A 72089-nucleotide genomic window follows, 5' to 3' on the forward strand; every position below is an offset into this window, starting at 1 on the left:
ATACAAAAGTGCCCAGAGGGGCAATTTTTTCACAGAGGGTGGTGAGGGTCTGCCAGAGGTAGTAATAGTCGAGGCGGGTACAATTTTATCTTTTAAAAAGCATTTAGATAGTTACATAGGTACGATGGGTATAGAGGGATATGGGCCAAATGCGGGCAATTGCGATTAGCTTACGGGTTTGAAAAAAAAAAGGCAGCATGGACAAGTTGGGCTGAAGGGCCTGTTTCCATGCTGTAAACCTCTATGACTCTATGATTCTATTCCACTGCCACTTTGCACTTGGTAGCTCCACTGCCACCCCACCCCAAGGCCAGCCCCAATCATTGCCTACTTCCCCGCTCCACCCCCGCCCCCCCACCCACCCCCCCGGGTGGGGTGGCAGTGGAACTACCGAGTGCAAAGTGGGGGAAAGGGAGGGGGGACAATGATTGGAGCTGGCCTTGGGTTGGGGGCTGGGTTTCGGCCTCCTGGAGGTGGGGAAAGATAGGGACTACTGGGGTGGGTGGAGGGAATTCAAGATGGTTCGGGGTGGAGGGGAGTCGAGGCTGGCCCAGACACTCTGGGAGACCAGTGATCGGTGCGGGGTGGGGGGGGGCAGCAATGTGGAGGTTGTGGGATTGCCAATCGCACTGGCCAGCGATCAAGAGGCCAACAGTGTGGGACTACTGCGCTTGCGCTGTTCTCAGTGCTGACAGATTGGCGCATGGGCAGTGACCTGTTCAGTGTAATGCAGCCAGCTTCTCCAGCGGCAATAGGTCTAGCCCACCGATTTTTTTTTTAATGATATTCACACTAGTGCATTCTGCAGTGGGAGTATGGAAGATTCATTTTGAAACTCCGACTGACAAAAACAGCAGGATTTACTTCAGTTTTTGTGCAAATTTGACACTTAGAATTTTTTTGGAAGAATCCTACCCCAGGAGCGAAATCTTTCTGAATTTCTATTCTTTTGATGGCAGTTTTAAAATAATTATTTTTTATTATTGTTCAAAATAATCACTCCTTGTCAGTGGTTCCAGAAGAAATTGAAGAATCCTGCTTCAGATGTCCATGAAGTGGGCTTCACAGTCTTGAGTAAATTAACAGTAAATCTTTATTAACAATAGAACAATATGCATGTATACAGTAGTGGATACAGATATAGAGTTGACTCCATTCTCAGTACATACACATCTCTGTCCATCTCGAGACTGACCTGGCACTGGATCAGGTGCCTTCTTACATCGTGGTCCCTGTTTGGGTGGTACTGAACTCCATCGCACATTAACCCTATATGTACTGACCCTATCAATACGGAATTAACATTTCTTTATCACTCCACTACAATTTAAAAACCTCCAAAGCAGAAATATCTGCTTAGCTTTACTTCTGTTTCTGCACACAATACTCTAACTCTAGCCACAAACATACTGAATAAATTTAATGTTAGCTCTTTATTCTCACACCCCATGCTCCTACTTATAGGACCTCTTTCCACTGAGCAGAGTTAAGCATTTGGTTAACCGAACTTGCATTTTCAGGAAATGATGCATTTGAAGCCAGAAATCATTCAATGTTCTTTCATTAATTATACACAATACAGCCATTCCTTCTTTTATTGTAAAAATGTTATGTTTAGTAAACTGTTCCTGCCATCATTTCATCCATTCCTTTACCTTACTCATGTTATGAGATCTCTTTATAGTGCTCACTGCTTAGCAAAACTGTTAATTTTGTGAACATTAGCAAGGAATATTTCACTGTACCCAAGTCCAAATCAAAGATGAGCAGGTTAGGTTGATTGGCCATATGAAATTGTCCCTTAGTGTCAGGGGCATTTGCAGGGTAAATACGTAGAATTGTGGAGATAGGGTGGGATTGTTGTCAATGCAGGTTTCATGGGCTGAACTCCAGCTCTTAGTTCATAAGTATGTAGATAGCAATAATGTCAAGAGGTACAGGGACAGTGCTTGAGGATGGCATTGAGGTAGAAGAAGATCAGCCATTATCCTATTAAGTGACATAGCAGGCCAAATGGCCAACTTCTGCTCCTATGTTCTAAGCCAATCCCTTTAACACAGACTTGCTTTGTTACAGAAATTACTGCAATGTTCCACCAATGTGATTGTTTCCTTCCTTCACTTCCTTCAAACTCTTCCCAATCTTTTATTATTCTTCCAGCGCACCATGCAGAAAGCAGAACTTGCTGCCCTTCAAACCTTGTTTTATGATCTGCCAGAGCTTTTGCTGGTAACCTCAGGAAGCAAGCTAGGAAATCTGAATTGGATTCCAGGCTGCTGCATCAGGAAGTTTGGGGGTGAGTTGGAGAGGGGAGAGGAGGGGAGGGGAGGGATAAGGTTAGCAGACGAGGAAAGAGGTAGGATGAGGTAGGGAAGTGATCAGAAGTAATGAGGCAATTGGAAGGTATAGATGGGGCTAAGCAGAAGCTGTAAATTGTCTGCAGAACTACATTGAGTAGCCAGAAAGAGGAAGGCTCCTCCAAGATCCATATTCTTGATTAAGGGCTTTTAAAAACACATTTGTCTTTTTCACCATTGGTTTGGTTGCAGTTAGACATCAATTCTCTGAATGCAGCTAGTCTGGTGCCAGTCATGTTTAAGGCAAGCCAACTTTACAAGAAGGCCACAACTAAGCCTTAGGCACTTTATTTGCAAACGCAAGGCCTTGGATTATGGCACCACTTCCTCCTTTATTGAAGCAAAGACTGACTGCTTTGGAAGCTTTGCTATGTCAACTCATTGCTAGGCCTAGATTCTCTGAGAATTCTCCTTTTTATGATTCAAGTAATGTTGAACAAATACCCTTTGAAAAGTAAGGAGTGTTGTAGAGGCAACAGGTGACTAACTTTCATAACACAATAGTTAGTCACCTGTTGCCTCTACAACACTCCTTACTTTACAAAGGGTATTTGTTCAACATTACTTGAATCATAAAAAGGAGAATTCTCAGAGTCTGTGGAGCTCTGAACTGAAACAGGGTAATAATTTAGCTAAAGCTCCTGCTGACTGGGGAATTTGATGTAACTGGTTCTTTCTATAAAATACTTTGAATAGTACGTTGAATCTAACAGACATCACCACCAGAATTTCACCGCTCTGCCCACTGGGAATTGTAGTGGGCAAGGGAGGGACAATAGGAAGGTCCGTTGACCTCAGGCACGATTTTACAGTTTTGGAATGAGTGAAACCATAAAATCCCACTCCACGACTCCAAAGAACAACATTAAACAATCCATTGCCCTCCCACCATAATCTTTATTTTATAGCCATTTTGAAACAAATTAAAGACACTTAAGAATAATGAGAAAGTCAAATGTAACTTTGTAAAAAATATCACATTCTATCATTGTGTACCGCAGTGTAATTGCTGTGTATGTCTCAATTCTTGGACAGTAGAATCAAGGGCATGATAAACCGACAGTCAGGAGTCTAGGCTCAGGTGCTTTCTTCATTCATTTATAGGATGTGGGCATCGCTGACTAGGCCAGCAATTATTGCCCATTCCTAGTTGCCCTTGAGAAGATAGTGGTGAGCTGCCTCCTTGGATTGTTGAAGTCCCTACAAAAAGTATTGATACTTGTGAGGAAAGTATTAATAACTACAGAAAGTATCAATACTTTCTGTAGTTATTAATACTTTCCTCACAAGTTCAGGATATTGGAGAAGATATTTTTTTCTTTGATGCACCTTATGTATCAAAATACTTAATAGTTGAGGAAAATAGTGAGATGCATGGTGGTGCCTTCAACCAACATTCATTTCACACATATATTCATGCAGTATAATAAAAATGTTACTTGCAAATGTGTTTTTACTAAACATGAATGCGTACGGCTGGCCAAAGTTAGCTTAGTTGTTGAGTCTGCACATGGATCTTTGTCACTTCAGTTTGTCATCAGGTGGATCAATTGATAAAATCACATACAATTTGTCCTAAACTTTTAAATTTGTACCAAAACATTACTTATACAGTTTAAAAACAACTCCAATGTTAAACCCTTCAACAATAAAATTGAATCTTTACTGATATAATGTAGACCACAATGTTTCAGTAGTCTTTTATCATTATAGAGATATTTAATTTTACTTGCTTATGTTGATATGTGCATACTAGATTAAAATGCTAAACTTTCACTTGGAAACATTCAGTGCAGTCATGCAAACCATCAGTAATTTCATTAACATTTTGTAAACTGTTTTTTTTAACCAAGTTGTCAAGCAGAGGAAGAGAAAGTACTATTATGGACAATTCATACAAGGGAAGCTGATAGCCAGAGAAGTTTGCTTTAATGCAGCTACAGTCAAAGTTGCTACGAAATCTGTTGCTAACCAATCAGTTCTCACAGATTCTTGCCGCACTCAGGGCAAAGGATGTCATCTCGTTCTGTGAGAAAACCACGCCCCACGAGTGATATAGAGCATTTTTTACAGTTGAAGCAGTCGTTATGCCATTGACGCTCCTCAAATGAGATGTACTTGGTTCCTCCAAGACCTGGAAAAAAATTAATTGCAAAAGGAAGGTAAATAGATAGATGAGGTTTAACCACATTACACAGAGGGCTTAAATTATATGGGACAGATTGCCAAGGAAGCAGTTAAGGAAGATGCTCCGAGGAAACTGTAGATATTTGACAAATTGCAATTTAGGGCTTTTCTGCTTTCATAATTTTAGCCCCAATTCCATCACTTGATCAAACTAACCAAAAACAATGGTCAACCTCCTTATGCCACCCAAATCTGAACGGAGTTTCAATCCAAAATTCACTCTATTATTAAGGCCATCTATTTCCAATTTCACCATATCATCTGCCTTACTCAAATCATTGTTCAAACTCCCATCTGCATCTTTGTCACCCCCAAGCTCAACAATTTTTGTGCCTTCTGAGCCAAATCTCAAGAAATGAACCTAACTCGTCTCAAACCTGCCCATGTCTGATTTTAATGGAGGCGGCACAAAGAGAGTAGTGGGGACAGAAAACAAACCCGCACACAGGAGGCCATTACTTATTTAAATATTTTAATGAGATTGCATATGTCCAATTTTATCATTAGTCCAGGCTAGTTGGGTTTCATTGGGCCTCAGGAAACCTGGTAACTAAACACAGGGGAGGACAGCAGCATAGGAAAATGAAGTGCTTTTACACCATTTCTTAATGGCCAGGATGCAAGTTCATCCATCCAGCCCATCAAACCAGTCTGGTTCTTGAGCCATGTGCTCATCCATACCCTCCCAACAATCAGTGACTACCTCCCCCCCAAAAAAGTCACTGGCTCCCTCCGTTGACTTCCCCCCATCAATCACTAATCCCTCCATGATTATCCACCCCACCCCTGTGATCATGTATCATCAGATCCCCACAGTCATTGATCCCTACTCACCATCATTAACCTCCATCTATGGTCACTAACAACTACACTATCAAAGACACTCTCCACAATCACTGAACCACACACATGATCACTAATGGTCTAAGAACAAGCCTATTTTGATTAAGCTGCTGTAACTGGGACCTTCCTCAACTCCCCCCTCCCAAATTCTGACTTCGGCAATCAGTGATTCCTCCAGGGTGTCACCAACCCCACCGCTGCACCATTCTCCCCACCCCCATAGGAATTCTCACTATCACAGACCTCTTTCTCTGACACCAGCCATCACTGCCAATAAGGCTGTCTTCTGGGTGGGAAGCTGATTAAAAGACAATCACGTGCTATGGAGTTAAAATGTCATGATTCTCGGAGAAATCCAGTCTTCCCAACGAGAGTAGCTCCTCCTCATTGGAAATCCTACCCCCAATAAATGTCAGTTGATGTAGTGAATGTTACATCACATTGACTGTTTTTTGTCAAATATAAAGAGGTTTATTTTAAAGTAAAGCAATATACCATGGCGCATTACTGATGGAAACACCCTTATTTTAGGGGTTTGAGAGATCCTATGTATGCTTAGTCCTGTTTGCTTCAGTCTATGTAAAGACATCATCTAGGCAAAGACTTCATTTTAAGATGTTTTTGCCTTTGCAATTACATTTAAATGCTAGATTGTAGAGGCTAACTAACACTGCTAACTTGACTAGTTTTAAAAGTCAGAAGGCATGCTGGATTAGCTAAAAAATGACTGCATTCCTGAAGAGTATGCAATGCAGGCAAGACAAGTTGTTAATAACAGCAGCCGCAAGGCTTGTTTTTCTAGACAGAGACAGCCTGCAAAAGACACTTACAATAACAAGATAAGGGTTGAGATACATTGCAGATTTTAGTATGTATTTTCAGTTCAGTTTCAAGATCCTGTTCAAGCTCAGTTCAGTGTGTACAGTACAGGCCTAGCTTGCTTGGGAGCCAGTCTCCAAGTTTTCTTTTATATTTACTGCTTCTGTCATGTTAATTTTCATAAACTCTGTTCTATAAAAGAAATTAAATTTCATAAACTCTGTTCGATAAAAGAAATAAAATTAAATTTAAAACCCTGTACTAGTGCTGTCCCCTCGTCTATTCAAAGGATTGAATAGACCCAATAGGTCCGTGGGAAATTTGTTTTACAATTCATTATAAATGTCAATTCAATTAACATTAAATGTAGATACAAATTTACAACACGTTATGTGCCATAAATGAGGGGATCCACGTTGCATTACTGGGACAGTCAAATAATTAAGTATTCAACAAATATTGCAATAGGAATTTAGACTAAACAAAACATTTTGCACTTTTAGTCACCAAGGAAGTGAAATAAAGTGACTTTTAGCTCTGCAGTGAAGTTCCATTGTACGCAAAATCATTTTATTTTGACAATTCTTGTTACACAGTCAAGTTTTTGCAGATTTTTGTTGGAGGTTATTTCAGTCACTTCCAACATGATTTCACAATCAAATGCATTTCCCCCTGGAGTCTCCTTCCAACATTTTGAAGGGTCCATTCCCTCGATGAAATCCTGGACCACTCTTCAGTAGCCTCAATCACTTCCTCCCTTTCCAAGGCACCTTTCCACACAAGTGCAGGAAATGCAGCACCTGCCCTTTTATCTCCTCCATTCTCATCACCCAAGTTCACAAACACTCCTTCCAGGTGAAACAGTGATTTTCTTGTCTTTGGTATTTATTTCACTGTATTTTCTGCTCACAATGCAGTCTCCTCTACACAGGGGAGGCCAAATGCAGACTGGATGACTACTCTGCAGAACATCTCTGCTCAGTCTACAAACATGATCCGCATCTTCCTGTTGCCTATCATTTTATTTCTGCACTTGACTCCCACTCTGACCTGTCTGTCTTTGGCCTTGTGCAATGTCCTATTGAGGCTCAACGCAAACTCAAAGAACAGCATCTCATCTTTAAATTGGGGACTTTACAATCTTTTGGACTCACCACTGAGTCCAATTATTTTAGATTGCAACACCACCTACCATTTTGCATCTTTTTCTTTGCTGGTTGGGTTTTTTATGATGAGGAACTTACCAGTGATTGGATTGCCACAGGCAGCACATTTTTTGGCATAAAGGTTACTGAAGCAATCCAGGCAGTATGCAAATTCGTCCCGCGAGGTGAAATGTTGTCCAGCCAGTGGTATCTTACATCCGGTGCAGAGAAAGCACTCTTTGTGCCAGGGTTGATCATGATAAGTGACGCCTCCAGTAGTAATAGCCTGGTCAGCAAGGTGAAATACAAGCGACTGTCAGTTACATCATTGTCAACAGGTAATGATTGATAGCAGATCTTTAGATAAAATATTGAGCAGACAATGGAGGGGGATAAATCATAGTCATTTTATTGTGCAAGTGAAAACATATTCATGTAACAGAAGAAAATTGAAACAAATTTAAAAAGTTATGCTTGTTTGTGGAAACACGTCAGACTTTTACAATGTCATAGCAATGTTGGTAAAATTATTCAGTATGTTGTTTCACTGTAATTAGATAATAAAAGTATGATAAAGTGGCTTTAAATATTCACAAATTTTACCACAGCATTGCATCAACTGGTCAAATTTTCAATGAAGATAAAGAGTAGGCCATTCAACTCTTCTGCACTGTTATCGAAATGGCAGCACCATAGCTTAAATCTCACTGACAAAGTTCTCTTTCATATCTCTAAAAACATGTATGTCCAGACTAAGTACCTATCTCTCTTTTCATCACTGTCATCAACATCTATGGTCTTCAGGGACAATGAGGGTAATTTTCACTTTGGGTGCAAGCGGTTAACACCCATCTGCAGCTTGCTGGGGAAAGGAGAGGCAGGTGACTAAACTGAAACTGAAAATTTTTTACCCCACCACAGGTGAAAAATCAGCCCCAGCAACTTCAAACTTCCAAGATGACACCCATTTGTTTTGGATTCTCCAACTAGAATAAGTCATCCTCTACCATCCATTATATTATCATTAATATATTAGTCCATTCACTCCTCAATCTCCTGATCATCTGTGAGTATAACGCCCAGTTACATGGCCTATGGTCATTGCTTCATCCAGTAATTTACTTCCTGTAAATCCATAAGAGCAGAATTTCTTTCTTCAAATCAGGTATCCAATTCCTTTGCACAACTAATGCTGAATCTTAGCATTTTGGACTTGAAAAAATGATTTTACACCTTTGAGCCGGCTTTCAATGATTTGTCACCTACATTTTGAATGCCCTTTGGGAAATTACACACCTAAAGTCCCTGTGACAACTGGGGAACTTTCACGGTAACTTCATTGCAGTGTTGATGTCAGTCTACTTGTGATAATAAATAAACTTTTAAACTTCACCTTTTAAATTAATTTTTTTCCGGCTATTTGTATCTCACACCTTTCTACATTAAACTACATCTACCATTCTTTCACTCATTCTCTTAATCAATCACTGCAATTTTCTGTTTTCTTTACAATTCAGCATATATCTAACCATTGGTGAGCACATCCATCATCGAGGTTTGCAATATTTTGTTGAAGGCTGGTTCAGACTGATGAAACAGGTGTCTACCCCTATGTCCCACACATGGGCAATGATATTCCTGACTACGCACAAAGTTCTGAGATTTTCCTTCAGACACAATGCAGGTATGGTCAGGGTACGCACCAACTCCACTTGACCCGATTTGACAATGATCTTGAGTTTTGTAGTCCACGTTGTTAGGAATGGGTTAACAGACCTTCCAATTAAGTCCTAATTTGATGTCAATAATTCAGTAGAAGTCACTGATATATCAAGGGGCCATAGGTGGCACGATTTGTTGGTGAAAAATTATGTGTGGAGTTGGATCAAAGAAATAAAGGTATTTTGTGAAGAAGCAGAACTTGTGTCACCTTTACTCTACAGCAACTGAGAGGCTCAAACACACATTAGGCAGTGAAATGAGTCCACAATTTCTAATTTCCTTCCTTTCCCCCTTTCTGCATGCAGACAAGTGTAATAATGCCTTTCTTCATGGATTTTAACATGCTGCCAACTGGAAGCATTGTCTGTCATGATGATGGGAAATTGTGATTGAGTGATATCTATCTATATCTTCACCAGTTAACCAAAACCACACAAAACTGTTTAAAAAGGACCTTTTTTAAAAATACTGGAAAATATGTGACCAAAGATGCCTTTTGTAAGTCATATGATGTCTGGTGTGGTCGGTGCACAATTTTGGAATTATACTGCAGGCTGCTGTGACATATTGCTCATGGAATTTTACACCTTGGGATGTTGAGGTCCGCGTCAAGAAGAACTATTGAATGGTTGATATTAAAATGCAAACTCCTGGACTTAAATCAAGTATAATCCTGTTAAGACAATGGGGAATGGCTGGCCAGCCAGGTTATACAACCAACAAACAGTCAAACCCCCCGTGGAGAACGAAAGAACCTCAGAGAGGATTTTTTGGCTGACTTGCCCCAAGACTGGAAAATCCTGCCCGAGGTCAACAGGTCATTAGAACTTTGTGTGGTCCTTGTCCTGCCCGGTACAATTCCTGGCGGGCAGAATGGGAAAATTTCACACTTCATCTCCTATCGGTTTTTACTATCTTGAAATGTGTCAAACGTTCCTGCATCAACATGTGATTACTTATTCTACAACAATGACTACAGAAAACATGGTAATCAGATTTCTTTGGAATATACTATGATAAAAATGTCATTATTTTACTATTTTTTGAGAATATTGTGTTGGGCTGTGGAAACAGTATGTGTGTCTGGATGTATGATTAATTTAATTAAGCTGGGGACTGGGTGCCTTTGGAATTAAGACCATCAAATGGTTAGGTGTAAAAGCAGGCATTTGAAGTGGAGATGACCTACGTTAGATGTACTAAACACAACACAACATGGGTAGAAAATTGCATTAGGAGATAGGTGAGGATTTGGATTTTCTTGCTGTTAATGTTCAAAAAGTTTTCCAATTTAAGGAAAGATCATAAGTTCTGATCAGGGTTTACAAACTGTGTGTGCCTTTATATGCCCTGATCAGAACTTTCCACTCACCTGACGAAGGAACAGCGTTCCGAACGCCTGTGGGTTTACTATCAAATAAACTTGTTGGACTTTAACCTGGTGTTGTGAGACTTCTTACTATATTATAGCAACACAGTGAGTAGGATTTGTGTGTGTGAAGCAGAAGCAGAGGAATCTGGAATTAATGGAACAGTAAGGAATTTCTCCCTCACTATTAAGTTAAATAAAGTCCAATCTTTATACCCAAAAAATCATTTACAAGAGAAAGTGAATGTCCATCTGAAAGAACCTCATGAGAAATTTATCAATTTCTGGAATACAGAGTATAGATTTTTTTAAAAAGGACATTGTCTCCAACAAATGTCTCCACAAACTTCAATTCATTTCCAGAATTTTCAAAGAACCAGCTAACATTCAACAATTCCGTCAATACAGCAAAGGATTTAATTGTATACTCTTTCTTAATTTCTGATGTATGTGCACATGTGTGTGTGTGTTGATGTGTGTGTGTGTGTGTAATATTGCAACTTTATTATTTTATTCCTCGAGTTTATTTGCTAATAAACTCATTCTTTGACTCAACAAAACTCCACTACTGGCTCCTTATTGTTCACTGTAAAGACAATAAGCAAGTAGATTTGGGATTTGGAAAAGGCATGCATGAGGGGAAAAACATCTTTGTTATGATTAGCTGGAGAGGTTGAATAGAGGGGAGTTACTTCACTTCCCAATCTGGTCATAACAACTCTCGTATACTTTGGCCAGGTCTGGGCCAGTCCAAACCTGTTTGCCTTCTGTTCATGTGTCTATGCCTTGAAAGTTGCTAACGTGTTGCTTCACTGCTTCCATTGGCAATGTGTTCCAGGCACCCACCACCCAATGTGTGAAAAACTTAATCCGCACGTCTCCCCTACTTACCCCCTCTCACCTTAAACATGTTCCCTCTTCTAGTTGATCTCTCCAGCCTGGGAAAAAACCTCTGATTATCCACCCTATCTCTGCTTCTCATAATTTTGTAGACCTCTATCAGATCACTCCTCAGCTCCCATCTTTCCAGTGAAGACAATCCGAGTTTATCCAACCTCTCCTTATACCTAAAAACCTCCAGCCAAGCAACATCCTGGATGGTGTAACTGATCATGTCAATCACTTCAAAAGGTAAAGGGGATCAAAGAAAGGTAATGCACAACAGTCACAGAGATTATACCACTTATGAACTTGGCTAGACCCATTGTGGGAGGAATGGAAATTTTATTGAAGAGAATCTAATAGTTAGAGGTGGACATACATTTGGGAGGTGGAAACACGCAGAGCACAGAGAAATGGGAATGGTAATTTGCTAAGACAGAGTTTCTTTGAGAAGGAGTTTGAAGGTTTTGAATGAGGGGAGGAGGAAGAAAGAGAAACCATTTATAATTTATAGCTGGCCTGGGGGATCAGAAGGCTGGGTGGCCAACAGTTTTGTTGGTATGAGATCAAGGAAACACCAGATGGGCCACATGGGCAAGTTGAGCCTAGAGAGCGCAAGGGTAACATGGGAAAGAAAGGATGAAAAATGTGATTCGTGGCTGGGTAAGGAGAACCTGAGGGGACTATTAGTTGGTGAGCAAGAGAAAGTGGGAAGAAGCACAGATGGAGGTCAGTGAATAAGGAAATTCCTTGGATTGGTGATAAAAGTGTCCATGGATTCCTCACTCTGGAGATTTGGTGAAATAGTGCTAATGCCACTATACTAGTAATTTAGAGACTGAGGGGAAATAGATTCAAATCCCACTATGATAGCTGGTGGAATTTGAATTTAATTAATAAAAAATAAAAATCTGGAATTGAATGACGGTCTTAGCAATAGAGACCATGAAACTATTATTGTTTGTCTTTATAAATTCATTAATATAAATTCAATATTCTTTAGGGAAGGAAATCTGCTATCCTAACCTGGTCTGTCCTACATTTGATTCCAGATCCACAGCAATGTGATTGACTCGTAACCATCCTCTGAAATGGCCTAGCATGCTGCTCAGTTCAAGGGCTCTGAGGTAGCAGCAATAAATGTTAGTCTTGCCAACAATGTCCATATCCCATGAAACAATAAATTAAAGAAAAAGTTGGAAGTGAGGGCCTGAAAGGCAGTAGAAGATGGTTGGAATCTATTGCATTGTTAGGGGAATTTCCCTCAACTTCATTGCAGTGTTAATGTAAGCCTTACTTATAATAAACTTTAACTTTAGGTTGTTTTAATTTCCAAAAGTTTGTTTTAATTTCCTCCCTTTGTATACCAACATCGCTGTCATGGTTAAATGGCAGTTATTCACCAGTGAAACAAAATTGTGAATGGCCTTGGGATCCTCAACAAACTGTTTCATGAATCCCATATTCAGTTTTAACCATTCTCAATACTTATGTCAAATTTCAAGTAGAAATTGTTAACCAACTTTTGGGAATGGAAATCCTGGAAGACTTTTCTTTCCCCTATGTTTAGTGGTGCTGAAGCCAATTCTGGTGCCCCTGGTGCCTTCTGCTGGATTGAATTTGCTTAACACAATGAAACCTGAACTTCCTTGATTTGAATGGTCCCATGCCAGATCATACAATTGGTTTAGATCTATTGAAAAAAATACTACCCTGCGACCTTGTAATAAGTGGCTCACCTTCTTGCATTGCACACAGTGCATGGCAAACTGCTTTTCATAACACGGCACACAGTAATTTTCATTGTCCTTAGGGATGAAGCTTTTTGTGCCCAATGGTTGTTGGCAGCGGTGACAAATGAAACAAGTCTCATGCCAGCTGTTACCCTTGTATTCCATCTTGCGGGTGCCTATGTTTCAGTAAGAGATGCAAAGGCAAGTGTAAATCCAGATGCTACCTCTCCTATTTCTATCAGGTCATTTTTAAAATGTAAAGAATATGCAATAGCTCTTTCGGTAGCAGCCTGTGGAGCATGATATACAAAGCTTCATTATCTGATCTTGTCAGCTGAAGGTGAACTGAGCTAATGACCTGTACTACAAGAAGATTAAAACATCTACTAAATAATATTTTCTTACAATAAAAGTGTGAGCTGAAGACACTAAGCCATGAAAAAATAATTCTTCTCCTATCATCTGTTTGGAAGATGGTAAAGATTATCTAGCAAAAATCAACTTTATTTACACAAATTTGTGGGATCATTCTTCTGACTTCAGCTAATTGTACCTGTTTTACTAAGAATCACAAAAAAGAACGCTAGAAGAAAGCATTATCTATTATTTCTACAGTATTTCTGAAATTAGTCTCTCTTGCAGATATTTTCTTCCAAAAATAAGACTTTTGGAGCATAGATTTCTCAGCAGTGTGTGTGTGTGAGGTGATAGTAGGACAATTTTGAGTTTGTCATTGAGCATTCCTCTTCAGGAACATAGAAATTAGAAGTGGAAGTGGGCAATTCAGCCTTTCAAGCCTGCTCTGCAAAGTGCAAAATTGTTCAACTTTCATTTTTTAATGAGAAATTTCTATCCCAATCATCATTTCATTTCAACAATGCGACTAAAATCTTCATATGATAGCAACCCTCTCTATGATCATTCATCACAGCATAACATTCATTTCAGGCAGTTAACTGCTGGGCCAAATGATCATCAACTTTGTCTGATAGTTGGAGATAAGATGCAGTATGTTGTAGATGCACCATATGGTCATTATCTCTCTGAGGTGACTGGAGTTGGATGTAATAGCCACATCAAATAAACAGTTAAAATGAAATGTGCTATGTAAATGACACTTTGCTGTAGAGACTCATCTGATGCCAGTTGAAAGGATGATTGCCAAACATTAGATTTGATAATAGGTCTGAGAATCCAGCTTAGCAATATTCAGTTCAGGAATAATGACGCAGTAATGCCACATATGCATCACAACAATCAACACTGATACTGTAACTGATGTCAGACAACTGTAAAGGCTAATCATCTATTGAATGAATGAATTTTTTTTAACTAGTGTCTGAAGAAGAGAGAGAATTTATACAATGCTTTTCCTGACAATTTGATGTGTAGTCAGAGTTGTAATACAGGGGAGCACAGCACCAATTTGTGAACAGCAAGGCCCCACAAATAGAAATGAGATTATTTGGTTTTAGTGTTGATTTAAAGATAATCATTGACTGGAATACTAGGAACATTCTCATGCTCCTTTTTGAATAGTGCCATGGGATCATGTGCATCCACTTGAGAGGGCAAATAGGGCATTAGTTTAACATTTCACCTAAATGTGGAAGTCCTTCTGACAGTGCAGCACTCTTTTAGAACTGGCAGCTTAGTTTACATTCTGGTCTCTGAGATAGGGTTCCTGAATTGCGTGATCTTGTGGTTGAATGGCAAGAACACTTTCACTGAGTCAAGGGTAATACTTGAAATATAGTTGTCTTGATGGCACATAAACATCAATTTGTGAGTTTGGCCGATAACCCATGCAACACATAAAAACATAGGAATTAAGGGCAGTAATAGGCAAGTAATAGGTAGTTCCTCCTCATCTTAGTTTTAAATCTACTGCCTCTCAACCTATACCTGTGACCTCTCGTTCCAGATTGCCCTACGAGGGAAAAACGTTTGGTCTACATTTACTTTCTCAATCCTTTTTAGTATTTTGTATATCTTGATCAGATTCCTTCTCATTCCTCCAGTGAGTATAAGCCCAAACGATTTAATTTCTCCTCATATATTAACATATGAAAGCTTATTAATAATTGAATTCTGATAGTATTACCACAGATGTTCATTTACTTCTGCTGTCCTGTTGACATTGATGCAAACAGAACTGAAAACCATTGTCTCATGACGGTCCTTCAACCAAATATTTAACTCAACAGTTTGCAGAGAAAGTAAACCTCATTGGTTTCAGTTGTCATTCTTTAATATTGGGAGCTTCTTAGACTCTTTAGTGACCTTTGAAATTTGTGTAAATCACAGGCACATGGGAATCACTGTATGCAGAACTGTCAGTTTTGTTTCTGATATAGAACACTGCATTTAGCAGCATAGCTTCTCATTCTTAAATTCATTGGCTCCGTGTATTGAGATCAACCTTATTGCAGGCCTCCAGCATTTACCCCAACAGTTTTAGATCAGTTGGAGTGCATCTAAATTATGTGGGGCATGTGGATGTACGTGCACATCATCAGTGTGAAAAATGGAATGCCTATGAGCATGAACACATCCCCCCAACAACACCTCCCACCCCTCCCCCCCTACCCCTGCAACCTTGCTTGGAGGCACCTATGCTTTACCTCATGGCAGGAAATCTGCAATCCTTACCCAGTCTGGCCTACATGTGACTCCAGAGCCACAGCAACGTGGTTGACTCTCAATTGCGCTCCAAGGGCAACTAGGGATGGTCAATAAAATTCTGGCCAGCCAGCGACACCCATGTCCCATGAATTAATAAAAAAAAAACAACCTCCAGTATGCTGCTGAGCCCCAACTAAGCCAGGCATGTGCTAACTCCCAGCGTGTGGAGTGTTTGATGACATTTACCTCATAAGAAGAGGAAGGAAGTGCTACCCTTTATGAAGTATGTCAGAAATTGCCACAGATGGCGGAACCCTACAACAACTTTCTCACTGACAGTTGTGCAAAGCTACAGTGAGTGAAGCTGCAAATATTTGGAGCCATTATAGATAATTGTAGTTCTATTTACTCAGCACCACTAGAACTTGAGTCCGCAACCACCGAGATTTATCTATGACAGAGATTGAAGCTCTGACTGGATTTAATTTAAGTAATATCACTGAGCAATTTAAGAACTCATATTACAATAGCAATCAGCTAAATTCACCAATTTTAATTTCTTTGAAAAGCCATTTTCACGAAAGCAAGAACAAATTTTCTTACATAATTGAAAGAGGGTAGCAAGTTCCAGTATAAATTTTTAACAGCTGAGATATGTATGATATAGATAATAATGTACCACTGACCATAGTTGGCCATGTGTTAGACTCTCAGGAGAGAGGTTAAGTCATGTTTAAGGGCCATGTGCTTACTCTGTAACTGCTCTGATGTAGTACTCATATACAATTGTTAAGCAGATACTAGAGTATGTCTAAGAACCAAGTTCCAAGACAGAAGGACGCAACGTCTGAACATGGCGGCAACGATAGAGACACCAATGTAAAAAACACATCATTGTAATTGAAGGGATCACAGAATGATACAGGTTTTGAAAGCAACTTGAGAAATTTCGGCAGGAGCAGGAGGTAAACTGGAGGCGGTAACAATGAACACCCTAAAGAGCAGTCCCTGCTCTTGCTCACTCACTTGAGGGTCCATAGTGGGGGTTATGAAAATGCAATTTTCTCTGGTGCCAAGCTGCATCAGCTCTTCATGAAAAAGAGCCTGAGTTAGCTCCTTTCTTTATGCAGTAGGACCAGTAGCAGATAACATTCTCTTAACAGTGTATGGGAGTCCACTGTGAATTTTATGAGCCAAAGCCTTGCGAATATTAATTTTTGTATTTTTTGTACACTTGCATTTTATTTCTGTTTTGTCCTTGATTTTAAGTCTATAATGAATATTTAAAGATACCTTGTATTAAATATACTTTGTAGACATTGATCTAAACCTAGCTGTGATTACATTTTGATTAATAAGTCAACAATAATCAGTAGTGATACGTTTTCCCAAGACTTTGTTCTTCATGTTGGCCATCTGGTCTACATCTCTGCTTTCTCTTTCTAAGCTAGACAAAAACATAAAGTTTTTTATTCAGTACTTTTTTTTATTGCATTTGATGACCATTCGACTACAGACCAGGACAATGAATGGCCTTGCATAGAGTGGTGAATTATGGTGTGGACATCAGGAAACAGAGATTTAATGATGGACCTATCATCTGAATGATGGCAATAGGAAAGGCAGAATCAAAAGATTTGTAAACAACAAAGCTTTGCAGTGCCTCGGAGGAGAATCATTCGGGGACATATGTTTACCAGACTTTGTTTTGAGAAAGCCTCAAAAGGCTGGAATAGATCCAGAAATTTGGCTTAAAGGGACGTTGTTTCCAGGATTCAGTGCTGCAGCCAAGTGGAATAGTCAATAGTACAGGAAGAAGGGTCAAGAATGGAATGACTAACCACAGTGCCTACCTATTGTAAGATTATTTGGAGGGTTGCTCATGTATAAGCCAAGGGGAATTTTACCAAATGAGATTCACCTTATGGAACAGATTAATTTGGGGTTATCCATTTTGGGGAGCTGTTGTGATCAGACCATTTTGGGTTAATGTTTGTAACATTGTATAAATCTGTAAAATAGTATGAAGAGTATGTAAGCAGAGTTGTCTTTCTCCCTTTCTTTTAATATAATGCTTTCTTCTTTCAATAGTTATCTTTCTTTCAACTTACTAATTTTTTTCTATATCATCAATTATAATTTTATATATTAATTACAACTAACATGTTCAATAAAATTGTTGTTTTAACACAGTACTTGGCATTGTCATGCATCCCTGTTATATCCAGAATAAGGCTCCAAACCTAAGCGAGACTCCAAAGGGACTCTCATGCCCCGTACAATTTTGATTTCATTATTAAAGCCTTTGACACCCATTTTAACGCAAAGTATAATTTAGTCATCAAAAGAGTATGTTTTAACCAGTGCTCACGATGGCCTGGACATTGTCTACTTTAACTCCTGTTGTTCAAGTGGAGACTTCCAGGGAGAATGTTTCACCTGAGTTTAAGTTAGAGTCCATAGAGGATCACACAGTTAGAGAGCTGGCACTTTCCTGGAGTTAAAGTGAATTGGCACCATATTTCAGTCCCAGCTGAAAGTCTTCTCTTTAGAGTTGGAGGTCAGCGCAGAAGGTGTGGCAGAATCATTAGCACTTCTTTCAAAATGCTAGCACTTAAGCAATACTTCAATTTTTAAAAAAACTCATCATGAAGATTTTAACTTTTCACTTTTATAGATTCATAGAATCTCTACAGTGCAGAAGGAGTCCATTTAGCCCATTGAGTCTGCAGCAACCACAATCCCACCCAGGCCCTATTCCCATAACCCTTTATATTTACCCTACTAATCCCCCGACACTATGTTAATTTATCATGGCCAATCAACCTAACCCGCACATCTGTGGACTGTGGGAGGAAACTGGAGCAGACATGGGGGGAATGTACAAACTCCACACAGACAGTGACCCGAGGCCAGAATTGAACCCGAATACCTGGTGCTGTAAGGCAGCAGCACCAATCACTGTGCCACTGTGCCACTCATATCTTCACTGTCCTCAGATTGCAGATTCCAGTTTTTAGGGATTTTTGTTTTAAATCTCTTTTAGGTACAATGAAGTTTGCATTATATCGTTGAATGCTTTGGCATATTGCAATAAAGATCTGTGAAGGCTTTAAAGGGCGGCAGGATGGCTAGCACTGGTTAGCACTGTTGCCTCACAATGCAAGGGACCCAGGTTTGATTCCGATCTTGGGTGACTGTCTGGAATTTTGCAGATTCTCCCTGTGGTCTGCAAGGGCTTTGTCTGGGTGTTCCAGTTTCCTCTCGCAGTCCAAAGATTTGCAGATTAGATGGATCAGCCATGGTAAATAACCTGAAGATGTGTAGGTTAGATGGATTAGCCATGGTAAATGCACAAAGTTATGGGAATAGGGCAGGGTGAGTGCGGTGAGGTGGCTGGTTGGGGTGCTCCTTTGGAGAGTTGGTGCAGACTCAATGGACTGAATGGCTTTTTTCTGCACTATCAGTATTTTTAAAATAGTATTGGAGGTGACATTGGATTCTGGATCTAAATTTGAATAAAATCATAAAATCACAGAGATGCAATGGGGAAAGATCACTGTCTAAGAGTGCACCAAAGGATGTATAGAACCCCTTGGTATGACTCACATTGAATATATACAGTATATATTACATGTATCCCAGATGTACTGAAGCACTTCACAGTGCAACATGATCATGTAGAAAACTTAAATATTATTGCACTCTCTGTGATGGCCATTTAGAAGTGTTTTGTAATGTTCTTTCTTTATGAGTGAATTATATTTTTGCAAAACAAAATGGGGAGAACAAATAATTTGTGTTTCAGTTCTGGATCCTTTGTCTAAACTGTTCTTTCCATAAATTCTGACTGATTATTGAAATGTCTCTCTGTTCTTGCTTCAAACCTCCAATGGCTGATATTTATTTTCGATGATGGTGTAATTGGCTGCCTATTAAACAATCCACCTGATTCTCCTTTTATTCTGCCCATTTTTAAAATTCTAACTGAAAGTTAAAATTAGACACCATCATCAGCTAACTGTCAACCCTTCCTCCATCAATCAGATGAACACTTCCAGTTCCTTTCTCTACCACAAGGTTGTCAACTTTGTGGCTCAAGGGAAACTGTCTGAAGATAGAAAAAAAACTTTTAGGATCTGTTTTCTTCTTTGTAGAAATTAGGAGCAGCACGGCTGATGATCCAGCAATTAGTCTACAATCTTCTTGACTTGAGGTAAGACTGGGATTGTGCCATTTAAAATGAGAAAAAAAAATGAAAGAAAGGTTTCACCATAGCTACTGGTTTGAAGAAGCAACCTTCTAACAGAAAATAGACTACTTTTAATCCCGTGATAATTAGGAATTAATATTGGCCAAGATATTATAGCCTCACTCATCCCAAAACCATACAATCCCACCCAAGATCAATGGACCTTTCCATGGTCCATCCCTCACTCGCTCCAATTCCCTTAGCTGGCAGGGTGGTAAAATTCCAACATGTTTAAAACTTTGCTCTAACCTGGAATTATTGTCTTCTTGCAGCTCTGACACTTGGAGGAGTATTCATTTGAATAACAGTCTGTGCAGAGCAGTTGGTCGTCCTTGGCAGCGAAAGGCTTGTCCACCAGTGACCTCTTACATTGGAAACAATGGAAGCAGGCTTCATGCCAGTGGCGATCCTTATAGGACAAGTCCTGTCAGAGTCAAATGATACATTCAAAATGCAAAGCTGAAGCATCTCAAATTGTAGATAAAATGTCACACAGTTTATGTTAGAGTTAATACTCCATACTTCTATGGGGGTCGGGAGATTTCTTAATGTGTCCTGTAGATAAGACAGATGTTTCTGGTTTTCATTTTTGTTTGACAATTAAGAGCATGACCTGCACAAAAATGATCTTGCACATATGCACAGGAAATGCTGCACTAATAACTTAGAAATGTTCAAGTACAGTAACTTCCCTGATGATTTATCTTTGTGGAAAATGTGAGCAGAAGCTAGCAAACTGCTTTACAAAACATGCTTAAGCATAATGAAAAGTGACGTTAGCAAGTAATTCTTATTTACAACTGGTCCCTTTTATTGTATTTTGTTTGCAGTTACAGCACATGATCATACATGCACATTTGCTGGTGTGGTACATATAACTCAGTCTCCATATTATAGAGATGGAGAGATGGATAGTAAGTGTTAAAAAAGATTCATGGCTGGCCCATGAGTTGACTCTGATTATTTTGCTTGCTGCCACCTCAGTGGGTGGGCACTGTCAAGCAATTGCTAGTTGAACACACAAAAGAAAGGACATGAAAAGGCTAAGTCATCCAACAAGCCTCTCCTGCCCTACATAGTGAAATCTATAGATGCCATGAAGTCCATCTCACCCAGCAGGCGATGGCCTAGTTGTATTATCACAAGACTATTAATCCAGAAACTCAGCTAATGTTCTGGAGACCGGGGTTCAAATCCCATCATGGCAGGTAATGGAATTTGAATTCAATTAAAAAAAATTGGAATTAAGAATCTATGGATGATCATGAAATCATTGTTGATTATTGGAAAAGCCTATCTGATTCACTAAAGTCCTTTAGGGAAAGAAATCTGCCATCCTTAACTGTTCTGTCCTACATGGGACTCCAGAGATACAGCAAAGCAGTTGACACTCAACTGCCCTCTGAACAAGAGCAACTAGGGATGGAAAATAAATGCTGACCAGCAATGCCCATGTCCCATGAACCAATTAGTAAATGCTAATAAGACCATAAGGCTATAAGATATAGGAGCAAAATTAGGCCTCTCAGCCCATCGAGTCTGCTCTACCATCCAATCGTGGCTGATATTTTTCTCATCTTCATTCTCCTGCCTTTTCCCTGCAACCCCTGATCCCCTTATTAATCAAGAACCTATCTATCTCTGCCTTAAAAACACTCAATGAAATGGCCTCCACAGCCTTCTACAGCAAAGAGTTCCTCAGATTCACCACTCTCAGGCTGAAGAAATTCCTCCTCTTCTCTGTTTTAAAGGATTCTTCCTTTAGCATGAGATTGTGCCCTCTGGTTCTAATTTTTCCTACTAATGGAAACGTCCTTTCCACGTCCGCTCTATCCAGGCCTTGCAGTATCCTGTAAATTTCAATAAGATTCCCCCTCACCCATCTAAACTCCAAAGAGTACAGACCCAGAGTCCTTAACTGTTCCTCATATGACAAGCTCTTCATTCCAGGGATCATTCTTGTGAATGTCCTCTGGCCCCTTTCCATGGCCAGCACATTCTTCCTTAGATATGGGATCCAAAACTGCTCACAATACTCCAAATGAGGTTTGACCGAGTCTTATACAGCCTCAGAAGTACATCCTTGCTCTTGTATTCTAGCCCTCTCGACATGAATGCTAACATTGCATTTGCCTTCCTAACTGCCGACTGAACCTGCACGTTATCCTTTGTGTTTCTGACTTCCTAAGCGTTTTCCCATTTAGAAAATAGTCTATGTGGTCTCAACACTGACCCCTGAGGCACACCACTGGTCACTGGCTGCCATCCTGAAAAAGGCCTCTTTTTCCCCACACTCTGCCTTCTACCAGTCAGCCAATCCTCTATCCATGCCAGGATCTTTCCCTTAACACCATGGGCACTTAACTTATTTAACAATCTCCTATGCGCCAATTGCACCAAACAGTCTCCTAATGAGCCAATGGAACTTGTTGGGAGAAGAGCGGAATGTTCTCCTTCAACCAACACCACCAACAGTAAGGGCAGCTCAATGGCACGGTGATTATCACTGCTGTTGGGTTTCAAATCTGGCTTAGGTGACTGGGGAGTCTGCTCATTCTCCCCATGTTTGCATGGGTTTCGTCTGAGTGCTCCAGTTTCTTCCCAAGTCTGAAAGACATGCTGGTTAGGTGCATTGACAATGCTAAATTCCCCCTCAGTGTACCCAAACAGGTGCTGGAGTGTGGCGACTAGGGGATTTTCACAGTAACTTCATTGCAATGTTAACGTAAACCTACTTGTAACACTAATAAATAAACTAAACTCATAAACTAAACTAGAATATTAAAAAAGCCCCCTCTCCCCCACCATAATCAAGCAATTTCCTGAGAGAGTCAGAAAAGCAGAGAAATAAAACCTTAGTGGAAAGTCGTGGTAAAATTCTTCTCTGAGCCCCAGAAGCAATCGAGCAAATTATTATTCTTCATTAACCCAATTACTTCTACAACTCCAGTGTGGGCCATCGCTAGGAATTTGTCCAACTTCAACTTGAACTCTTGCTGGAAATCGCACTCACATTTTGCACCAATAACTTAATCCAGGGGTCAATGACTCTATGTGAAAATAACATCTGTCTTAACTCTTTAGTTTACAAATACGTTGCACAAAACAGTGCCAAACATGTGGCAAAATTATTGTCATGAAAAGGAAACTTGCATTAATATGCTGATGGCTTAAAGAAATACTGGAAAAAAACAAACAAACTTGATGGAAATTACTACTGACATCATCTCCCAAATGTGAAATATAACATGCGTCTATCTTGTCAGCTTTCCTAAGAAGTCACACTGGACTCAAATGTTGGCTCTATTCTCTACCCACAGATCCTCTCAGACCTGCTGAGATTTTCCAGCATTTTCTGTTTATGCTTCAGATTACAGCATCTGCAGTATTTTGCTTTTATCAGAAATCTTTCTGTTTAATATGAATTCACAGATGATATGAAATCTGGCCACCTTGTGATATGAGAAACATCTCCAGAAAATCATTCGATCTCATGTCTGGGGAAATTGTAATACTGGGATCTGGCCGCGCTATAGTCTCCGAGTTCCTCACTGCAGTTTTATTTGGATGCATATAGTACTATTATTAAGTTTTACCTCGGTTTAAACTCTAAAGGAGCCAATTGGTCTGTATTCAAGGAAACAAACATCCAGAAACTGCTGAGAAATGTGTCTCATCTGCAGTCACTCTGATAAACATTTACAGCTTCTCTAAAGTCTGTCACATGCTTCCTGTGGTTTGCCTCAAGCAGTCAAAATGTATTGTTTATGACAATATGTCAAAGAGTTTTATTTACTGAAAAGTTCATGATAGGTAATCTTAGCAGAACATGTTGCAATTGCCTTTTCTTTTGTGATCTCAAGTCTAAGGCCATATTTTTCATCCAATCTAACAATGTGACATGCCTTAGTATGGTTCACCCTCCAAGCAACACCTTTTATGAGCTTAGTCAGTTAAGACAATAAAAATCTACGATCCATGAATTTCTCTTTTAGAACATTCAGTGTTTAACATGGAAAGTCACCAGCACAAATGCCATGCAGTAAAATGATTGTGTTAATGAAAACTGCAAAGGATGCTTAGCGTGCAGCAACCTGGAGATTTTTTGGTGACAAATATTTACTGTACTTTTGAACTCTAAATCAATCAGTAAAGATTTTTTGAATGTAATAAATTATTCTGCTCAGTAGAATCAAGAAAATTAAAGTTATGTTCCATTTTATAATAGTATCTGAGTCTGAAAGAAGTATAAGCACAAACAGTTAATTATTGTATATTGTGTAATGATTGCGGACTAACAGTACCAAATACCTACAGGCAATTTGAATTATTTTAAGGAAGATGTGCGTCTTGAAGAAGAAATATAAGCAAAGGCACTGAGCAAAAGATGACTGATAATGTAGTGCACTTTCTGGAAAATTCCATGCCAGAGTATAGTTGACAGACCTGTCCGAAGAGAACATGAAATGTTGCACCTGAAAAGGTGTCGAGGCCTACTTCAGACAGACATTTGAAAAGTTTTGACATTTATTTATTAGTGTCACAAATAGGCTTACATTAACACTGCAATGAATTTACTGTGAAAATTCCCTAGTCACCACATTCTGACACCTGTTCAGGTACACTGAGGGAGAATTTAGAATGGCCAATGCACTTAACCTGCGCATCTTTCATACTGTGGAAGAGAACCAAAGCACCCAGAGGAAACCCAAACAGACATGAGGAGAATGTGCAGGCTCCTCACAGACAGTGAATCAAGCTGGGAATTGAACCTGGATCCCTGGCCCTAAGAGGCAGCAGTGCTAACCACTGTGCTACAGTGGAAGGAAGAGAACAGCAAAAAATTGAACTTTAATCTCCTACTGTTGTAGTGACAACAGAAACTGATTGGCACATCTTAGCAGATATCCAAAAATACATAGCTTGCTGAATTATGTCTCTAAATGTGTAAAATGTTCTGATATTAGAGAAAGAGCAGACTCTGGGTGCAAGACTTTCCTTCCAGGAATTCACAGGGAAATGGGTTAAAAAGCACCTGCAGACCTAATATGGGAATGCTGGTGTGCTATTGTGTGAGTGACAAGAAACAAGAAGAAACACCATCCAATCAGCCCTGTAGTTGAAGAATGTCTCCTTCTCTCTCTCTCCCTCTCTCTTGCTGGACATGATGTGGAGATGCCGGCATTGGACTGGGATGGCACAGTAAGAAGTTCCACAAGGTGAAAGTCCAACTGGTTTATTTGGAATCACAAGCCAAATGTGAGCGCGGCTCCTTCTTGTAGGTGGAGGCACAATTAAAAGGGAATCTGACAGTCTCTTCGACCAGCCTGCTGAACCAAGTGTTTCCAACTAACTGCAAAACTGCCAAAGTTAGATCTACCAGAATCACCCAACTTAATGGCTGCAACATATTGCCACCTATACTCACAGACAAGCCAAAGACTGATTTGTGTATTTTTAAAATTTTATTTGGACTCTTAACTTCTCATTTCTGATCTGTGTGTTTGAATGTGGCATTTTTTTTCCAGGTTTTAGTGATTAATAAACTTACTCTTTCTTTGACTCAAGAAAGCCTGGTTAAATTGACTCCTTCTGAAGAAATAAATACATTTGGACTGGGAGAAGTTATCCACAGGGGAATGGATCTCCTATGAATTAATCTTGCTGCTGATGGGTTGGAATAAAGAAGGGGAGCCAGTTCATTCCTCCTTACCTGAGATCGTAACAAAATTGGGGTCCCATTCAAGAATTTAACAAATTAGGGGATCCCATTTGAGAACCAGTCAAAACAATTGCATTAAAAATGGCTGCTATGTTTGGTAGAGACCATAGTTCTCCATAGCCAGATTTTGAATTCTTTGGGAGGCAAATGCATCCGAGGGTTCTGAAAGAAATGGCGGAGATGATAGTGGATGCCTTGGTGGTTATTTTCCAGACGTCGCTGGATTCCGGGGAAGTGCCGGATGATTGGAAAACGGCTAATGTTACGCCGTTGTTTAAGAAGGGTGCCAGGCAAAAGGCGGGGAATTATAGGCCGGTTAGTTTAACGTCTGTGGTAGGTAAAATGTTAGAATCTGTCATTAAGGAGGAAATTGTGAGGCATCTTGAAGGGAATTGCTTGATAGAGCAGACGCAGCACGGTTTCATTAAAGGGAAGTCGTGTCTGACAAATTTACTGGAGTTCTATGAGGATGTGTCTAGGGCGGTGGATAGAGGAGAGCCGGTGGATGTGGTCTTTCTAGATTTTCAGAAGGCGTTTGACAAAGTACCTCACAAGAGGTTATTTCAGAAGGTCGAGGGACATGGAGTTGGGGGTAGGGTGTTAGCGTGGATAGAGGATTGGTTGTCAAATACGAGGCAGAGAGTGGGGGTCAACGGGTGCTATTCGGATTGGCGGATGGTGACTAGTGGAGTGCCCCAGGGGTCGGTGCTGGGGCCTCAGCTTTTTACCATTTATATAGATGATCTGGAGGAGGGAACCGAGTGTAGGGTGTCGAAATTTGCTGATGACACCAAGATTGGGGGAACGGCAAATTGTGCGGAGGGTGTGGAGAGTCTGCAGAAGGATCTAGATAGGCTGGGCGAATGGGCCAGGAAATGGCAAATGGAATTTAATGTTGGCAAGTGTGAGGTGGTCCACTTTGGTAGGAAGAATGGTAGGAAGGACTATTACTTACGGGGCGAAAAACTGCAGCAGGTGACGGTGCAGAGGGACCTCGGGGTCCTTGTGCATGAGTCGCAAAAACCCAGCTTGCAGGTGCAGCAGGTGGTCAGGAAGGCAAATGGGATGCTGGCCTTCATAGCGAGGGGGATTGAATATAAAAGTAGGGAGGTCTTGCTGCAGCTGTATAGGGCATTGGTGAGGCCGCAGCTGGAGTACTGTGTGCAGTTTTGGGCGCCGCACCTGCGCAAAGATATTTTGGCCTTGGAGGGAGTGCAGAGGAGGTTTACTAGGCTGATACCGGAGTTGAGGGGGTTGAGCTATGAGGAGAGGCTGAATAAACTGGGCTTGTACTCGTTAGAGTTTAGAAGAATGAGGGGAGATCTCATTGAGATGTATAAGATGATGAATGGGTTGGATAGGATAGAGGTGGAGAGACTCTTCCCGCTCAAAAAAGACAGTAGGACTAGGGGGCACAGCCTCAAGATAAAAGGGGGGCGGTTCAGAACGGAGTTGAGGAGGAACTTCTTCACTCAAAGGGTGGTGAATCTCTGGAATTCTCTGCCCGTTGAAGTGGTGGAGGCTGCCTCGCTAAATATTTTTAAGACGCGGGTTGATGGGTTTTTGATAAGAGAGGGGATTAAGGGTTATGGGGAGAGGGTGGGAAAGTGGAATTGAGCCACGACAGATCAGCCATGATCTTATTAAATGGCGGGGCAGGCTCGAAGGGCTAGATGGCCTACTCCTGCTCCTATTTCTTATGTTCTTATGTTCAATCCCTTTAATTAATTGAATCTTGAACTATCAATAGAAAAATAATTTGGCTTTGCCAGTTAGAAAACTATGATCTTTCTATGACTTAAAACTGACAACTGCACTCAGGACCCCTCTAGTGACTAAATCTTATCAAGTCAGGACCCTGAATGCTTCTTGTTAGGTACATCATTATAACTATTGCATACATAGATTATAAAATGTGTACTCCATTAGGCAACATACAAGTGAATTGGTCAACATACAATTTGCATATGCCATTGCATAGCATGCATACATTATCACTCAATGTACATAGATCAACATACAACATGCATAGGTTATTGTATAATGCCATCAGTCAATATGCAACATGCCTAGGCCATCACACAACATGCATTAGCTATCACGCAATATGTATAGGCATCATTTGGGCAGCACGGTGGCACAGAGGTTATAGCACTGCTGCCTCACAGCACCAGGGACCCAGGTTCAATTCTGGCTTCAGGTCACTGTCTGTTTGCACGTTCTCCTTGTGTCTGCGTGGGTTTCCTCCAGGTGCTCCGGTTTCCTCCGACAGTGCAAAGATTGGCCATGCTAAATTGCCCCTTAGTGTCAGGGGGATTAGCAGGGTAAATATGAGGCGTTACGAGAATAGGGCCTATGTGGGATTGTGGTCAGTGCAGTCTCCACAAATATCCCAATTCTCAAAGATTGGGGAGCCTGGTTCATTAATGCAAAAGATTTGCAACCATTTTAAGTCAGCAGTGCTGAGTGGGTCATCCATTTTGGCCTCTTTCTGAGGTCCCCATCATCACAGATGCCAATCTTCGGCCAACATGACTCACTCCATGTGATATCAGGAAATGGCTGAAGCCATTGGAATTAGCAAATGCCCTGACAAGATCCTGGCAGTAGCACTTGAACTTCAGAACTAGCTGGTGCAGTGCAGCTATAACAGTGGCATCATGCAACAATGTGGAACATTTCCCAGATATGTCTATTCTGCATTTTATGGACAAAAGCAAAGCAACATAGCCAATTCCCCCCCCGCCCCCCAACCCCCCAACCGTCAGTTTACTCATGAACTCTCGATCATCGGCAAAGTCTTGGAAGGTGTTATTGGCAGTTCGATCAAATGATTCATTGATGCTTGGTTAGATTTTTTACTCCAGACCTTATTATAGCTTTGAGCCAAGCATGGTCAAAGGAGCTAAACTACAGAGGTGAAATAAGAGTGATTGCACTTGACATCAAGGCAACATTTAACTGAGTATGGGCCCAAGGAACCCACATAAAACTGACGTCACTGAGAATTAGAGTAAAAACTCTCCATTGGTTGGAATCATGCCTGGCACAAAGGGAGAAGGTTGCTATTGTTGGAGGTCAATCGTTTTAGTCCCAGGGCAACACTCCAATAATTTTACAGGGTAGTGATCTAAGCCCCACCACCTTCAAATGCTTCATCAGTGACCTTCCCTTCATCGTAAGGCCATAATTGGGGATGCTCACTAATGTTTGCATACTGCTCAGTAACAATCATAAGTTAGCCATGTCTATATGCAACAAGACCTGGATGCCATTCAGGCTCGGGCTAATAAGTGGCAAGTAGTATTCATACCACACAAGGATCAGACATTGACAATCTCCCATGAAAGAGAATGTAGCCAGCTCCCCTTGACACTCACTGGCATTACCATTGCTGAATCCCCCAACATCAATATTCTGGGGGTTACTCTTGAGCATAAATTTAACTGAACCAGCCGTATAAACACTGTGGCTAAAATAGCTGGATAGAGACTGGGAATTCTGTGATGACTAACTCATCTTCTGACTCTGAAATGTCTGTCCATTATCTACAAGACACAGGGGAAGTGATGGAATATTCTCTTCTTTCTTGGATGAGTGCAGCTCCAACAACATTCAAGAAGCTCTACACCATCTAGGGCCAATCATTTGATTGGCACCTCAACTACCATCTTAAACATTCACTCCCTACACACTGTAGCAGCAATATGTACCATCTCCAAGTTCCTTTGACAGCACCTTCGAAACTGACAGCCTCTATCATCTAGAAGGACTAGCATGGCAGATGCATGGGAACATCACAACCTGCAATTTCCTCTCCAAGCCACATACCATCCTGACTTAGCTTGCTGTTCTTTCACTGTCACTGTGTGAAACTCCTAGAATTCCCTCCCTAACAACACTGTGGGTGTAGTTACACCACATGGACCGCAGCGGTTCAAGAAGGCAGCTCACCACCATCTTCTCCAGGGCAGTGGAAATGGGCAATAAATATTGGTCCTGCCAATAACTCTCCCATCCCAGAAACAGGTAAAACAAAACATACATAGGTCATCACACAATGTACATAGATAATTGTGCAATGTACATGTGTCATCACACATGGTGGTACAGTGGTTAGCACTGCATTCTCACAGTTCCAGGAGCCTGGGTTCGATTCCCAGCTTGGGTCACTGTCAGTGTGGAGATTGCACATTCTCCCCATGTTTCCTCTGGTGCTCTGGTTTCCTCCCACAGTCCAAAGATGTGCAGGTTAAGTTGATTGACCATGCTAAAATTGCCCCTTAGTTTCCAGGCATGTGTAGGTTAGAGGGATTAGTGGGTAAATGTGTGGGGCTGTGGGCCTGGGGTGGGATTGTTGGCAGTGCAGACTCGATGGGCTGAATAGCCTCCTTCTGCACTGTATGGCTTCTATGTGCATAGATCATGCAACATGTGTAAGTCATCACGCAAATTGCATCAATTACCATTCAATGTGGGTACGCCACTGCATAACAGTAATAGGTCATCACATCACATTTATTGATCAACACACAGTGTGACTCAGGAGCAAGGAAATTGCGACTTCAGAAAGTTAAAATCAGGGGAAAAATGGTTTTCATCTATTTATCAATCTAGAGAAACTCAGGGACTAATCTGTGGAAATTGGTTAAAGAAAAGCATTTTAAATCTTGCCATTGATGTGTGAGCTAAGACAGTGTCTACAGGCTGTTCCACCCTATGGGACATCACAACTAAATCAATGTCCACAACATGATGTTCCTCCTTGGCTCACACAAAAAAAAACACTCTGCAAGACAGATTGTCTGCTCATTACCACATTGCTGTTTGTGAGATATTACTGACTGTGCAAGGCCTGCTCCCCTCTCCCATCAAACTCCATCCAGGTTTAGACAGAGTTCTGAAGGCCAGGACTGTGTTCCTGGAAGCTTTGTTACAAAGTAAGGGAATTAAAATACCCTCACTTAAATGTATCAGCCAGAATTGGAAGAGTAAAGATATAACCAAGTTGCAGGGCTAGGTTGCAGAGATAGTACTGAACATGGACATGAAGGATTTTTATAGGAAAGTTCAAAGGTTTTGAAATCAATGTTTTGGGACATAGGCTGAAGGTTGCCAGGACAGGGATAATAGTTGAGTGGGACTTGGTATAAGTAAGGTTCAGGGAGCCAAGTTCTGTTTGAGCTTGAGTTTGTGTAGGTTACAGTTATGTTGACAGGAGTTGCATTGCAGAAAACTTGCCTAGAGGAAACAGGATCATGGACGGGGAGAAATTTGCCAGAAAGTTAACAATGTCACTGGTCTAACACCCTGCATGTAGTTCATTAACAATAAACGCAAGCTTATATCTCTGACTTCTCAAGGACATTGTTTTCCCTTACTTCATCTAAACTCACATTGTTGCTGAATGGATTTGATGCTTGTGCACAGGAAGAAAACATCAGAGAATGAGTCAATTGAGACTAATTTTATGTACCTCCTGAGAGTTATTTGTAACTTCACCAGCTGGGTGGTAAGTTGATCGAGCACTGCTCCCTGTGGAAGCTGCCCCATCTTTGTTCTATCCCATTGATTGAAACAAAAAGATCAGTCAGATTCTGGCACAGACCATACGCCACCAGTTTGACACTCAGTGTCCTGGAACCCCTCCACAGTTCCCTGCTCCCTCTTCCCACTACCCCACCACCCTCCCCCCACCCCCCAACCCACCATCCCCAACCCCTGCACCGAGATTGAATTTGTAAACGATGTTGAAGTAAGGCCAGAGGAATGACTGTCCTGTCAACCTGTTATTGGCAGTAAGAAGTCTCACAACACCAGGTTAAAGCCCAACAAGTTTATTTGGTAACAAACGCCACGAGCAAAATGACCTGTTATTGTTGCAGGATCCAAATAGAAATCTAAAGAAATGAGAAAAATGAAAAAGGTCCAATTGTGAAAAGAAGAACTTGGGACAGGGGAAGAAAACAGTACCCACTGTGGCTGAGACCTGAACATTTCAGGTTTCATCACCAAGCTGTGTTGAGTTACCTCAGCTCTGTTTTATTGTTTGTTGAAGAAATAATTGGCCAAAATGTTGCCTGGTTCAGAGTAAGAAATTTGACCTGGCTGTTTGCAATTGTTTGACATTCACTTTAGGTTATTTATTAGTGTGACAAGTAGGCTTACATTAACACTGTAGTGAAGTTACTGTGAAAATCCCCTAGGCCCTGCTGGAAGCACATATGTAAGTATTGAATTGTGATGCAAGTGAAGCAAAATTTGTTTGAATGGGACTGCCAAACTGACTGTTATTGCTCACATTTGTGAGTCTTAACAGTGGGTTTCTAGAACCCATAGAGTTGTACCCAAATAGTTTCAGCGGCACAGGCAGCACGGAGGCACAGTTGTTAGCACTACACGTTCTCCCCTTGTCTGCTTGGGTTTTCTCCAACTGCTCTGGTTTCCTCCCACAGTCCAAAGATGTGCATATTAGGTTGATTGGCCATGCTAAATTGACCTTTAGGACGGTATTTTACCGGCATATCCACCTGAGGTTCGTACAATCCCACCCGAGGCCAACGGAGAATGCCATTCTCTGAGCCTGGCCCACTCCTGGAATCGGGATGGGCGTGCCGGTAAAATTCCATCCTTAGTATCGGGGGGATTAGCGGGTAAATATGTGTGGTAATGGGGATAGGGTTTGGGTGGGATCATCGTCAGTGCAGGCTCAATAGGCCAAATGACTTCCTTCTGAACTGTGGAGATTCTACAATTCTATCTTCATGAGTCGTGAGGTAGAGTAGGTTTGCTGAGAAAATTGGGGAGCTCAGAAGAACAAGGTTGCCTGACACTAGAAACCCTCAAATTAAATATATTTGAAATTGTGATGTGAACCATATAGAATGATTGCAAATATGAACCAAAGCATTGTTTGGAATGGTGGAAAACTAATGCAGAGTGTCACAACCCAGACTGATTATCTCTTCAAATCCCATTCAATCAACTTTCCACGTAAGAGCTGTGCTAAGCAAGTAGAGCACTGAATGGAGACTGTGGCAACCTCCTGCAGCTTGAAGGGAAATTCAGAAAGGAAGTTAACACCAAGATGGTATTCCGCATATCTTAGACGTAGTGGAGAGCTTTGGAATCCTTAAGTTCTGTTCCCTCCAAGTATGCTATATTTTGCTTCACATGTTATGTCTCAAATTATGCTCATATACTGACAATTACTATTAAGTGTTCAGTAGCAGTGGCTTTGCACCAGCTCATTATCTGCACTGTAGCAGCAGCACTATGAAAGCCAAATGAATCTGAAGACAGTAACTAATTTACAAAGAAAGGATAACATTACAAAAGCAAGTTCTGACAGCATGTGTGGAGAGAGAACAGAGCCAATGTTTCAAGTCTGGATGACTCTTCATCAGGGTTGACCAGATTTGAAATGTTCGCCCTATTCTCTCTCCACAGATGCTGTCAGGCCTGCTGAGTTTTTCCAGCATTTTCTGTTTCAGATTCTAGCAGTAATTTGCTTTTATATTACAAAAGAAAGTTTGAATAAATTTCAAACGCTAAACCAACAAGTTTCAATCTGTTCTTAATCATTTGAAGTAGTCTTTGGACTGAAAATTTGCATTGTCTAATAATGTCAATTAAGCAGCGTAAATGACAACAAATGAGATTTTAAGGTGCAAAGCATTTGAATTATCAGATAGCTTGAATTAAGCAACTTTAAAATAACTGGAAGAAACCATGGTTATTAAAATGCAAAGTGTTCTAGTTCTAGTCTCACTTGCAATATTCCTTGTCAAATCCTGTCCCCTGACAGGGCCAGAAACAGTAATCGCTGTTCTTAATTTTTGTTTAAAGGCTGCCGTTGAGCACAACACAATAATAAAACAGCTAACTCATGTTGAATGAATATCATCAGCATTCTGGTATGGCAAAATTCATTAACCCTAACCCAGTGTACAGAAGTGAACAGTATTGTTAAAACACCAGACACCAACATTGCACTACATGGCAGTTACACCTCAGCGAATGAAGATGATAGATCATATACCTTACAGTCACACGCAATTGGTTTCTTGCATTCCTCACAGATATTAGAATAAAGGCTTTCGTAGCACTTCACACAATAGGGGTTCTCTTCTCTAAGGATGTATTTCTTCCCAAAGAGGGATTCCTTGCAGTAGTGGCAGTCAAAGCGTTCTGTCATTGTGCTTTTTGGAAAGCTCTGAGCACCTAAAATTCAAAATAAGAGCAAGGAATTGAAACAGTCCTGATTATCTTGATGCATTTCAGCACATCTACATTTGTCCCAGTTCAGTCATAACAAAAGCAAAAGCATTTAAAGATCCACAGTGCTCAGCATGAGATCAGAAATATAAATTGCGACAGATTGTCAGTCACCCACTGTTCTGCTAGTCGGACACAAGCTAAGGTGTTAGATCACCAGCTCCTAGAATTCAAGTAGTTTAAACTGCTGCACGCCTACTAACTGGTGAGTGTTGTGTTGAAGCAATTGTGTGGCTGATTGCCTAATAAAATCCCGTGTCATTTTACCATATAAGGATATAAAAGCTAGGAAATCATTCTCTCTCAGAGCTTCAGTACAGCTGGCAGCTGACCCTTCTTCTCCATAGGTTTACTGTTTTCCACACTGCCTTCTCTAATTTTTCCTAATGAGTTAATCACCAGACTCATTTTAATGAGCACAGAAACACAGCAGACCTTCACAAGGGGCTTGTAAATATATCCCGAGGTAACTGATTCATATGATGAAGATATCATGAAATCATTATGCCTTAAATTAATTTCACATTCAAGTAAGCAATTGTGTTCTGAATGTAGCCATTCAACTGATAATATTGTAGCAATGTTATAAAATGGTGTAAAATGAAGAATACAGGACTGAGGTTTTTTTAAAACATTCTATGTGGTGGTCAAATAAGTAGATCAACAAAAATCTACATGCAGGGCTATTAGTATCATCTGTTTCTGGAGTGAAACCTAGTCTAATTACTGAAGTCCACTAAAGCACTCTCAATATTACATGAGATACCCTGAAATGTATCCTAGTTCCTAAATGGTTTGATCCTCATGTTGGGATCAATCTGCATTGGTACTGTTGAATTTGGTTTTAGAACAGAATGGGGAACAGGAGAGTTAGAGTGTCTAAGTGAAAATGACTCTGTTACAGTATGTGTGTACAAATATTAATTTATTAACTAATAATGGTTTAAGTCCAGTTCAAAATAGCTTTAACCTTTACCATTAAAGGGACACATTCAGAAACAAATGTCTCTTAAATAAGGTAATCCATTCATTCCTCCTAAATTTCCAGTACTGTATGAACCAACCCAACCTCTAGTAGCTTTAACTTTGTGCCACTATTCACAGAAGACAAGTTGTTCCCAGTAAGGATCTGGATGGCAATCCAATATCTTCCTTCCAACTAGTCATAATAGTATTAACATTTTGGGACCCTATGGAAGATTTTATTGTGATTGTTTTTCAGCTGCTGTACCAAGCTCACTTAGGAGAATATTAATTTATGATGTGAGATTTTCATTGAAGTACCAGCTAGATCAGGCAGGGTTGGTTGCTCCTTCATCTCAATTACTGGATAGAATTGTCTTATGAGGAAAGATCAGACAGGGTAGGCTTGTATCCACTGGAGTTTAGAAGAGCAAGAGGTAACTTGATTGAAATGTACAATATCCTGAAAGGATTTGACTGGGTGGATATGCAATGGATGTTTTCTCTTCGGGGAATATCTATTACTAGGGGCTACTGTTTAAAAATAAGGGATTGCCTACTTTGAGGAAACAAAAATCTGAGAAACTTTGGAATTCTCTTCCTCAAAAGATGGTGGAGACAGAGTCCTTAAGTATCATTAAGGCAGAAGTAGATAGATTTTTGAGAAACAAGGGAATGAAGGGTTATTGGGGAGGGAAGGAATGTGGAGTAGATCAGCCATGCTCTTATTGAATGGCAGAACAAGGCTTATTGGCCTACTCCTGCTCCTAATTCATTTATTTGGAAGTTCTTTCCAGTCAAAATTCTAGTCCCTTCAGGCTCTTTGAATGGGCAGAAGTTCACATTGGAACCTCAATACCTATTCTCATTTGTTACATCAGTATCCAGAACATATCTAAAGGTTTATTAATCTTTATTTGATACCATTGTTGAGGCCCACTTAATACCAGAACAATCAAGTTCAGTTCCATAGACTATAGACATCATAGGTGAGATTTTACCCACGCCTAGGCGGTGGGGTAAACCATGATAGGGGGTGTGGTCAAATGCTTTGGAACCACATTCAGTTGGCTCCCTGATACAGTCTCACTGCTAAGGAAGTTACCCAGTGCTGAGAATGACAGAAACTTAGCTGTCTGCTGTTGACAGAATGAAGGGAGCCAATTTAATCAATTACAAGCCCAATAGAGGGTCAACTTCCTCGGTTGCTGGCATTTTGCCATTGGGGAATGGGCCCTGCTGCATAGGGAGGTTGACAACTGCATAAGGCTATCAGAGGTTCCAAGTCTAAAGGAGGGGGCCTCTTGCAACAATAGCTATTCCACCGCCCTGATACTAATACTGGAAAATTCCCTTTCAAAATGCTGGGACCTATATTCTTGACTTGGGCAGAACAATGATGTCTTTCTTCCCTGCCAGGAAGCTCCAAGGTGGAGGCAGCCTCTCATTATCTTAATTGGCTTACCAGTGACCACCTGCCATGGCGTCCTGAGACTTCTGAGCTGACAGTTCCTCTCTTTGATTGGGCTTGAGGCGTGGAGCACCCATCTTCTATTCTTAATTGGATGGGCCAATGGCAACCAATGAATAGACTTCTGGAGTTCCATTACCTTTCATGGAGGCTTGAGGCCTACAAATGGTCCCCATGTTACAACTTGATTCTGAGAAAATCCCGGGCTATCTCCATTAAATGGTTATCATAGTGTTTCTAATAAAGGACCCAGCAGTTGTATCTTCATGAGCTTAGGAAGTGAACCAACTACTCAAAGCATAAAAGATCAGTAGGAAAACAGACCCAGGTCACATTGTGAAATGTTTGAATGTTATGAAAGGGTCAATTTCCTGCCTGAAAATTGTTTGTCTTCTGTGCTTTAGCAATTATTTGTAATTTGTTCCAGTTTTGTTTTGTATTTTTTATCTTCTATTCTGGAGGTTTTGCATTTTGCATCAGGAAGTTCCCGTTTCCTCCAATAACTGCTTTGCTCCTGCACTATCATAAAATTAGATGTCAGTTTGTGGCACAGTGGCCCGTAGCAGAAGCAGGATGCTGTTGCAGCATTGGCCAGCTGATATTAGAGCAGTGAACGTTGACTGCATTGCAAAACTGTAAGATGTATTTTCTTATTTTCATTTTCCAAGCTCAGAGTATTTTGGTAGCTGAGATGACAGTCGCAGCAGTCCAGACAGATTAAATGCCTTTCAATAAATGTTTGTTTGCGTTGCAGAACTGCAGATGTCAAACACTGATACCTGACTGCCTTTCTGGCGATATATTGAAATATGCAATGACACAGCAAAGGGGCTTGTACAACTGATAAATGGTATCGTAAATTCCACTGACTTCCTAATAATGTTAAGGTTGAAACTATACATAGTTCTAGAACCAAAAAGAGTTGGAGAATTTTCTGCTGCCTTTCCAGGGATCTCTGAAATTGTCATTGTCAATAATCAGCATTAAAGGACATAACTGAGTGGAATTTTCCATTCTCTGCACAGAGTGGCTGAGGCAGGTACATGAGAGTGCAGCTCGCCAGCTGCACAGCTGGCTTTTCTCTCTGTGCATCAGGGATTGGCTGAAGTGGCAGTCAGCCAGAGGGGGAACACTGTGCATCAAGGATCGGCTGGAGTGGCAATTAAGGGGTTTGGGGCAATGTCTGCGGCGGGTGAAGATAAGATGAGTGAAATTACACAATAATGCCCCTACAGCTCAGCAGCTGGCTTCCCGGCATGAATCGGCTTGGCCCACTCCTCCTACTGGCAGGAATTACACGTTGCCTCATTTTTGTTTTCTAATGCCATATGATTGCATCTGGGAGCTCACCCAAAAAATGGTCACAATTCTCTTCCAATTTCACACTCATTCGGCACTTAGAATCTTTCTTGTTAAGATCATCCCCTGTAAGTCTCTTCATCCAACCTGTTCTCATAATGTTATAGTGTTTTACCCATCCAACAGCATTCTGGTGAAATTAAAACAGAAAATGCTGGAAGAATCTATGGAGCGACAAACAGTCAACATTTTCAGTCTGTGACCTTTGACGAATCATCTACTCTGGTGAATATTTCCAGCATTTACCATTTTAATGTCAGGTTTCCAGCATCCACCATTTGCTTTTGCACCATTCTGGTGAATCTGTACTGTATTCCCTTCAAAGCCAATATATTGTTCTTGAGCTAGTGTCCAATATGAACACACCACTCCAGAAGAGGTCTGACCATGCTCTGTACAGCTGAAACATCACTTCCTCTACTTTGTTCAATCACCTTGAGATAAAAGCCAACACTCTGGTGGAATTCTCCCATTTTGAGACTAAATGTGGTGACAGGCAGCCATGGCCGTACCTGTCCGACTAGCCAGAATGGTGCCAGATTAATAATCAGAATCTAATTAATTATGCACAGGCGAGTTCCCCTCCGACTCTGCTGGTGGGCAGGCAGCTGACTTGTCCAACTGCCTTCAGCTGGTGCCATATTTAAATACCAGTCCAACGTATTCTCACTCTGTCCAGCCCACCTGTCTTCACCAGACTGTGCAGGCTGTCAGTGACCCAGAGGGAAAAGGCTAGCAGACTCAAGGAGAAGCCTGTTCCTTGATTCAACCACCTTTGCCCCAAAGCCCAACACCTGTGAGGCGCATATGCCCCACTTGGACCTCTATCCACCACATATGGAATCTTTACACATTCCCTTCCTGTAAGCAATGGGGTGACCCTTTGACCTCCTTGATTATGAGCTTTTCATGCAGGCTTGTTGGGGCCCAGCTTCCTTCCCTCCATCTTCCCTCTGCCTTCCATTGTTCATCTTGTTCACCCATCTCCTTGCCCCTCTATCTGCCATTGTGAACCATTGCACAACCTCCTCTCGCACTGCCTCCACACCACCCCCCCCCCCACCTTTGTCTTCACCAGGCCACCAGAACCATCATTCCCCTTTCCCCTCCTCATCTGCACTGCTCATAGACACAAAGAAATATAGAAACTGGAAGCAGGAATTCGGCTCTTCGAGCCTTCTCAACCATTCATTTTGATAATGGCTGATCATCACATTCAAGATCCTGATCCCTCTTTCTGCCCCATATCTCTTGAGCCCCAAGAGCTATATCTAATTTCTTCTTGAAATTACAGAATGTTTTGGCCTCAACTACATTCTGTGGTAGTGAATTCCACACATTCACCACCCTCTGGGTGAAGAAATTTCTCTTCACCCCAGTCCTAAAAGGTTTACTCCTTATCCCCAAACTATGACTGCTAGTTGTGGATTCCCCCACCATCAGGAACACTCATTCTGAATCTACCCTGTTTAATTCTGTTAGAATGTTATAAATTTCAATGAGATCCCCTCTAACTCTTCTAAACTCCAGTGAATATAATCCTAATCGGCTTAGTCTCTCCTCATATGATAGAACTGCCATCCCAGGATCTAGATAGGCTGGGCGAATGGGCCAGGAAATGGCAAATGGAATTTAATGTTGGCAAGTGCGAGGTGGTCCACTTTGGTAGGAATAATGGTAGGAAGGACTATTACTTACGTGGCGAAAAACTGCAGCAGGCGACGGTGCAGAGGGACCTCGGGGTCCTTGTGCATGAGTCGCAAAAACCCAGCTTGCAGGTGCAGCAGGTGGTCAGGAAGGCGAATGGGATGCTGGCCTTCATAGCGAGGGGGATTGAATATAAAAGTAGGGAGGTCTTGCTGCAGCTGTATAGGGCATTGGTGAGGCCGCAGCTGGAGTACTGTGTGCAGTTTTGGGCGCCGCACCTGCGCAAGGATATTTTGGCCCTGGAGGGAGTGCAGAGGAGGTTTACTAGGCTGATACCGGAGTTGAGGGGATTGAGCTATGAGGAGAGGCTGAATAAACTGGGCTTGTACTCGTTAGAGTTTAGAAGAATGAGGGGAGATCTCATTGAGACGTATAAGATGATGAATGGGATGGATAGGATAGAGGTGGAGAGACTCTTCCCGCTCAAAAAAGACAGTAGGACTAGGGGGCACAGCCTCAAGATAAAGGGGAGGCGGTTTAGAACGGAGTTGAGGAGGAACTTCTTCACTCAAAGGGTGGTGAATCTCTGGAATTCTCTGCCCGTTGAAGTGGTGGAGGCTGCCTCGCTAAATATTTTTAAGAAGCGGGTTGATGGGTTTTTGATAAGAGAGGGGATTAAGGGTTATGGGGAGAGGGCGGGAAAGTGGAACTGAGCCACGACAGATCAGCCATGATCTTATTGAATGGCGGGGCAGGCTCGAAGGGCTAGATGGCCTACTCCTGCTCCTATTTCTTATGTTCTTATGTGGCAACAAGGGAATTTTCACAGTAACTTCATTGCAGTGTTAATATAAGCTTACTTGTGACACTAATAAATGAAAAAAAACCCTTTGAAAGTCGTGACTGAATCTGCTCAGGCAGTGCTTTCCAGATCCTTATCACTCAGTGTTTAAAATGGTTTTCGTCATATTGCCTTTGCTTCTTTTGCCAATCATAGTGCCAAATCAGTGTCTTCTGGTTTTCGGGCGTTCCACCACTGGGAACAGTTTCTCTCTATCTACTCTGCTCAGACCCCTCATGATTTTGAACACTTCTTTTGAACATAAGAACATAAGAAATAGGAGCAGGAGTAGGCCATCTGGCCCTTCGAGCCTGCCCCGCCATTCAATAAGATCATGGCTGATCTGTCGTGGCTCAGTTCCACATTCCCGCCCTCTCCCCATAACCCTTAATCCCCTCTCTTATCAAAAACCCATCAACCCGCGTCTTAAAAATATTTAGCGAGGCAGCCTCCACCACTTCAACGGGCAGAGAATTCCAGAGATTCACCACCCTTTGAGTGAAGAAGTTCCTCCTCAACTCCGTTCTAAACCGCCCCCCCTTTATCTTGAGGCTGTGCCCCCTAGTCCTACTGTCCTTTCTGAGCGGGAAGAGTCTCTCCACCTCTATCCTATCCATCCCATTCATCATCTTATACGTCTCAATGAGATCTCCCCTCATTCTTCTAAGCTCTAACGAGTACAAGCCTATTTTATTCAGCCTCTCCTCATAGCTCAACCCCCTCAACTCCGGCATCAGCCTAGTAAACCTCCTCTGCACTAATTGCCTTTCAACTTTCTCTTCAGAGCACAGTCCCAGCTTCCCCAATTTATCTAATTTACAGCCCTGCTGACATCTAGTCATGTATGATGGAAATAGACAAGCTTGTTTTTCTCTGGATGACAAGAGAAGCAGCTCTATACTTGGCACTGTATACAAGCAGACATCTAATGCATTAGAGTACCCAATATTCCATTCCATCATAAGCTCATTTTTACTTGAAGCACAACAGTGAAGTGAATGGAATTTCAGTTTGTAGTATTTAACCTCCAGGTGCTAAGACATATTTTGATGCTATAAAAAGAGAATCACTCTAATATGGGGAAATCAATGCCTTCTCCATCTTAGATGCTAATCCAGAAAAATCAACAAGTAACCAATACACAGTAGCTCAGGCATAACTGTTATAAAAATAGTGATGAAAAAACAAATAATTAAGTCTGATTGCATCAACAAAAGGCATAAGCAAAACAGAAGGAAAGTTGCCTCTCAGTAATACAACAGCTAAGAACAAAAATCCAACACACTTCATTGTTTAAACCTGAACAACTCCTTAAATTTATTGTTACTAAGGAAATTTGGCATGTCCACTACGAGTCTCACTAACTTTTACAAATGCACCATAGAAAGCATTCTTTCTGGTTATATCACAGCTTTGTATGGCTCCTGCTCTGCCCAAGACCACAAGAAACTACAAAAAGTCTTGAATGTAGCTGAATCTATCATGCAAACCAGCCTCCCATTCACTGACTCTGTCTACACTTCCCGCTGCCTCGGAAAAGCAGCCAGCATAATTAAGGACCCCACATACCCCAGACGTTCTCTCTTCCACCTTCTTCCGTTGGGGAAAAGATACAAAAGTCTGAGATCACGTACCAGCCGACTCAAGAACAGCTTCTTCCCTGCTGCCATCAGACTTTTGAATGGACCTACCTTGCACTAAGTTGATCTTTCTCTACACTCTAGCTATGACTGTAACATTACATTCTGCACTCACTCCTTTCCTTCTCCATGTAAGGTATGCTTTGTCTGTATAGCATGCAAGAAATAATATTTTTTGCTGAATGCTAATATATGCAACAATAATAAATCAAATCAAATCAAAAGAAGCAGCCTAAGATGGACATTTTGCTTAGATTCTGTGTGAGGGATGATTCCATAAATAAACGGTGGGGGAGCAAACACTGACAGGAACTAAGGGTGCTTGTGAACTCCAGAAAAGGCTGCTATCCAGCACTGTGAAATATAGTTGTGAAACAAAAGCTTTAGCGCACTAGCAATGAGTTGAGCAGCACTCCTGTTGCTTGGATGGCATCAGAAGTGTGTTGCTGCACCCCCATTGTTCCAAATTAATTGCAGCATCACAGAACTATAATTTGATATAGAGAAGCTCTTAAGCTGAGCTGCGGGTCTCACCTTTCTATTTCTCGCTCTAATTAGTGCTTTTCATAGCTAAATCTCTTCGTTACACAGAAAAATATCCTCGAAAGCCAGAAATTTATTAAAGCTTTCATTAAAACAAAAGGGCGAAATGTAACTCACACATCCCTCAGTGAAATGAGATAATTCCCTGGGAGCTGCAGCATTCCATGCTGATATCATTGGTATCCATGCAATGAGACGAACATGTGAAATGCACTGTTAACTTCTGAGACAGGGCGCAATCTAATTCTGGTTTGAACTTTCCATTTTCCCAAAGGACTCCTTGTTTCACGTCTAAAAGGACAGCTTGCCAATAATAACACAACAGATGCTGGTGCAGTGTATTGAGTGTGCTCACTGCCTCCTAGTGATGTAAATAGGTATGTCATGACAAAATGATGACTGTGATATGATTATGGAAATAAGCCATGTTGGTTTAGCTTAGTGTTTGATTATTTTAAATGCCTACAGTAAAGTATCTTGTTGGAAATGTTGTGCTCACCCCATTTTACCCCATTTTTTTTCTGAATCATGATGCTTTTCAGCTTCTGGGTCAGTGGATAAGATTTCCTAATGGGTTCTTTGCGAGTTAGCATCTGATCTGAAGTGTGTCAGCCTTTTCTCTTTCCAAACCTTTAGAAGTAGTTTAAGGCAATCAAAATCTTCCTTTTTAATGTTTTCTCCAGCTTCAAAATGGAAAATTGAAAAAAAGACCAGAGTATGACTATGACAGATGAGGACAAATGCACCAAGTGAAAATGTAATGTTTGCATTTAATTAAATTTTAAAGAATTTATGTTGTGGTTTGGGATAAACATATATTATCTCTAAATTGAAAGCACATTTTTCCCTCAATCAACTGCACCAAAAATACAATTTAACTGATCATGCATTTCACATAGGGCGGCACAATGGTACAATGGTTAGCACTGCTGCCTCATGGAGCCAGGGACTTGTGTTCAATTCCTGGCTTGGGTCACTGTTTGTGTGGAGTTTGCACATTCCTCCCCCTGTCTGTGTGGGTTTCCTCCAGGTGCTCCCATTTCCTCCCACAGTCCAAAGATGTGCAAGTTAGGTGGATTGGCCATGCTAAATTACCCCTTTGTGTCAAGGAGACTTGCTAGGGTAATTGCATGGGGTTTTGGGGATAGGGCCTGGGTGGCATTGTGGTCGTTGCAGACTCAATGAGCTGAATGACCTCCTTCTGCATTGTAGCTTTCTATGATTCATGGATGTTTATGCCATGCTGCTGAGTCAAAAAAGCTATTGTATTTGCCTACATTTCAACAGCTGTAAACTATTTATTTAGAATACTTTAAGACATTTGAGCAACATAATAAAACACCATGTAAGTATAAGAACTTTATCTTCTTTCAACAAAAACATTGTTCCATATGTCTCATACAATGTGGGTGAGATTGTTAGGCTGCACTAGCCCTGAAACCGGAAAATCCCACCCGAGGTTGACACCCCTTAGTTTTTATTTCTTGTGTTGAAAAACATGAGATTTACAAAACTTACGTTATCATGGAGACAGTCAAATGTACCTGCTGACAGTTTAAAAGTTAGTTCAATTATTGCTTAATCCTGCTTTAACAAATGAATCCAAAAACAAAACAGCTGTACAAAGACAGAACAAAAGGAAAAGATACAAATGTTAAGGTGGAAGCTCCTTAAACTGTGGAAAAAGACCAGCAGGGTTTAAACAGAAAACACATTAAGAGGTGTCATTGAATTGTAGTCGGCAATAATTAAATTAAACATTCAGCTGCCAATAGTTACAGCGGGATAAGTATCTCTCAGGTTTTGTAAGTTTACACTTCATATATTGTGATCCAGAAACACACAGTAGAGCTAATCAAATGTGATTTATTGAAAATATAAACAAAATACTTACATTCATATAATGTTTATTATGTTGTTAGTGAGTGCCAAAAGAACACTGAAGCTTTTTTGGAATAAAGGAAATGCTTGCATTTGTATGGCAACTTTCACATCAACTGGACATCTCAAAGTGCTTCACAGTCAATGAAATACTTCTGAAGTATAGTCACTATTGTAAAACAGGAAACACAACGGCTTATTTGGCACACAGCAAGCTCCACAGCACTGGATACAGCAGTGTGATAATGACCAGTTAATCTGTTTTTGTGCTGTCAATTGAGGGATAAAGATTAACCAGGGCACAAGGGACAACTCCATTGCTCTTCATCAATATGTGTTATGGGATTGTACATGGAGATAAACATAAATTGTTGCAGGAGGACCGTGAACTCAATGAAAAAAAAGCTGTCTGTTCTGCTTAAAACTTGCTACCCTTCCAGTGCAAAGACTGTTGATAACTGAGTGCTCCAGGCTCACACATTCCAAGGCACAGGACTACGTGCTGATGGACACACTAAATCTTGGTACAGCAGACACAGAGGCTCAATGGGGAAAGGCCACTGTCCATATCTTCCCACCACAGTATACTGAGCTAGGGTCTGGAAACCATTCAAAACCCCAGCAAATGTTTGATGTGAAATGTAAATATGCACTATTAATATAAGCTGGCAAATGTAGTGAAGCACTTTATGTGCCGTATTGGGTGGCACAGTGGCACAATGGTTAGCACTGCTGCATCACGGTGCCAGGTACATAGATTTGATTCCGGTTTTGAGTGTCTGTGTAGAGTTTGCATGTTTTCCCCGTGTTTGCGGGGGTTTCCCCCCGGTGCTCCGATTTTGCCCCACAGTCCAAAGATGTGCAGGTTAGGTGTTGAAATTGCCACTTAGCATCCAAATCTATGTAGGTTAATTGGATTAGCCATGGTAAATATATGAGGTCATGGGCATGGTTTGGTGGGGGGGTCAAAGAGTAGGTGCTGATGCAATGGGCTGGATGGCCTCTCTCTGCACTGTGTGGATTTTATGATTGAAAGAAAGTGATCTGTATTTCCCTTTCTAAAATATCAAATTTGAACTGCTATTTAATGTACAAATTTTATGATGAGTATATTTTTGTGCAAAAAAGTGTTCTTGGAAATCCGGATGGATACTCAGTTTAGCATCTTATCCAAAAGACAGCATCTCCAATATTTCTTCAACCATGTTATTTGGTGATGTAGTGGGGCTTAAACATGCAATCTTACGAATTTGGGGCAAGAGTGCCACCAGCTGATACACAATATAGTTTCTATTGTTACAGGAGGTCAAATATTGCAGCATCTTTGGGAGAACCAGGGTTCACATTTCAGTCTGGTGTTATCAACTTGGAACTTTAACTCTGTTTCTCTGCGCAGATGCTGCCTGTCCTATTGAATATTTCCTGCTTTTTCAGTTTCTATTGTTAACAGCCATTTGGCAATAGCAACATCACATAAACAGCAATGAGATAAACAATCAATTAATCTAATGCAGGACTACTTTTACAAAGTAAATTAAATGGCTCTGTTGAAGAGGCAGTGTGCAACCAAATAATTCAACGCAATGTTGGGCCACACATTCAAAAAGCTCTATGTTCCACTCATTGTCCAGGCTGAGTTAATTCGTTGTGGTTGGGAAGGCATTTCTGGGTGTCTGGATTCTTTCTCTTTTACTGAGCGTGATTATGATATCCTGTGGTTGAGCAACCTGCTGACAATGTCTAGACTAGCACATAAGAAATGGTTACTTTTGCGAAGTTTCATAGTGCTGCTGATAGCTGTGGAACTGCACATCAACAAAACTCAACAGCTTCTGAGAAATGGAGAGAAAATTGAAGGGGAGAAAATATGGGGAAACACAGAAAATGGCCAAATAAGAGATATTTCACAATAAGGTAATAACACTATAATTTAAAGCTTCATATTCACTGCATTTAACAGCTGAAACACTGGAAATAGTCATTAGTTGCTCTAAATTGACCCAAAGTACATGATATAAGTTTAAGTTTATTTATTAGTATCACAAGTAGACTTGCATTAACACTGCAATGAAGTTACTGTGAAGATCCCCTACTTGCCATACTCCGGCACCTGTTCACTGAGAGAGAATTTAGCATGGCCAATGCATCTAATCAGCACGTCTTTTGGACTGTGGGAGGAAGCTGGAACACCCGGAGGGAGCCCGCACAGAGACAGGGAGAACATATAGACTCCGCACATACAATGACTGAAGCCAGGAATCGAACCCAGGTCCCTGGGTGCTAATCACTGTGCCACCGTGTCACCCAGATCAGAAGATATTGCACAATTATCATTTAAAAAATAATCTGATGGTTACGTATAATCGGGGGTCACCTCATTTAACAATAAGGGAAGAGGATGAAAAAGTTAGAGGACAATTTTTTGGATTAATTTTCATGGAAGGTCCAACTGGACTAATTATGGAGAGGTATCAGATGCAGATCTATTTGCAGTACTAACATTTCTGAGCAACCCTGTAACTATTTAATAAACCTTTTGCTTTAATAACCTGTTAATTGAATGACTCCAGGGAGTAGAAGCGGCAATTTGTTGATATTTAATTAGATAGACCATGCACCTGAAGCTACTTATTCAGAAGGACAAAGGAAGACAAACAATAACTAGATTAAATAATTAGGTGAGGAAAAGTCAGTGCAAAAGTTGGAGAGCCACCAGTCCTTACCTCAAAGTTGAGCACAGTAATCTTCACTTCCAGGCAAATGAATGATAGAACAAGACAAGGGGAGAGATCCACTGCTTTATTAGACTGTCAAAGCTTCGTACTTGGTAGATGACGCCAGCAATTAAGCAGATAGCGATTCTTCTGCCAAACAGTCTATAAATACAATATCTCTCCAGCAACTGCTGTCCATTAGAGATAAGAACCTCTATTGCGGTGCACAACTTCATACCTTTTAAGGTATCAGAAATTTAACAACACATGCAATGGAAAATCTGTATGGGTAGAAAATGTAGCCACTTATACTTTTACCTCAAGGACATGCTGCAAATTGGGGATAAACTACAGCTAAAATCAATTATAACTCATCTTATTTCGATAACTTTACTGGCACATCAACAACTGAACATTTCACAAAAGAAACTCAAGACCTGGGATTTAGATTCATAGATACAGAATGGTCTCAGATTAGGAATCAAACTAATTGAGCTCTGCTGGTGACCTTCAGGCTGATTGTTCTAATCTCTAATCAGTAACCCAGTGCATTTGTGGCTATGGTTACAATTTTTAACAATTGTTCTCATGGCAAGATCACTGTAATCAAATATAACTAAATGTCAACAGAAAAGTTAGTCAGAAACAATCACAAAAGCTGTAACAGAAGAAAAAGTTGCCATTCGTTTCAACACAGGGCTGAAAGGTCACAGAGCTGGATTTTACATGCCCCCGCATTGGCCAGGGTGGGGAAGTGAGGGGCATGTAAAATAGGATGGTGCCCACCACCTTATCACCCATCCCCAAGCCATGTGCAACAAAATTGGCAGCCCACCCATCATACTTAACTAGAGAATCGAGGGCCAATTGTGCCATTTACTGAGCCAATTGACTCCAATAATATGTTGCCCATGCCATAAAATGGCTTGTATTGGCAGTTAGGCAGGAGCAATTTAAAAGCCAATTCCTCAAAGGACTGGAAGGAGAAGGGCAAGGGGAGCATCTATCTTCAACACCTGTTCTTTACAGATTAACTGGCAGCTCTCGAGGGTAAGCTTTCCTCCCCAGGGGCGGAAGATCCCAACTGCATCTGTTTAGCCTGCAGCGTGTTATGGCTGAGGAGCAGGCTGGCATGGAGTGGGTCATTTCCATGCCCTCTTTGCTTCCAGGGGGAGGGGGGGCAACCATCCGCTTGCCACTGTCTTAAATGTACCAACCCATTTCAAGATAGATTAGATAGATGTTTATATTAAATACTGTGTGGCTGGGAGCATAGTGGTAATATTACCAGACTGGTATTCCAGTGACCCACACAATACTCCAGAAATGTCAGTTTAAGTTTTCCCACACTAGTTTGATGGGTTTAAGTTTAATTGGCAAATCATTTATTATTATCCTCAGCAGCAATGATGATCGTGAAAAATTATTGTTTTAAAAAATATCTGGTTCATTAATGCCATTTAGGGAAGGAAATCTGTTGTTCTGAACCAGTCTGGTCTACATGTGACTTAAAATCCTCAGCAATATGGTTGACATACAGTTGTCCTCTAAGATGATCCTGAAACCACAACAGAAAAACTGAATAAGAATAAAACAATCTAAATGAACCACCCAGCATTTTACTGGGCATCAGCAATGATAGAGACACATCCTGCAAGCACACCTTACTAACATCAGATGTGCCAAAACTGGAAGTGCTGACCCACAAACTAGTCGAACAACAGCCTGATGGAATCAGACTCATTGAATCATACCTTACAGCTAATGTCCCACATTCCTCCATCACCATCTCAGGAAAGTCATTTTACACCAACAGGATGAAGGGAATATAGGCGATGGAATAATGATATTCCATTAGAATAGAGTGAACCTGGGAGTCCTCAACATCTGGACCACATAAAATCTCATGGCATCAGGTCAAACATGAGCAAGGAAACCTCCTGCTGTCTACCACCGTCTGCCTTCCCTAATGAATCAGTACTCCTCCATGCTGAACACTATTTGGCAAAAGCACATGGTGGCAAGGGAACAGAATGTACTCTAGGTGGGAGAGTTCAAGGTCAATCACTAAGAGGTGGTTTGGTATCATGGCTGTTGCCAGGTTTAGAAGGACATATCTGCTTGACTGTGCCTGCGGCATTAGGCGAGGGAACTTGGAAAAACCATTTTGATCGTACCCGCAGCAATTTGCCTGTTGCAAAAACAACAACTAACATTTACATAGCACTTTTCACAAATTGAAATGTCTTAAGGTGCTTCCTAAGAGCATTATAAAAAAAAATGACCTTGAGCCACTTAAGGAAATATTAGGTCAGATGATCAAAAAACTTAGTCAAGGAAATATGTCCATAACAGTATTGGTAGGAGTGACCACCGCAATGTCCTTCTGGAGATGAAGTCCTGTCTTCACAGGGATCTGAGGCACAACCACAGCCCTAAACATGGTAGATTCAGAACAGATTCAACAGCTCAAATCCTGGCTTCCATGGTGCGCTGTTGGCCATCAACAGCAGCAGAATTGCATTGAGCCACAATCAGTGATCTCATGGCCTGGCATAACCCTCCCTCTAACATTACCATCAAGTCAAAGGATAAACCCTGATCCAGTGAAGAGCGCAGGAGAGCACCAGGTGTATGAAAAAAAGGTACTAAAACAACACATGACTGCATAAGATCATAAGAAAGGAGTAGGCCATTTGGCCCATTGAGCCGACTCCATCATTCATTAAGATCATGGCTGATTTGATTTTGGCCTTATCACCCCTTTCCTACCTGCCTTCCCTACCCCCTCCCAATAACCCTCGACTACCTTGTACTATGTCCCCTCGTGCTTGACTACCTTATCTCCAAACTCTGTGGCCTGGGCCTCGTCAGCTCCCTCTGCAACTGGATCCTGAACTTCCTAATTCACAGACCACAATCAGTAAGGATAGGCAACAATACCTCCTCCACGATAACCCTCAACACCGATGCCCTACAAGGCTATGTTCTCAGCCCCCTATTATACTCCTTATACACCAATGACTGTGTGGCCAAGTTCCCTTCCAATTTGATTTTCAAGTTTGCTGACGATACCACCGTAGTGGGTTGGATCTCAAACAATGATGAGACAGAGTACAGGAACGAGATAGAGAATCTGGTGAATTGTTGTGGCAGCAATAATCTCTCCCTCAATGTCTACAAAATGAAGGAGATTGTCATCGACTTCAGGAAGCATAAAGGAGAACATGCCCCCGTCTACATTGACGGGAATGAAGTAGAAAGGGTTGGGAGCTTCAAGTTTTTAGGTGTCCAGATCACCAACAATCTGTCCTGGTTCCCCCCATGTTGTCACTTTCTCAGAACACTAAGGAAATTTGGCATGTCAGCTACGACTCTCAACAACTTTTACAGATGCACCATAGAAAGCATTCTTTCTGGTTATATCATGGGTTGGTATGGCTTCTGCTTTGTCCAAGACCACAAGGAACTACAAAAGGTCGTGAATGTAGCCCAATCCATAATGCAAACCAGCCTCCCATACATTGACTCTGTCTAAACTTCCCACTGCCTTGGCAAAGCAGCCAACATAATCACGCAGCCAGGATATTATCGCTTCCACCTTCTTCCTTCAGGAAAAAGATGCAAAAGTTTGAGGTCACATACCAACGGTCTCAACAACAGATTCTTCCCTGCTGCTGTCAGACTTTTGAATGGACTTACCTTGCATTAAGTTGATCTTTCTCTACATGCTAGCTATGACTGCAACACTACATTCTGCACTCTTTCATTTCCTTCTCTATGAACGGTTTGTTTTGTCTGTATAGAGCGCAAGAAATGATACTTTTCACCAAATGTTAATTCACGTCACAATAATAAAGCAAATGAAATCAAATCAATGAAAGGTCTAACTCAGCTGGAATACATTCAATAACACACTCTCCACTGCTCTCTGTGGAAGGGAATTCTAAAGATTAACAATTCTCTGAGAGAAGAAATTTATCCTCATCTCCCTCTTAAATGAGAGACCCCTTATTTTTGAACAGTGTCCCCTAGTGCTAGATTCTCCACAAGAGGAATCATCAGCTCAGCATCCCTATCAAGCCCCTTCTGTATCATATATGTTTCAATGTGATCATCTGTTATTCTTCTAAACACATGCTATACATGTATACAAAACTCTGGAATGCAACAGAGCTACAAGAGCAGGTCAGAGGCTGGGAACATTGCAACAAGTAAAGCACTTCCTGACTCTTCAAATCAAAATAGTCAACCACTTTTCTTTAGACTATGCCCCCTAATTCTAGACTCTCCAATCAGGTTAGCAACCTCTCAGAATCTATCCTATGAAGTGTCACAAATAATGGGTTAGATCTTCTGAAGAGATGGCCATTCTGCTCAAACTTTTCTGCGACTCATCATTTTTGCCAGCACTTCCGAACTCGGCTTTACCAGAAATGCAGAGCGCAGCGTTCCTCGGAGAGCTCCACTGCAGCAGCGTAGAGTCAGGGAAAACACAAAACTCCCCTTTTTTATGGCACTAGCTGCCATATGGTAAGTTTAAAGATCCTGTTTGAAGGTATGTAAATGAATGTTAGTGAATGAATGTTGGTAGGTGAATGTTGATGGATGAAAATTGCTGGATGAATGTTGAGGGGTGGGTGAATGAGTGACTGGATAAGGTGCTAAGATGAGTGAAGTAAGTGGGTAGGGTGGGTGAGGTCATTGGTGGGTGAGATGGCGAGGGGGTGAGGTGGCAATGGGTAAGATGGTAGATGGGTAGGGTGGCAAGTGGGTGAGTTGGCAGAGGATAGGCGGCTTGTGGATGAGATGGAAGATGGGTACGGTGGCAGGTGATGAGGCTGTAGTTGGGTGGTCTGGCTGGGTAGTTGGTGTGATTGATTGGGAGGCTCTGGGGGTTTCTCAAGCTACCTATGAGTTAGACTAGGACTTTTTTCTCTAACATTTTCTGGGTAACTATTCAGGGGATGATTCAAAGTGTCTGACTCAAACTCAGATTTAAGACATTCATGAAGGGTTCCAGGGAGCAGGGAAATTGCACATCAGAAGTCAAAACTTTCTAGGCAATTCCCATGTTGCTCAGTACTGCAGGTTTTCAGCAGGGTCCCAATGCGCCTCTCATTGTCCGTCCAGTCTCTGGTAATCCATAGGCCATTTCAACGTTTCAATGAGGTCACCCCTCATTCTTCTAAACCAAGAGAGCAAAGACCCATTCTACTTAACTTCTACTCAGTTGGCAGATCTTTCCTCTTAACTATCAATCTCATGAACCTTTACTGCACCACCTCAAGGGCAAATATATCCTTCCTTCAGTATGAAGACCAAAATTGTATGCAATGTTCCAGGTGTGGTCTCACTGAAGCCCTGTCACTACCAGTTTTGGAAATAGTTAATATTTATATGTATGTTATAGGAACCATATGTATAGAAATGACTCTGTTAATTGTTTAATTAATCATGAAGAGCATTATACTTTATCCTAATTCTTGACCCCAACCAACTGTTGGATAGTGATCAGCAGTTTAATCTTAGTTTATTTTATTTTTTGCTTCAGGAATGCTGAGGATAATGATACTGCTCCTATCACCCCTTTGGTTGAAGATTGTCAATAACCCACAGTGCCTTCAGGATTGTATCTATTGTCCATGTTCACACATGAAGAACAGCTTCTTGGCAAGATATCTGAGGGTGCCCAATATAGTAGCACTTGTTAATATTTATATAGTGCAGATTGAGTTACTTATGTGATAAACAGTAGTAGTATGGATGTGTGGAGAGTTCTGTTTATTATAGAATCATAGAATTCCTACAGTGAAGACTCAGGGCTTATCACCTCAAATATTTCACATCTTTAGACTAAAGTGTTCGTGTTATTCTAAGTTTCTTTTACAGTAAGCTAACTGCATCCTCAAATTGTTTTAACTCAGAACTCTGGACAGAATCTTCTGGCCCTCCCACCAGCAGGATTTTCCAGTCCCACCGACATCAATGGATTTTCCAAAGGCTTGCCACAATTTCCAGCCCCCGCCCCTGCCCCCACTGCGATGGGGCTGTAAAACTCTGCCCACAATTATAGAATCATACGGTGCAGAAGAAGCCCTTTAATCCATCGGGTCTGCACCAATACGTTAAAAACACCTGAACTCCCACCTAATCCCATCTGCCTGCACTAGGCCCATAGCCCTGAATGTTTTGATGTGTTAAGTGCTCATCTAGATACCTTTTAAAGGATATGAGGCAGCCATGGATGCCCCCTAGCAGTAGTCAGGATTCAGACAGAAAATAAATCGGGGATAGAAAAGGCATGTAGGAAAGGCAATATTATGGTAATCATAGAGATTTCAATATGCAGGTGCTCTGGGAAAATCAAGTTGGTAGTGGATCCCAAGAAAAGGAATTTGTGGCTAAGGGATGATTTTTTGGAGCAGCTTGTGACAGAACCTACTAGGGAACAGGCACTTCTGGATTGTGTGATGAATAATGAGTCAGACTTGATTAGGGAACTTAAGGTGAAGGAACTCTTAGGGAACCATAATGTGATAGAATTTACCCTGCAGTTTGAGAGGGAGAAACTGGAATCAGGTGTAATGATATTACAATTAAATAAAAGTAACGACAAAGACATGAGGGAGGAGCTGACCAGAGTTGATTGGAAAGGAAGCCTAGCAGGGAAGATAGTAAAACAGCAATGGCAGGAGCTTTGGAGAGTTATTCGGGAGGCACAACAGAAATTCATCCCAAGGAGGAGGAAACATGCTAAAGTGAGGACGAGACATCCATGGTTGATGTGGGAAGCATAAAAGGAAAAGAAAAAACATACAAAATGGCAAGGATTATGGAAAGCCAGAGGATTGGGAAGCCTTTAAAAGCGAACAGAGGACAACTAAAAAAGCAATAAGGGGGGAAAAGATGAAATATGAATGTAAGCTAGCTAATAATATAAAAGAAGATAGGAAGAGTTTTTTCAATATGTAAAAGACAAGAGAGAGGCAAAAATAGTCATTGGACCATTGGAAAATGAGGCTGGAGAAGTAATAATAGGAAAGAAAACAATGGAATACAATGCAGAAAAGTGTGAGGTTATGCACTTTGAAAGGAGAAATGGAGGCATAAGCTATTTTCTAAATGGGAAAATGCTTAGGAAATCAGAAACACAAAGAGACTTGGCAGTCATTTTTCAAGATTCTCCTCAGGTTAACGTGTAGATTCAGTCGGCAGTTAGTAAGGCAAATGCAATGTTAGCATTCATGTCAAAAGGGCTATAATGCAAGAGCAGGGGTGTACTTCTGAGGCTGTATAAGACTGGTCAGACCCCATTTGGAGCATTGTGAGCAGTTTTGGGACCTATATCTAAGAAAGGATGTGCTGGCCTTGGAAAGGTTCCGGAGAAGGTTCACAGAATGATTCCTGGGATGAAGAGCTTGTGGTATGAGAAACGGCTGAGGACTCAGAGTCTGTAATTATTGGAGTTTAGAAGGATGGGAGGGATATTATTGAAACTTATAGGATACTGCAAAGCCTGGATAGAGTGGAGGTGGAGAGGATGTTTCCACTATTAAGAAAAACTAGAACTAGAGGGCACAACCTCAGGCTAAAGGGATGATCCTTTAAAACAGAGATGAGGAGGAATTTCTTCAGCCAGAGAGTGGTGAATCTGTGGAACCTTTGCTGCAAAAGGCTATGGAGGCCAGGTCACTGAGTGTCTTTAAGACAGAGATAGATAGGTTCTTGATTAATAAGGGGATCGGGGTTATGGGAGAAGGACAGGAAAATGGGGATAAGAAAAATATCAGCCATGATTGAATGATGGTGCAGACTCGATGGGCCAAGTGGCCTAATTCTGATCCAATGTCTAATGATCTTATGGTATAGCGCTGCCAAGCTTCCTGCCCCTCACCTTGAACCTATATTCCCTCATGACTAACCCTTGTATCGTTGTGTCAGCGTGATAGACAATCACAAAGAGAAGCGCCTGCTGAGGACATTGCTTAATAATATAGAATCCCTGCTTCAATGGTGATCATTCTTTTTTAAATGTATGACAAAAATGTGTAACATTTTTAGTGCCTTATGGGTTAATTTGACCATTTAGATTGTGAAGATTACCTGAAAAAAAAATGTTTCAACCCAGGAGGGAGAGTTGAAGCTGAACAATAAGCATAGATTTGGATGAAAGAAGAAAAAGTAGGTTGTTCATTTAGTGTTTTAATCCAGAGAAAAAAATGCATCTTTAATTCACACAGATCTAATTTCATAATCTATTTCAACTCCCTGAATTGCAAAACATTATAGTTCAGTCATTTCACAGATTTAGACTGGTTACTGTGGAACTGAGGATTGCCCACAAGGCTTTTCCAACTGAGCTATAATAACCTAAATGACCAAATTATCCACATGCCTGTAAAAGTGTTGCACAAGTCACAAATTAAAAAATTTATGACTACTATTAAACTAAGAGCTTCATATTATTTGGTTCTGTACTCAATATACGCTCCTCTGCATGTCACCTTTAATGTAATGTTCTTGCCACAATAATTTGGGACTGCGGTTAAGATTACTATCAAATAAATTTAACACAACATATTTTTGCAAGAAGGTGTAAAATATTAGCAGGGATCATCCCCTACCAAGTATCAACTTATTTTGGAGTCACTATTGATATCGTTTAGCACATGAGTGGTAACTCAACCTGCAGTGCTTTACTATCCAATGCAGAAAGCTGAATGCTGCAGCATTAGTTTCCTTTGGAAGGTAACTGCCAATCCTTCAAATGGTGCAGGGTTTCACCCGACTGGATGCTTGATGAATATTGTAAATGATGATAGATATATTCACACATAATTTTTCAGCTTGTATCAAGCAGACTAGCATGAGTGTTTGTTAATTTTTCTTGTGTTTTGCAGCGTTAACTTTATTTTACAAAATACTTCCTGTAAAAAAAACTTTGTTGCATGAAGCAGAGAACATAAAGGGCTGGATCTTGCTGAACCAAAGTATCTCAGAGCAGGTGGCCCCCGAGTTAAGCCCTTTCCTGCATATTCCAGCTTGAAACACATTTGCACCATAACTTGTTGAAAGTGTGAGCTCATGACAGCATGATGAGGGCAACGGCACATCTGGGACCTCAGTGTATGGTGAGACTAGGGTTGATGTGGATGAGACTAGGGTTGCCAATCGTTTCGCAATAGCCAAGAAATTACCAGAACAGGCATCAATCTGCCAGTCAATAAAGAAAGCAATCTGGGAGTGTGTAAAATGATATTTTAAACAAATTGTTGTAAAATGCCTGTAAGTAAAAACAGCATGCCATCATTAAAAGAGAGGTGCATCATGTGATCCAGTCCCAGTTTCACTTTGTCTTGTGGGTAGAAAACAGCACACACAGCTCTGCTGCTGATGGCTTCAAGCTTTTTATCCATGTATACATTTTCTTATCTGCCTGGTTTAAATAAGTCAACCCACAATGTGTTTACTCTGTTATCGGACAACAAATTTTATGAAATTGGGCACACAAAATGGAAGCAAACTAAAGCTATCCTCAGAGCCCTCCACTAAAATCACAAAGTAACAGACACTGATCAGTAGGCTAGAGCATGCTTTTAGAATGCAAATGAGGGCTAGCACATAAGGGAAATTGGACAGGATGGCACCTACAGGAACTAAATTAAAGAACACATCCCCACCCCATCAAAATCAGCACTTCTAAACCAGTCAAACAACCCATGGAGACACCTAAAATTAACACAGTTAAGGGATCGTCCCTGGCCCCTCAAGACTCTTGAGATCAATAACACACCTATGGTTCAAACCCCAAAGATTCTAGACCATTGATAACCAACCAGACAAAAACGGTTAACACACACTTAAAACAATTACTCCAACACTCGAAAACATCGAAACAAGATGGCTGAAGTCAAATACTGTAAATAAAGGATTAGCATTTGAAACGCGAAGTTCAGGTATAACTGTAGCCCGTTGTGGGGGAGTCTTTAGAGCGCTTTCGGGACAGTCCAATTGTATGTCTTGACTGTGCTTCTCCATTGACGTAAAAAGAAAATAAAGCTGCGCCGTTATTGAACTTCACCCTGAGTCCGTAGTGGTCGTTCCGCCCACTCGCACTAACAACTCAATCCTCTATGAATGATTAGTGCTCTTATATCATTTTAGCAACACAACATGATATTTACTGGTGGTCAAACAGAGTAATAGAAAGATTAAGTACAGGCATGACTTGATGAACAGTCTTAGATTATGCTATGTGGCATGAGACACCCTTGACCTTTTCTTGACCTTGACCTCAGACTGCAAAACTCAAGAAAGGCAAGTGACCAGGTCGATCACAAGTGAGGGAGACACAAATAAAAAAAAACAAAGAATGTTGTCAAAATTGGTCCAGAGAAGGCTGTGATTATAATTGGTGACTTCAGAAGTCTCCTGTTATAGAGAAAGGTCAAGGGATATTGTCAAAATTTTGCAGTTTGAATCGGGATGTACCTGGCTTATTAGTTGAATTCAAAATGTCTGAACCAGACAAGCAAGCCATAAAAAGTTGCCTAGCAATTAGGAATGAACGTCTACAAAGGCTGAACACATCAGGATTGACAGAAGAAGAGCTAAAGAATCCACAAAAGATATGACTACATTGGAAAATTGATACAAAATCAGGTTAAATTTCCATATCCATTATCTAGAGTTAATGTCATTTCGACAACAATTTTCAGAATCCATACTCCACTTTGTCAGCAGATGCAGAGAAAAGGGTACGTACTGTGATTTTTCAAACACAGAGCTAGCAGGCATAATTATTGAGTTGGTGATCACATCCATTCCCATGAAGCATTCCAGCAAGATTTATTAGACCAATCCAAAACATAGAGCGTTTAAGAGCTGCTCAAGGATGGATATAATTATGCAGTGATCCTTACAGGTCGACAAAGCTTACAGGTCCTACATACAACCCCAACTGGAACACCCAAACCTAGCAAGACATGTGAAAGGTGTGGCCTTCTGCATGCATCAGTGAGTTGCCCAGCTTTCCAGCAATTCTGCACAATATGACAGAAAAGGCCATTGGCAGTGGCAGTGCAGTACCACAAAGACTGATGAAGCTACAAAGAGTCATGCATTGATCCAAACAGACCATCCACAACCGGTACCATCAAGCAAATAAGAATGACCATCTGGTATCCTGTAAGAAACATAAATATGAGATGACTGACAAACCAGAAAATGGTGATGCTGTGCATATAGAGACAGAGAGCAGTGAACTTTTTCACACCGTCAACCACATGGAAAACCTAGAATGCCATCAAATCATCAAAGTGTTTGCCAAGATTCAAATTTATCTATCCTAAGAAAGTTGGTAACTACACATTATTGGCCAAGATTGACACAGGGGTAAATGTCAACATACTACCCTTGCAAATTCTAAAAGACACATATCCAGTCATGGAAGGCAATAGTAAAACCAGGTTTCATCACCACGGAGTGCAAGTTTGATCAATTCTCCCGAGTGCCACAGAGGTACTATCATGATGAAGACTAAAGACCAAGCAATCGCAGGTCTACCAGCATGTCATGATCTTGCACTGGTACCAATCCATGGAATTAGTCAGATTTCAAATAACAATCAATCTCAAACATTATTCATCACCTCAATTCATGACCTAACATCAATGCTTTTTAGCTTTGACAAAGGATCATCTGAACTTGAAACATCAGCTCTTTTCTCTCCTTACAGATGCTGCAAGATCTGCAGAGACTTTCCAGCATTTTCTCTTTTGGTTTCAGATTCCAGCATCCACAGTAATTTGCTTTTATCAAAATATCCAGAACGTTTAGTAAAATTGACAGTTTCAAGGGAGCTTCAACATTATATTTGCAGGAGAATGCAAGATGGTGATTCTCCCATTCCAACCCTCTAATTTTTTGGCAGGTCAGGTCGGGAGATGTGCAACTGCGCTGATTCACGGGATTTGTGCAAGTGTTCCCAACGCATGTGCATCTTCCACCACCAGAAATCTACCACGGTCGAGACAACACAGAAAACTGGTGGGAAGACCACGTTAGTCATTTAAATCTATTTTTAATGTTTTGTGAATGTCGTTATCAGGACTGGGACTGAATTCTCTGAGACTCCGTGGGCAAACTGGCAGTGCCAGCCTGTGCCTTGGCACCGCCCAAGGGGCAAAGTTCCCATGCCCGGGGGCACTTTGGCACTGCCCACCAGGCAAAATGAAGTTCTAAGGGGGTATGGTCCATGGGGTGGGGCCAAGGGGGCAGGGCTTAGGGGGCAAACAGTTGGGGGGGTGAGGGTGGGGGATTCCTGCTGCCACTCTGCATTGGGATTTAGTCAGGACCAGAGGGAGGCCAGCAATCAGAATGGGCTGGTGGGTTGTCTGCCGTGGGAGGGGTCGAGGGAAGGTCTGCCTCCTGTGCGGGAGTCTGCCTGGATGGGGGTGTATGCCTCCCATGGGAGGGGGGTGTGAGATAGATCATCACTGCTGGGAAAGGTGGGGGGAGCTGGAAATCGGTGTGCTCCAGGACAGGAGGGGATGTCGGGCTGGTCTGGGAATGCTTGTTGGGGGGGGCCACAATCAGGCCATGATCGGGCTGTGCGGGGTGCTGGGAGTGGGAGCAGCACTGCAAGGGTCCAGGGCTGGCCAGCGATTGAGCTGTGTGCATACGCAGAGTTCCAGAACTGTCAGATTCTGGCATGAATCGGCCCCCCCACCCCGAGCTTATAATGAGATTCACAATTGTGACCGCTGCATTGCACAGAGTGTGGGAAATTCGAGTCTGAACTCCCACCGAAAAAAACAATTGTGATTTACACCATTTTTCCCACAAATTCAGCACTTAGAATTTTTTTGGGAGCATCCCCCCCACCTCCACACATACACACACACACACACACACACACACACACACACAAACACACACACACACACACACACACACACACACACACACACACACACACAAGTCTTTCAATTGATTCACACATAAATGCAGGATCCACGGACAAGACAAATGAAAGGTCGAACTAGACAAAATGGAAAGAGATGGTATCATTGGAAGGGCAAAGAGCATGCTGATTGGTGCAACTCAAACACATGTGTCGTAAGACCTCAATTCAGGATAATTAAACAATGATTTGAAATGTTAGACATTTGTTCCACATTGTAAGAGTCAAATCCAAGATTCACAGATGCAATTTTTTTTCAAAGGTTAATGCCATTGGTTGGTAAAAATCATGGCAAAGTCCCAAATCTTATTATATTTCATTCCCAATTTGGACGATACTATTTTCATTGACTCTCTCGCAGACTATCAGCCAGGATCTCTTTCAAGCTCACATGGAATATATTACATGCATTGTGCCAGGATGTATCTGTATCGCCAATGACATTGCTGTTGCTAAGAACATGACCATATTCTTCACTTACTGATGTTGGAAGAATTGATATTCAACATATGAAATGTGACATCAATATGAAGCAGATAAGGTTCTATTTATCCCAGCGCTGGCGTATGCCTCAATCCCAGTAAAATAGAGGATATTAAGGCCATGCCATTTTCCCAAGATAGGGAAGATTTCAAGGTCTCCATTTCACTTGAGATCATCATTGCTAAGGATATTGTTGAAAAAGAATGTACCTTGCCTATGGCATGAGGGCAACCAATATCCCTTCGAAGCACAGGAAGAGTCATTGTCTGAAGGTGCAATATTGGAATTTTATGATCCTAGAGAGACAGCAACCCTGGAGTTAGATGCCCCTCAGAAAGGCCTGGGTGAATGCATGCTACAACAAGGCAAACCAATTACATTTGCTTCAAAGTCCCTGTCTGCAATGCAATCCAACTACTCCAACACCAGAGAAGTATAGAATCCCTATAATGCAGAAGGAGGGCATCCGGCCCATTGAGTCTGCACCGACCACAATCTCACCCAGGTCCTATCCCCATAACTCCATGCATATACCATATCTAGTCCCCTTGACTCTAAGGAGCAATTTAGCGTGGTCAACCCACCTAACCTGCACACCTTTGGACTGTGGGAGGAAACCAAAGCACCCAGAGGAAACCCACGCAAACACAGGGAGAACTTGCAAATTCGACACAGACAGTGACCCAAGCCGGAAATGGAAGCCAGGTCCCTGGAGCTCTAAGGCAGCAGTGCTGCCCTAAATGGAAAACATTAGCTTTGATGTTTGGAATCATGCATTTCATGCCTATCTTTTTGACAAAAGATTTGTGGTAGGGACCGACCAACCACTGGAGATAATTTAGCAGAAACCATTAACCAGGGCACTGCCAAGAATGCAATGTCTCACGATTGTGAGATTAGGTACAAACTTAAGCAACTTGATGGTCAAATCAGACACACTTAGTAGATTGACTAATCCTGCAAAAATAGAATGTATATTCTTAGATCTACAAATTGACTTAATTGACATCAGACTTGGATTTTCCTCTAGACTTAAACTGTTATTCACACTGGCTGCAAATTTGTCCTGTTTTCCTAATTATATTTGCTGTGTTTTCCTTTTATGCTCTCCTTAACCTGCTTGTGTTCTTCTAGAACCCACTTGTGCCATTCTGCTTCCGCCGATATCTCCCAGAGTTTGTCCAGCCGGAGTTAACAACGCTAGGTGTGACCAATCTATCTATCCATAACCAATTTGATTTAATAACTGAGGAAAAAATGTGAGGAGAAAGAACTAGGGTGAGTTTGAGTCAAAATAAAAAGGGAAATGAAGAGAGGGAAAGAAAACTTGTGTTAAGAAAGAGAGAGCAATAAAAAATAGACTAAAAGGGAAAATGAGAACATAATTATTTTTTTAAATCTCTCAGAATAATTTACTATCTGTAGGAATGAGACCCCACAGTTTCAACCATTCTCTTTCTTGGTCAGAGAGGTTGAGAAGCATTGCAGGAACATACATTTCATCATTAAAAGGGTAGTTCTGCTGTTAAATATCAACTATTCCTTCTATATTGTTTTTTATTGGTAATTGACATCCAAATGCAACATTACTTGTGAGGTTGATGGTGAGATATCATTTTTGTGACAGAGGGCGCACACCATCTAGTAATAGGCTTCCTCACCAAAAATCGCTGGACAATTTAGATATTAATAATGATTTGGATATTAACTATTGCTTTCAATTTGTCAGCAACTTCTGATTTGATATAATCCTGAAAGTCTGGCAACTATGCAATAAGTGTTTGCATCAATTGCAGAGCAAAGCTTCCTTTACTCTGCTCTAACAATGGACATGCATTTAAAAATGCCAATTCCATCTAAGTGGCTCTTGGCTTCAGAATAGCTGAAGACATGTTAAATAATGAAAGATTGAATAGAACTCTTGACATTTTTGGTTGATTTATTATAGAACTATAAATTCTGAATCCTTCATTATCCATATTCATTAATCCAGTTCACAACTCAAACTAAACCAGAAATTTAGATTTTTGGAGTTTATAAGTCACACCAGCAGTTCAAATTACTGCTTAAGCACAGGCTAAAGCTTATCAGGTTAATGAGGGAGCAGCATTGCTGTATTTAGATGTGGTGTTATAATGAGATTCTATCTGCAATGTTAAACATTTATGGCTTGGTGCTGAAGTGCAGCTTTAGTGCTTAACCTTACATGGGCCTCTCTCTATTCGTCCTTTAGATATTCCCTACTCCCAGTGTGGGAGGCCAAGAATCACGTGGCGGCTTAGTAACAATGCAGTTTTCCCTATGGACACCAGACACCTTGGAAACAATCAAACACAGTAGCAAATTAACTCGAAAGAAGCAGTCCCTTGGTCTTCAGTTATATGATTTGAAATAACTCTTAGCCAAACCATAGTCGCCAACTCAAAGTACTGTGTAGTTTATGTGTCAATTGGGTATTCACTGGCATTTATTTTAGAAATAACTTGAGTTTTCCAATAGATTTTGCCAGTGATCTAAAGGCCCACTGAAGAACGGTCAACATTGCAAATCACTGTTTATCCTTTAATTGTCAATTGATCACATGATTTAGCTCATGTGATTGCATTTAAAGTAATCATTTGACTACAATTGGTGAAGCTTGAACAATTTTATATATCTTAATTTATTACCCTTAAATATTCATAATGTAATCCTATAAATGACCAAAGAATTTAACTTTCAACGTAAATTAGCATATAGTTCATTGACTAACAACTGCCTAGATTAAATAAACAATAAAGATTACAATACTATCATTATCTGAAATCTTGATGCTTGAAGGCAACTATATTTATAAGCTGACTTTAGCAGCCTTAACAGAATTCTAGATCAGATTTAGTTTGCTTAATCAGTTAGATCATGAGTGACTGAACATTGCTGAGCTCGCCGACAGAATAAGCTGCTAAAATTGTTACTTCAAAAAGAAATGAATTCACTCTTCAGTACAAACTGAACAATTTTCATCTTAATCTCATCACAAAACTGACCAAAACATTTTTTTTCCTTTCAAGTCTGATTGCACTGGCCAACTTGGATTTTTGTTCAATTCAGAACATGCCTTTTGTTGACATGGATTTAATATTTTGGCAATTGGTGGATCAAGAGCCAAAGCAGCGTATCACAAGACAAGAGATGTGATCCTGTCATCTCTTGAATTCACTTTCTTTGCTACACTACTCTGATAGAAAGTGCCTCTTCACAGATACAGGCAAACCAGTGGAAGAATTATATATGGATTGCTGTTGCAGAATAACTTTGATTCAGCTTCACAGTTTGTTTTAAAATTAATTCCCTGCACTTTGCATTTCTGTGTATTGATATTCAATTACTTTATAGAACCGTGGTCAACCATGAACAATATGATACCACCAGGGCCATCTGAAGGAGCATATCTCAATAGAGTTTGGGAGTACAGTATAGCTGTAAATTCATTCAGGAATGTCCAGCTGTCCCATTCAAATGAATCATGTAGTCAGAAAGAGATAGGCTCAGGCTATACTGTCAGACATCAGCAGTGATAGAGACTTCTTACAACCCAACAAATGGTAGATAAAATTTCACCACCATTGTTGGAATCATTGACATCCATAAGGGCCCAGTCTTGTTGTCACTATGTCACTGGGGCAGTCATTCAAAAGTTGGAGTACTGAATCAGAGAACATGGGTTAAAATCCCACCACTGCAATTTGAATTCAGCTTTAAAAAGCTGATACCTGTAAAAGTGTCTTTCCTTCAAAAAAGTGAATAGGGGAATTAGGGGAACTAGGGGAATTTCGCTGTAACTTCATTACAGTGTTAATGTAAGACTTATTTGTGACTAATAAATGAACTTTTACTTTTCATGAAGCCATTAGCTCTGGTGAACCAGTCATGATATCTATAGTTATGCACTGAAGACTGGCTGGTCTGATGGAAGCCACTCTGGGCAGCTTGATATTTATTTCTTCATTCATGAGATGTGCGCATCATTAGTTAGGACAGCATTTATCGTCCATCTGTAGTTGCCCTTGAGAAGGGATGTAGCTGCATAGAACTTAAAAATTGTGATAGATTTCCCTGTCATATACCGGCTGTCTGTCCTAATGGCAAAGTCCTAAATAAAAGCTCTCCAATGTGGATGAACTTGTTCTTCTCTGAAGCAAGAGTAATTGATAAAATGCTGATAATGGCCCCTTCAAAGCAGTTGCTGTGAACATGTCTTTTTTAAAAATTATGGGGTTGTGGCAGTGAGTTAGATTGAAATTCTCCTGCTTCTCTACATGACAATAAAGCCCTGAAGAGCAGCATGAATGCTCTTTAGGCCAGTTCAATGGAATTTCTGCGAGTCTTTCATTGCAATTATGATGGGAGATCCCTATTCCCAATCCACAAATTGCTTAATTGGAAAACAGTGAATGGCTAAATGGTTCAGTTGGATAAAACATTTTCTGAAATCTCTGCAGTAAGCCTGTCACAGGGGACTGAAACATCTTAGGAACCTTATGGTGAAATTTGACTGGCAATCTACAACAAAGCCTGATGGGACTTAATCTTGTTTTGTGGGCCATTGAAATCTGCAGAATGTCACCAACTATAGCAAATTTCAGAGGAAGAAACAATAAAGAATCTAGATAGGACTATTTGAAATATACTGCTTGCCTTCAGTTACAGTGTGAATAATCAAGATTATCAGGGACCAAGTTCATCCAGTGAGAATAACGTATGGTTTTCAGGCACTAAACTGCTTCCTGAGCTTGCAATATGAAGCCAAGGAATCGACACTCTGCACCCACACCTGAAACAGATTTAAAGCCTGTTTTTGAGGGGGCCACAGCAAAGATGGTTTCCCTTGAGGCAGTCGACACTGGCAGCATTAATAAAAAAGGTCTCTCATCTGCCTAACAGGGACTTAAAGGGCACCCCCTGTGAGGCTACAACCATCAAGGCAAGTTTTTAAAATGTACTTAGCTGAAAATGGTGCTGTAGTGATCTAAAGAAACAACTTGCATTTATATAGCAGCTTTCATGACCTCATTTTACAGCCAGTCGAATACTTTTTGAAGTGAAATTATAGTTGTGTTGTAGAGAAACGCATTAATTTCAACAGAAGGATTTCATAAACAGCAAAGTGATAATGGCCAAAAATTTAATTGAAGTAATAAAAACAGAAAGTGTTGGAAAAACTCAGCAAATCTAGCGGTTACCTGCTGCCTCACAGCGCCAGGGACCTAGGTTTAGTTCCGGCCTTGGGTAACTGAGTGTGTGGAGTTTGCACATTCTCCCTGTGTCTACGGGTGCTCCGGTTTCCTCCCACAGTCCAAAAAAGTGTGGATTAGATTAATTGGCCATGATAAATTAACCCTAGTATCAGAGGGATTAGCAGAATAAATATGAGGGGTTACGGGGATAGGGCCTGGGTGGAATTGTGGTCGTGCAGATTAGATGAGCCGAATGGCTTCCTTCTGCATTGTAGGGATTCTTTGATAGCAGCTGTGGAGAGAGGAACAATGTTAACGTTTCGAGTCCAATATGATTCTTCTTTGGGAGTTTCTTCAGAGATAAGTGTGCAACAATTGGGCAACGGCTAAAACTTTCCTTCTAACTGGATACCCTCCTCCCTGTTTCTGTCCATCACCAGGGCCTCCCTCAACTCTATTAGCTCCATTTCCATTATAGCTCTTCCTCACTGGAGAGCTGTTGCAAAGCTGACTGTGATCTTTAATCTTGCTTTGCCAGAGAACTAACTGTCTGCTACTCTCCAGGTTCATGTTGCGCACTAACATCCAGTATTGGACACACCTTGGGTTTCACCATTCAGGTGCAGCCATTGTTCCTAACAATACTCCATGAAATATTGTTAAGCCATGGTATTCAGATACATAAGCTATTTGTGATGCTGGACAGTTTAGATTTTGCCTGTTCACAAAATTATGTTCGTAATTAATTTATTTGCAATGTGTGAGTAGGCAACCTAGTGTAGGGGAATCCCCAATTTTGTTATGCCCCTGGATGAGGAGGAGTATGTTGTTAGCTATTTTCCAATTTCCTCAGTTGGTCGCACAAAGATTTGTTTAAAATCCTTTCCCTGATTCAAAGAATGAGGAGATTGAACGCTTACTAAAACCTGAGGAATAATAATAGACATGCAAACACGCACACACATACACACAAACACACATGGTACATTGAGGCTGTTCAGTTAGATGATTCTGATAGACTTTGGAGCTGTCCTTATTGGTTTTGCCATCTTTAAAGACAGTTGTTGCCATGTCCCCAGAGGGAGAAATGACCTAGTTCTATCTAGTAGGGTAGGTGAAGAGACTGTCCTGTTTGATTTGATTTGATTTACTATTGTCACATGTATTAATATTTTTCACTGTATACAGTGTACAGTGAAAAGTGCAGTGAAAAGTTTTTTCTGCTTGTGCCTGCTAGACAAACTTGTCTCCAGCAAGAAAGAGAGAGAAAGAATGAGAGAGAGGGAGGGGGTAAGGTCCTTCTTGCCTCTTTGTTGTTCTGCTTCTCACTGGTTGTCAGCCAGTTTTTAACCCATTTTCTCTGTGTATTCCCCGGAGGGTCATCATGCCTTGCATGCATCTGAGAATGTTATACACATTCTGCAATATATAAATAAACAGGAAATGGGTGTTTATGGATGTCAGATGATTTGTAATGAACAGTCTCCATTGTCCTCACAGACTCAGGGATTAGTCCAATACTTTACATTTCCATATCTTTCTTTCATATGTCTCTGTTTGAAGTGGAACTTGACACCTCTTTGGGTACAAAATTCCACGTCCTCTCAAGAAGGTCTGTCAGCAAAATCCACAAAGGGATTTTCCAGAAAGTGATCTCTTTAAGTATCAGCCATCTTTAGATCAGCATCTTTACTGATATTTCTTTAAAAAGCACAGGTCTTCCTTAAAAAGTTCAATACACCCATGGATAGTTGGAGAAGCAGTAGTGCACTTTCATGACACTAGCGACACTATCTAACGTACATGATACACAAGATCTCTCATCTTTCATGGATGTGACTGGTTTGAAAGAAGTACAGAGTTGTAAGGAAAGGAAGAATTGTAGAATTCCTACAGTGCAGAATAGACCATTCAGCCCATCGAGTCTGCACCAACTCTGACAGAGTATCTTAACCAGACCCTGTCCCCCGTCCTATCCCTGTAGCCCCACACATTTACCATCTAACCTACATCTTAGGACACTAAGGGGCAATTTAGCATGGCCATTCCACCTAATATGCATACTTTTAGGCTGTGGGAAGAAACCAGAGAACCCTGAGGAAACCCACATAGACATGGGGAGAACATGCAAATTCTACAGAGTCATCCAAGGCTAGAGTTGAACCCAAATCCCTGGTGCTATGAGGCAACAGTGCTAACCATTGTGCCACTGTGCTGTATAATGGAGGAGGAGCAATTACCCTCCCATTTCGTCTTTACCATCATCCTTTTTGTCATCTAAATCTCCTGTTCATCAATCTATCGCAGATTTTCCCTTTTGTTCTTTGCCCACTCCTTGTTTCTCTCCCTTTCTATTACATTGTTAGATTATTTATAAATAGCTGGGAACCAATTGATAGGTGAACATATATCATGGGGTGCCACATATACTGTCACACTGCAGTCATTCACCAAGAAATGATATATCAGTCCATTCCGTCTACAAGTCACACAGAAAGTAGAAAGAAATACACACGTGTGAATCTAGTTTGAGATTATTTCTAATTTATGGGAACCAGAAGACATAACAGTCTCCATTTTCTTAAAATCTTTTAACTTCTTCCAATTCTGATGTAAGGTTATTGACCTCAAATATTAACTGTTCTTTTCTCCACAGATACCACCTGGCATGCTGAATATTTCCAGAATTTTCTGTTTTTATTTATTCCAGCATCTGAAGCATTTAGCCTTTTTACTCAATGCAGCCTTCTGTTGGGAAGGATTCTGAAATACATGCAAGTCAAGCAATAGATGATTGATACTGATTCCGACGTGTCTTGCATTTAGCTGTTTGCAAATGTTCGAACATTTGATATCAAATTTACTGGCAGTCAGTTGGAATTATATCTGAACAAAATGCTCTGTGATGTTATCTATTGAGATCAGCCTTTAAGCAGGATAAATCTTTATTCTGGCCTTGGATGCATGCCTTTTGTTTGCAGGCTCAGGATGTAGGACAATTAATAAATAATGATTAAACGTATCCATTTTAAGTATCATATTTTTACAAATCATATTTTAAGGATACAGACATTATGAAAAGTTAAAAGCTGTAAGCTAATGGATTGATATAGTTAAAGTAAATCTTGCAATCGACTTTGCACAACAGAGTGTTGTGTTAATCAGCTATGACAAAAGCTGCATGTGATTCCCTCAGGAGTGGTTGGCAATGTGATGTGATTATAATAGTGCAGAACAGCCAAGCTGTTACTATAGTAACAAGGTTCACAAGACCGCATTGGAATGTGAGCCTGCCTTAATCTTCACAGCAGTGACATTCTTGAACAATTTTAGCATTATGATCTTCATCTGAAATCATCCACAAGGAATACAAACTTTAAAAACATTTTATAAAAAAAATTGCTGCAAAGAATTTTAATCAATGTCTTTACAGTCACTGATAATTCTGTGATCAATCCATTTATTAATAAAATGGACATTCTTGACTTGGAATCCAAAATTTGCTGTCATTGTAATTTTATAAATATTTAAGTCATCGTTAGTAACTTTATTTGTCATGACAGTATTTGTGCTCCTTTTTACTGCTTGTAAGGTGGTGCATGTTTTCTTACCCTCACAGTGATTGTCCCAATTAAATGATTCCAGCGGCAACTGCTTTTCTATGAGTTTAAAGCAAAGAAGTATTATTATCCCAGCTGTGACATCTCATTCACTAGTCCCACATCCACTATCACACACACACGAAGATTAGATGCGGGTGAATGTAAATCAATGCAGTTACAATTTATCTTGGTCTCTTTCAAGGCAGGCTTGTGGTTTCTTAGATGAGTTGATTCTTTGGTTATATTGAAGTGCTGGAATTCTCCCATCCCACCCGTCACTGGAATTTTAGCAGGTGGGTTGCAAAGAATATGAAACACCATTGATGATCGGCCGGGAATTCCCAGCTTTTAGACCAGTACGGCCGAAGAGTTCCACCCAAGATCTTATAAAGCAGCGGATTCTCAATGAGCTGCAAGACTTACTGTAACAAAATTACTTGGAGTTTTCTCTTCAGATGAATTCAAGTTTTGAAGGCCCTCTTCCCGTTAGATGAAATAATGAGTTATACATTGGTTGCCCAAATGATTTGCAGCAGGTTCAACAGCTTTTGATGGAGTTCTGTCTGCAATCAGTTTCTTGTTGTTTTTAAAAGCAAACAGAAAGTATGGTTGCCTCATCATGTGACCTGTACAAACTCAAAGTCCTTTTCCAAATGAGGTGGGCAGTTAAGTCAAATATATATCCTGTGTTTTGAATTTCACAGGTTGACAATTTGAGACAACCAGTGTACTTAAATTTGAAAGACCCATTCAAACTGGCATTACCCTTTTGAATTAGTTTCAGGAAAGGACATTGCATCAACATCACTATGGAAAGTTTCTTTTGTTCCTTCTTGAGACAGCGATTGGTTTTAATCCACAAGAGAAGTCAGATTATCCTTGGGCAGACATATTTTTGTTGCCTCCTGTGTTCAGTTTTTAAAATATAAAAATGATTCTGAAGTTCAGAATATACTGGAACGTGACATATCACACAGCCACTTTAAAGAATTGACCCACTGTTTTAACGGACAATTATCTCCTTCAACATCCCCAACAATAATTCAGACAATTGAAACTTTCAAACATCATGAATAGGTTATTTGGTTTTATGTGACTTGGACACAAATGTAACATTTTACAGATACTTTCACTTTGTTAGTTTAAGACCAAGTTCTAGTGTTTGCAAAATGGTTCCTCAATGTCCCTTAGGAAGGGAAACCTGTCTTCCTCCTTTATACTGATCTCCAGTTCCCCATAATGTGATTGTGCTAACAGCTCTCTGAATTAACAGAAAAAATAATTTGGGGGCAATCTTACTGGCTTGTCATACCATTCGATCGACATGGCAAGCTGGTAAGATCCTGTGAGAGGCGAAAAACCGGCTTCACGCCTGATTTCTTGCCTCTTGTGATGTTCCCGGCTGTGTTCTGTCAGCACAATCATCTCTCACCTCGTTGCTTTAAATATTTACCAGATATCAGTGAATTAAATTACAGTTATACAGGCTCATTTGCCTTAACGATTTCACCAGCGGAGGTCCTCATCTGCGAAGATCACATATGGTCCCCCCCCCCATCAACACGGGTCAGACACACTAGCTTCACCAGCGAGACTGGAAGCCATTGAAGCCCTGTGGGTGGCCGGGGCAAGGCCAGACTGTGCCACTTGGACAGTGCTAGCCTGGCACTGCCAACCTGGGACACTGGCAGTGTCCGGCTGACATGCTGGCCCAGCCCCTCAGGCACCGGGCACTGCCTAAAGGGTGTTGCCTAATGGGAGGGGCTGGGCAAGAAGGGGATGGGGCCTGAAGGGGGCAGGGCCATGACTGGGAGGTGGGGGTGTAATACTTTGCGTTGGGGATCGATCAGAGCGGCGATCAGCTGGGGGGAGGGGGGGGGAGATTGGATCGGGGCCAATGACTGGCAGGTGGATGGCGATTGAGGCCATGATCGGGGATGGGCAGTGATTGGGGGAGGGAGCAATGTTCAGGGGGGTAATCAGGGAGTGCAATTTTGAGAAGGGGCAAAGTCTGGGAGGGTGATTGGGTGGATAGGGTGCAATGTCTGGAGTGATGGGAAAGTGAGAGATCCCCAAGTGCACTGTGTATTGAAAGATCAGGGCACGTGCACAATAGCACTCCTAGAAGTCTGCAGCCTACTTCCTGATGTGAATAAGCTCCATCCATTCCCCCTACAGGTCAGAATTGCACTATGCCTCATTTTTTAAATTCTAAATGCATTGCAACTGGATCTGGGAGTTCACCCCAGACTCTCTCTTGTTTTCATGCTCATTTGGCACTTAGAATTTCTTTGGTAAGATTGCCCCACTCACTTGTATCCAACTGCAGTACTGTCGGAGCAGCTTCACTGGACTGCAACTGTTCACAAATGAAGACCAATCTCAACTTCTCAAGAAACCCAGGGATGAGCAACAGCTACCTGCTAGGCTGGTGTTACCTGCATCCTGAGAATGAATGTTCAAAAATGCTTAATCCTTCAAGTACAGTAGTTACGTTCACAAAAACAAAGATTGTCAGTAAAGATGAGGTCATGAATGCATTAGGGTTCTATTGCACCATACAATGATGTTCAGACACTATAATCAAAACACTGAAAGTGCAATTCCTAAACCACAGACACCAGGATGAGTGAAATGGAACTGCAATTATAGGTTCAGATTTCTGTGGCCTGTGATTTCCTCTCATGGCAAGGTCCTTATCTCAGCTGCACCACCAGCAAACATATCACATGAAAGTTGACAATGGAGTGAAAATTGGACCATGAGTTACCTTGTGCCAGTCCTTGACAAACTGCATGGAATTCAAGTTCGAAAGTCCTTGCAAGCTTT

General features: G+C 41.0%; 1 protein-coding gene across 5 annotated transcripts; it reads right to left on the reverse strand.

Annotated features, from left to right (window-relative positions):
- Positions 1–2902: 2902 nt before the first annotated feature.
- On the reverse strand, positions 2903–47067 carry LOC145348993 (four and a half LIM domains protein 2). 5 transcript variants are annotated; one of them, XM_080197174.1, is made up of 6 exons: positions 47002–47067; positions 33698–33879; positions 20184–20358; positions 13064–13233; positions 7451–7637; positions 2903–4491 (listed from the first exon to the last, which is right to left on the reverse strand). In XM_080197174.1, exons 2-6 carry the CDS (start codon positions 33851–33853, stop codon positions 4340–4342), a joined length of 840 nt encoding a protein of 279 aa, XP_080053300.1. In that variant the 5' UTR covers positions 33854–33879; positions 47002–47067; the 3' UTR covers positions 2903–4339. The 5 variants fall into 5 exon arrangements, with proteins under 5 accessions (XP_080053300.1, XP_080053299.1, XP_080053298.1 ...); XM_080197173.1 differs by lacking the exon at positions 47002–47067 and adding an exon at positions 44292–44462; XM_080197172.1 differs by lacking the exon at positions 47002–47067 and adding an exon at positions 42515–42574.
- Positions 47068–72089: the final 25022 nt, after the last annotated feature.

Source organism: Carcharhinus amblyrhynchos, chromosome 10 (genome assembly GCF_965287045.1).
Source record: "Carcharhinus amblyrhynchos chromosome 10, sCarAmb.v2.hapA, whole genome shotgun sequence".
NCBI classification, from domain to species: Eukaryota; Metazoa; Chordata; class Chondrichthyes; order Carcharhiniformes; family Carcharhinidae; genus Carcharhinus; species Carcharhinus amblyrhynchos.

What these genes read in the sequence shown, in the direction of transcription:
- LOC145348993 (XM_080197172.1), bottom strand. An exon ending in CAATTGCGTGTGACTGTAAG is followed by an intron (nt 20,359 to 33,697) that starts GTATATGATCTA and finishes TGACTCTGACAG; the next exon opens with GACTTGTCCTATAAGGATCG. An exon ending in CAAGAAGACAATAATTCCAG is followed by an intron (nt 13,234 to 20,183) that starts GTTAGAGCAAAG and finishes ACTGAAACATAG; the next exon opens with GCACCCGCAAGATGGAATAC.